The sequence below is a fragment of the Rutidosis leptorrhynchoides genome, chromosome 10 (genome assembly GCF_046630445.1).
Source record: "Rutidosis leptorrhynchoides isolate AG116_Rl617_1_P2 chromosome 10, CSIRO_AGI_Rlap_v1, whole genome shotgun sequence".
Classification (NCBI taxonomy): domain Eukaryota; kingdom Viridiplantae; phylum Streptophyta; class Magnoliopsida; order Asterales; family Asteraceae; genus Rutidosis; species Rutidosis leptorrhynchoides.
In genome coordinates this window covers 318,663,268-318,735,356 of record NC_092342.1, presented here as the reverse complement: position 1 = coordinate 318,735,356, position 72,089 = coordinate 318,663,268, and the positions used below count along the sequence as shown (strand labels likewise).

General features: G+C 35.8%; 3 protein-coding genes across 3 annotated transcripts; all 3 read left to right on the top strand.

Moving 5' to 3' along the window:
- Positions 1-26,678: 26,678 nt before the first annotated feature.
- LOC139871273 (early nodulin-like protein 7) lies at positions 26,679-27,666 on the top strand. The gene is made up of 2 exons (XM_071859004.1): positions 26,679-26,865; positions 27,266-27,666. The coding sequence occupies exons 1-2, from the start codon at positions 26,679-26,681 to the stop codon at positions 27,664-27,666; spliced, it is 588 nt and encodes a 195-aa protein (XP_071715105.1).
- A 2,055-nt stretch (positions 27,667-29,721) lies between these two features.
- On the top strand, positions 29,722-51,908 carry LOC139871272 (chaperonin 60 subunit beta 1, chloroplastic). Its single transcript, XM_071859003.1, has 13 exons — positions 29,722-29,775; positions 29,854-29,979; positions 30,166-30,303; positions 30,380-30,475; positions 30,561-30,803; positions 30,890-31,124; positions 31,225-31,394; positions 31,490-31,567; positions 31,666-31,737; positions 31,837-32,034; positions 50,632-50,724; positions 50,859-50,982; positions 51,607-51,908. The coding sequence occupies exons 1-13, from the start codon at positions 29,722-29,724 to the stop codon at positions 51,618-51,620; spliced, it is 1,641 nt and encodes a 546-aa protein (XP_071715104.1). The 3' UTR covers positions 51,621-51,908.
- A 2,318-nt stretch (positions 51,909-54,226) lies between these two features.
- LOC139871271 (uncharacterized) lies at positions 54,227-54,896 on the top strand. Its single transcript, XM_071859001.1, has 2 exons — positions 54,227-54,267; positions 54,317-54,896. The coding sequence occupies exons 1-2, from the start codon at positions 54,227-54,229 to the stop codon at positions 54,894-54,896; spliced, it is 621 nt and encodes a 206-aa protein (XP_071715102.1).
- The last annotated feature ends 17,193 nt before the right edge of the window (positions 54,897-72,089 follow it).

Below are 72,089 nucleotides of genomic sequence, written 5' to 3'. Positions count from 1 at the left end.
TCAGATCTAGTGAGCTCCTCCGATTCTCTCTCAGTCCAAATCACCCAGGTGGTGAATAATAGCTCTAGGTGTTGATCTAATCACACTTGATTTAGTTGTGGTTTGACTAAATTAATCAAAAAAAAAACTTAACCTATTCACTAGAGGGTTTGATTCACTTATTCCGCCATTGTGTGAGTTAAATCTATTGATTTCTAAGTTCCTAGTCATGTTTCATCACCTTCTATTCTTTCCCCCTCAACTCATATTTTAAAGTATTCATCAATATGCTCCATCCAGTTCTGATTCTCAATATACTTCTAACTTTCATATCGGTTATTCTTCTTTTTCCAATATACTTCTAACTTTCATATCGGTTATTCTTCTTTTTCATCTACCGTCGGAAGAATCTATTTACTTCTACTATACTCTTGGGTTTATAGTGTTTCTAGTTCTCCCGTGTCTTTATATTGCTATATGCATCGATATATATGGTTTATAATTTCTGGTTTGTCGTTGGGCTTTATATGTTCCCTTATATTTCAAAGTCTCTGCTTCTGTCTTCTATAATCATTATCATTCACAGTTAATGCTCTCTTTTATTTGCTGCAATTTATACCCCAATTTCTATTTCGGAGTTTTATCCTTTCGTTTCTTCTTCTTGCGATTAAGCACCGCTTGTAATGGTCCAGAATTCACAGATATGAATTTCGGAATGAACATTGTTAATGTTCTAGGAAGGAAATTGTGATGGCACGATCTTGACTTGTCAAATTACTAGAATACCTTGGAAAAGGCCGAATCATCAAGAAATATTTTCTTGATATTTTAGAGGTTAAATAGAATACAAGAGTCATATAACATGGCACATGATGATGTTATGATCTGTGAATCATCACGTTCCATTTAGAAACTCAGCATGACTTACTGTAATATAATCACATTGATCAAGTATCATTATATTATACTAATTCATGCTTCAGTTCCCAACACTACTTCAAAATATTCCTATTTTAAACTTGAATGTTTCAGAATTTAGAAACTAAAATAGTTTCTTTTATGATGTAATACAGATAGCGCGAAGAGGTAAATGATTTCAAATAAGAAAAATTAAGAAAATATCTTCAGAAATATGGAGGATATTTATAATGAAAGATATGATGATATTTTAGAATTTCTAATATCAGAGGATGATGAAGAATATTGTCCGCAGGGGTTTAGAGTCAGGAGCAAGGTATTCATTAATGACTTCAGTAGGTACTAAATCATTTGGATCCTTTGAAGTCAGGTTCAGTCTTTATAATTTGTCCACAGCCTCCTTCCTACTTTGCTCAATCCGTTTTCCAGTTCCAAAACTTCTCTTTTTCTGCGCTTTGCCAGTACACTTCATCATTATCATCCAGCTTTTACCATTTAAAGTCGTTTATAGTTTTTGCTGCTTCATCAGCATTTTTTTTTTCCATTTTCGGAGAACCAATTCGTAGTTCGGAGTGTTTTTCAGAAACTTCACATTCAAATTAAGTTCAGAAGATAGACGTTATATATACACATATAACTGTTGGCGTAGACATGCTGCGAGATTTCAAAATACTGATTGCTAATTCCCAATGATTCGTATGGCAATTCTCATTACAAGATGCGAATGAGTAAATGATGGGGTTTCAATGAATAATTATAATGACTTTTTGGAGAGGCTAAAGTCAAAGGGTAATGAAGTTGTTGGTACATCTGCTAATAATGTGGTGGAATGTAAAAGGTTCCCTGGTAACGATGGTGTATATCTCAAGGTTATAATAAGGTTAGTCTGACTGAAAAGTCGAAGTTGACTTGCTGGAGCTGTGACAAAACTGGCTACTTTGAATAGGAGTCGCAAAGTTATTTTTGCTAATAAATGCCAAAGAATCTGACGCGGATACGTTGTTTAAACTTTTACTTTGGTTTCAAGAGTTTTTCGGGTACATAACTGTGGGTAACATGTGGTTGGATCATCATCTCGATTGCTCATCATTCGAAGTGTCTTCAGAAATTTTTGAAGGGTTTGAACACAGATTGTAATCGTTAACATACATTTGATATTCTAACACAGTTTTGAAGTCAAAATATAGCTTGTGAAAGATGTAAGGATCTAAGAGTGATGATTTTGGTCATATCTCAAGTTAAATTTTGAGATTTCAAAATCAGAATATGTAATTAAATTTTGAATGAGTATGGTTGTTTTGATTTCTATAAAAGAATATATATTGTTGTGAAAGTAGGGAGTATAATGGATGATTTGCTGAATCAGATTCGAAGAATGTAACATATTAATTGTGAATTTATATATCTCTCGGGTATTACCTACCCGTTAAAAAAAAAAATTCACAATTAATATTTTGTACAAAAGAATTTTATTACAGTCTTTATAAAAATATATATATGTATATTTTCTTCAGATATAAGATAGATTTAATGAGTTAATGTTAAATTAAACTCATTTGATTTACGGTTGAAACTAGAATTGAATAATCCCTAAAGGCTTTAAAAAGTACATAACTTTTACGCAGTATTTCTTTAATGACATTGAAATTATGAATCAATACTTCTTTATTTGTTGATGTATGATGTTCGGTTCGTGGAATTCTTGTGAATTTCGCAAAGTACGAATGATGTTATCTGAAAAGTTTCGGGTACATCGATGATGAAAGTGTAAAATCAAATATATACTTGATTTATTATGAATTGGAATTTGTTGAATTACAACAGAGATTGTAAAATTTAAAAGCTATTTTATATACACCTCGCATAACATCAAGTATTTTTGGCGCCGCTGCCGGGGACTCTTAAACGCCGAAAGCGCAACGCTAAATATTTAAAAAAAAAGATTTTTATTTTTAGTTTACTTTTATAAATATTCGAAAACATAGAAAAGAAAAACAAAAATATAAATATTTTTAAGAGTTTATTAAATATTTAAGTTTTATAAAGTTTCTTTATTTTTATTTTATAAAAATATAAGTTTTATTTAAATATTTTGTGTTTATTTAGAACATATAAAAAAAATCGAAAAAAACGCGTCGAATTTTAATCAACCTGTCATTTGAATTTTGGAACCCCGCGACTCGCGGAGTTTGCTGCTTCGGGCACCGCAACTCGCGGAGCCACCCTGACACCGACAGAAACCCTAATCAGTATTTATTACGGATTATTATTATTATTATTAATAAAACCTAATTACTTAATTATTATTATAATTAGTTTAAGTTTTTAAATTAAATTGTATTTTAAATTTTAATTAGTTTTATTATATATAAAAAGTAATAGTTTTATAAAATAAATAATATAAAAATTGTACTTTTTACAACTTTTAGTATATTTTTATATTTTGTCCCTTTTTAATTGTTTTAGCGTAATATTTGTATTTTTCGCTCGTATTTAGTTTTAAACTTAGTTTTTGCGATAGTTATTTTTATTTATAGATTTTTAGGCTTTGCCGTAAAATCCCTTAAGTGCCTTTTCTTTAGACTAAGATTTAGGTGCTTTAGAATTTTGCGACGCCTTTTTAAGTTTTAGTTTCTTTTTAAGTTATTGCCATTTGGTATATAGTTTTTCTTGTAAGCTTTAATATTTTTAGACACCTTTTACCTATGTATCAATTATCATTCCAATTAGTAATCTCAATTTGCGATTATAATTTTAAGTTAGTGATAGTAATAAGGTTGGGTTAGTCTAGTGTTTTTAAGTTCTATAAGTCACTCTTTTTCTTTCTTATTTTTATTTTTCGATCTTTTTCCGATGCACTCTTTTTCTTTCTTATTTCTCGTCATTCTAGTTTTTAGGACTTAGAATTTTTTCTACTTCTTATCTAAATTTCTTAAAATTACGAAAATTTATTTTAAGTGGTTAAATTGATAGACATCAAAATTTTCTGGTTCGTAGTAATAGTTGGATTTGTACGTGGACCGGGTTATTGGAGCCAAACAGTCCTCAATTATATTGAGACCAAACGAATCCTGCCCCTCTGCTGCATCTTTTGGCTATTCAAAACGTGGGCAAAATCAGAAAAGTCTATTAATTGGATAACTTATATAATTTTTCTTTCCTTTTAAAAAACTAATAGGATATTCAGTGAATGCACCGAGCAAGACGTTCACCACCTGTAACTAGATCAAGACATTTAGCAAATATTACCGCCGTTGATTTTTCTTTAGAATCTTCATCTAGTCGACCAAGTACTCCAATTCAAATTTCCGATAATCCATTTTTTGAACCCGACCTCACAATTGAGAATCCGGAGAATATTCAGGGACGATTCATAGATCCTGAACTATTAAATTTTCCTCCGGAACCACCAATCATTCAAACAGAGATTGTTGAGGAACGAACCATTAAATCAGAATCCTCTAGTGATTCCGATTCAACAAATTCAATTATGGAGAATCTGGAACCTTTAAGTATGGAAGACCGAATGAGAGCTAAATGCACTGGCCAAGGTCACGCAATTACTCATCCAGACATTAAGGCACCAGATTATGAAATCAAAGGACAAATTCTACACATGGTGACTAATCAATGCCAATTTAGTGGTGCGCCGAAGGAAGATCCAAATGAACATCTTCGTACCTTTAATAGGATCTGCACACTATTTAAAATCCGAGAAGTGGAGGATGAACAGATATATCTCATGTTATTTCCCTGGACTTTAAAGGGAGAAGCCAAAGATTGGTTGGAATCGTTACCTGAAGGGGCGATTGATACATGGGACGTTTTAGTTGAAAAATTTCTTAAACAATTCTTTCCTGCATCTAAAGCCGTAAGACTTCAAGGAGAAATTGTTACGTTCACACAGAAGCCAAATGAAACTCTATATGAGGCGTGGACAAGATTTGGAAAGTTATTAAGAGGATGTCCGCAACATGGTTTAGATACCTGTCAAATAGTGTAAATATTCTACCAAGGATGCGACATCACTACAAGAAAAGACATCGATATAGCAGCTGGTGGTTCCATTATGAAGAAAACCGAAACTGATGCTTACAAAATTATTGATAACACTGCTTCCCACTCACATGAGTGGCACCAAGAAAAAGATATCGTCAGATCATCTAAAGCAGCTAGAGCCGATTCTAGCCATGACTTAGATTCCATTTCCGCAAAGATAGATGCTGTCGAGAGACGAATGGAAAAGATGACTAAAGATATTCACTCAATACGAATTAGTTGTGAGCAGTGTGGAGGACCACATTTGACAAAAGATTGTCTCAGTATTGAATTAACAATGGAACAAAGAGAGAATATTTCATACATAAACCAAAGGCCTGGAAATAATTATCAGTCCGGAAGTGCGAGATCTTTTTACAAAGTGCGAGATCTTTTTACGTGTAAAAATCAGTCCGGACAAAACCTGGATGGAGTTGTGCACGCCGCGCACTACAAGGGGAGCGCGCCGCGCACTCCCCTGTACAGCAGTTTTTAATTTTTTTTTTTGGGACAGTTTTCTGTCGGTTATTGGTTCGGTTGTTACAAGTGGTATCAGAGCATGGTCTAAGGGATTTAGGCGACTTGAGATAGGTGCCTAGAGTTAGACTTAATTGTGTATGCGCTTTATGCGAGACTTGTAGGAGACGGGTCGGACCGGGAGTTGATTAGTGCATAGGTTTATGTGAACTAACCTTGCGCTAATTTGTAGCGACCCCGACAAATCGTCAAGTGACGGCGTCGACTACGTAGGTCCCATTACATGGTCATAAGTCTTTAAGACAACGTTTGACCAAAATATGTCGCATTCATTTCAGTGTAAAAGGGTGTTTCAAGTTTACAAAAGAAGTTCGACGGCTAGTTACATTACAATGTTAAACGTACAATTGAAACCTATGCGACACAATTTAAAAGTAGTCAAAAAGATGCTCCAAATATGCATGTATACTCGACATCCAAGCAAGTATCAAAAGAGTGCGGAAGCATGTATCACTTAAGCATTCAAAAACCTGAGAAAAACATAGAAGAATCTGTCAACGAAAACGTTGGTGAAATCATAGGTTTAGTAAGTAAATTGTATTGAACCACAAGGTTCTTTATGAATTTCTTAACCAAAATCGTTCACATTCCAAAATAGTATTTGTATCACGAGCACCCAATTATCAAGGCTTAACCGAATCTTCCCTCTGAATTTTGAATTTAGTGTTAGAACTTACACTATACATTGTTGAAATTATATTTCATTCACTAACGGTAGCGAACCGTCTGAATGAGGGTTTGTTAAACCCGTATGGCCACACAACATAATTACACGCTTACACTTACACCCTGCAAGTGGAACTAATGATAATTGGATTGAGGACTTTTGTTCAAACTCGTATGCATCTTTGTATTCGTATTTGTTCACAATGTAACAGCATGAAAAGTAAATAAGTATGAAATGTATGTGTTTCTCAGCCCACGATGTAAAGAATAAAAGTGATTAAAAAGTGGGACTATGATCTCACCTTTGATTGCAAGAGTAAATAAGTACTTCAACAAGTAATGTGCGCAAAGGACAACGCTAGTCTCGACCTAAACAAATAGGTTGTATCAATAACGATAGTCACGAAGGGTCAAAGTTGCTCAATTAGTCCTATGGCTCGTTACGACTCGATTATGTAGCATGTGAATCAATTAGTCAAGTTTCATGCACGATACAAGTAACTAAGCATGTTAGAACGATCGTATAATTGTTTGGTTAAGTTTGACTAAAAGTCAAACTTGGTCAAAGTCAAGGTCAACGGGGTCGGGTCGGGTATCCGACAATTTTCCCATGATGAGAAATCATTTATGAGCAGAATGGCCAAGTTTCATGTTAATCGGAGTTACGGTTAAGCGGGAAACATTTTGTGAAAGGAAAAATAAAAACAAAAATGAGCTGGGCATATGCGCGGCGCGCTATGGGTTGCGCGACGCGCACCCAAGTGTAAATCCTGGTCAGAACTTAACCACGAAGGCAAACATCTGGGATTTCAAATTCTGCGCGGCGCGCGGGTATATGCGCGGCGCGCAATACCTGGGAAACATGCAGTTTGCAGAAAAATGGTCCAAGTCACGAACCAAAACTCAAATTAACATATTTTATGAACCGAAAACATCCAAAATGCATACTATATATCGTTGGAAAGGTAATTTGACAAGGAAAACAACTAAACACATTTCATCAAACAAAAACATCAATTTCAATAACCGATTTTCCGTCAAGTGATCATTAAGAATCCATTTTCAAAGTTTCAAGTTCATCAATTGCATTTTGAGTTTCGGGAAACCAATTCACACATATGATATGCCGTTTTGAAGGTAATGAAGCATACATTACTACTAAACACTAACAATTAACATTCCATGACATTCAAGCATCCAAAAATTCATGTCAAGAACTATCAAACCCTAGTCAAACATCTCAAAATCAATAATTATGTTTTTGAAGTTTTCTTAATCAACCTACACATCAATTTGAAGCTAATGATGCTAGTAACACATTCAATACATGAACTTTAACAATTAAACAACTTTTAATCATCCAAAATCAAGGATTAAGCAAGCAATTTTCATATTCAAGCTAGTTACACCAAAAACAACAAATCGAGCATACAAATTACATACACGACATCACAATGAGCCATAGACACTAACTAACACCAATTCAAGTCAAAAACACGAATTTAGAGAAATCTAAAGTTTTAGAAATGTTACCCAAACTTGATGATATTGGTATCAAAATGTAGAGGATGAAGAGAGGATCACGAAAATGTAATTTGTTTTGATGTTTGCTTCTCCAATCGGATTTAGATGATGATTTTATGTTTGAGGGTTTTGAGTTCAAAAATGGGAAGTAGAGAGAAAGAGGAGGATGAAGGTGGGAGGTGGAGATGAAATGAATGGATGTGGTAAGTGGGTTGACTAGTTGACCTAGTCAACTAGTTTGCCCATTTGGCAATCTCGGTCCCTCGAGTTTCAAAGCGGGTGCGGGAATTAACCCAACGAATATTTTAAAAAAAACGTTCGAGTAACGGATGACTTTATAATTTGATAACGAGAATATTATGAACGTTAGTTAATGAAAGATACAAATTTGAATAACGAAAGATATTATATAATAAAAAAAAAGACGGTGTTAAAATAAATTAAACGGAAAAATCACGGGATGTTACATTATCCACACCTCAAAAGAAATTTCGTCCCGAAATTTAGTTGGAAGTAATAGTCGATGTCTCTTACTCGAGACTTAGTGTAGTAACTCTACGAATGATTGAAGGTACTTTCTTGGACATTCCACGAATCCGGATAGTCGGGGTGTTACGTTGTATTAGGGCTTGGTTTTACGATCCACAAGTTCAGCCGGTTTTTCCTATGAGGAGGAGTTTGTCATCAATAGTTGGTGCATCTAGAAGGATTGCACGTTCCTGTTCCGCAGGACACGTTTCTAAGTTTGTTACACGAAATGTAGGGTAAACGGAAACTTAATTGAGTCGGAAGTTCTAAACGATAGGAAGCGGTTCCCAATACGCCCCAAGGTTTCAAAAGGTTCGATATTGCGGATATAGCCTTTCTCGATTTCCCAAAATGGATTACACCTTTCCAAGGTGCGGTTTCTCAATATTACGCGGTTACACACTGGGATTTGTGAGGTTTTCATCTAAGTTTGGTATGACTCTTTTGGGCGACTACGGGTCGTCTCGAGCCCTTCTCGGACTTGGATTATCTCAATTGTTGTTTCTTGGATGAGTTAAGATTCGGTGTTTTGTTTGCCACATGCTTTGGTCCAACGAATAGGGGTATGACATTAGCGGTCATATAGGGTTTCGGAAGTGCGGCGTTAGTACAAGAACGGTAACTATCATAGTATGAAGGATCAACTAAAAGCGATAATGCGAGTTTGAAACATGTCCTTCCAGGATGTAAATCGTTCGTTTGCTCGGTTCGTCGGTTTGTGAGAGATACGCGGTACTCATGTCTAAGCGGGTTCCCAAGGTTTCTTGCAAAACTAGAAGCGATACGAGTATTTTGATCCGAGGTAATTGGCATTGGCAATGGTACACCATATTAGAAAAAGAATTCCTTAAGATATGTTTGAACAAGTTAGTTAGGGCTCAAAAATGTTCGTTAGGACTATTCACCCTCGTGGCGAATACTAATGTAATATGAAGAGTTTCTCTATCCATTGAGAAATGTTACAAAAGTTTCCTTATACGGAAGTGCGAGCGATAAAGATAGGAGCGAAATGAGAACTTTGAATAGGATGAGCTTACATCTCGAGGTTGCCATAACGTGCCTCTAGTTGTCAAAAGTTGAAGTCTGAAAGAGAAACGAGATAGTACACGTAGTTGTATAGTTCGGGGTTGAATAATAGTTGGCCGATTATCAGAAACACAAGGGCGTTAAGTCAAAGAAGAGTGAAGTATCGTTGGATTGTGTGTTATCTTAAATTCCAGTAATATCAGACGGTAACGGTGAAATATCAGAGGTGTGTAGTGTGGTACGTGATGACGAGAAAATTGATCGGATCCACAATTTAGTATTCGACTTCTTCGTGCAAAATAACGAATTTAACTAGAAATGTTGGTGTGAAGAATCACGCTCAAGGCTCGAACACGGAGAGGTTTATAGTTTTTCCTTAGTGAGTTAACGAGTTTAAAAGTCGTGTAACACGAGAAAAGTCAGAAATGAATCTTCGGTAGTAACAGACGAGATCTAAGATTTTACGAATACAAGTCTGAGTGGGGAGAGTTTCCTGATTACATGTGGCTTGATTTCGAGATTGATTGTAATGCCTTGACCATTAACATTATGGTCTAGAAAATTGGACTTCGTTCAACAGAAATTCTCACTTGGAGAATTTGGTATAGAGTTGCTCTTTTCTCAAAAGTTCGAGCGTAAGATGGTGATGTTGTTCGTTTTCCTTCTTTACTTGAATAAGTTAAGATGTCATCTATAAATACGATAACAGATTTGTCTAGATAAGTTTGCATACGTGGTTTAGGAGGTTTATGGATACGAACGAGCCTTGGATAAATCGAATGGTACTAAGAGAGATTTACAACTAACGTTGCGAGTTCGGAAAAGACTCAGGAGACATTGTCTCCCTTAATCCCCAATTGATGATAACCGGAACGGAGGTCGTTTTGGAATACACACGGGATTCATGCAAGAAATCATGAGGTCATGGATGCGAGGGAGAAGGTATCGGTTTCCAACCGAAAATTACTCAGTTCACAATAATCTATACAAGATGATGGGGAAACATCTTGTATAGATTTTTTTTTTTTTTTTTTTACGAATAGGTTCCGAGCTCCCTAGTTCTATAGGTGTCAAGTCAAAAGTCTTAACGTATATCCTCCAATAAAATTTATAGGCACACAATATTTTCCGTTGGTCACTTAAATTGCCTAAGTAGTGTCTAGGGGAAAAAGGTGGAGTGCAAAGGGTACGAGTCAAAGTCTTGGTTATAAAACGTCTAGCTGTAACCGAATTGAATAAGTATGAAATATACGGTTGGTTGTGAAGAAACGTACCCGTGACTAGTCCATCGTCGTCTCGGGCATCCTAGGTGTCGATGTTGGAGGTTCAACGGCGGGTGTTGGGGTTGATTTTCTTATTTGGGCACGCACTCCTAAAATGACCCGGTTGGCCACATTCAAAACAAACACCCGTCTTGGGTGCATTGTGCTCCTTTTGAGCGACGGGAGCGGTATTCCTACAATCGTGGGCTACATGGCCAGTTCTTTGACACTTCAAGCAAAATGGTTTGCCACATTCACCTAAATGATGTTTGTAGCACTCGTTACAATACGGTAGGTGTCCGGTATAACCTTTCTTGCCGTTGGGGATGAAGGGCTTCTTGGCGGGGTTGTTGTAATTGCTTGATTGGGGGGCTTCCCATTTTCTTTTGTTGTCACCCGACTTATCCTCGGCTTTAGGTGCCGGCACTTCAATCTCGTCCACTGTTTCAATCAATTGGCGGGCCATATTCAAAGCCTCTTGGTGGTTAGCGGGTTTGGATGACATTACTCCTTGTTTGATGCTCTTGGGGAGACCATCCATGTAAAGTTCAACCCTTAAAGATTCGGGGTTCACAAGATTTGGGCACATCAAAGCAAGTTCGGAGAATCGTTGATTATAGGCCTTAAGGTCGTTCCCGACCGCTTTCAGAGCTCTTAGTTCTTGTTCGAGCCTTCGGGTTTCTTCGCGAGGAAAATATTCGGTGATCATCTTTCCTCTTAAGTCGGCCCAAGAGAGAGCGTGGGCTTCGTGGATACCCACCGATTGTACATACGAATTCCACCATGTGAGAGCGATACCGGCGAAGGTGTGAGTGGAATATCTAACCTTGTCTTGGTCTCGACAACCGCTTATGCTAAAGACGGCTTCCGTTTGCTCAAACCATCGGGTGAGCACAACCGGTCCCCCGGTTCCATCAAAAGTGTGAGGTTTGCACCCCATGAAATTCTTATAGGAGCATCCTTCGTTGGAATTTCCGGCTCCATTGCTGTTGTTGTGATGATTGTTGTTATTGTTGTTGTTGGAGGAGTGACCGGCCATGGCCGCATCCACGGCAGTGGATATCATACGTTGGAGGGCTTGTTCGGGAGTTTCGGGAGGAGTGCGTCGACGAGCCATTGTTCCTTCATGACACAAGAATATCGTTGGTTAGTATTTTCAACAATACTAACCGGAGTATGGAATAAGGATAGAGAGAAAATTTTCCTTGACTCGCCCTAAATTCTTTATGTCATAATGTCGGAACGTCCATGTGAATCACCGTAACATAATCCCGGAAATTATATTACCCTGATTCTAATGTGCATTTAACATTACTTCATAAAGTCAAGGTGGCGCATCAACAAAATTTATCAACGTAAGATCAAGATCGAATACGAGTTAGATATGATAGAAGAGTTCGAGTATAAATGCACAAATAGTCAAGTAATTCCTACTTCAGTCTATATGCCGGTTGTAGTCTAGATTCACCTATGTACCTTATGACTCGGGGTGGACACAAATGAACTCTAAATCCCTACAACCAAGGCTCTGATACCACTTGTAGCGACCCCGAAAAATCGTCAAGTGACGGCGTCGACTACGTAGGTCCCATTACATGGTCATAAGTCTTTAAGACAACGTTTGACCAAAATATGTCGCATTCATTTCAGTGTAAAAGGGTGTTTCAAGTTTACAAAAGAAGTTCGACGGCTAGTTACATTACAATGTTAAACGTACAATTGAAACCTATGCGACACAATTTAAAAGTAGTCAAAAAGATGCTCCAAATATGCATGTATACTCGACATCCAAGCAAGTATCAAAAGAGTGCGGAAGCATGTATCACTTAAGCATTCAAAAACCTGAGAAAAACATAGAAGAATCTGTCAACGAAAACGTTGGTGAAATCATAGGTTTAGTAAGTAAATTGTATTGAACCACAAGGTTCTTTATGAATTTCTTAACCAAAATCGTTCACATTCCAAAATAGTATTTGTATCACGAGCACCCAATTATCAAGGCTTAACCGAATCTTCCCTCTGAATTTTGAATTTAGTGTTAGAATTTACACTATACATTGTTGAAATTATATTTCATTCACTAACGGTAGCGAACCGTCTGAATGAGGGTTTGTTAAACCCGTATGGCCACACAACATAATTACACGCTTACACTTACACCCTGCAAGTGGAACTAATGATAATTGGATTGAGGACTTTTGTTCAAACTCGTATGCATCTTTGTATTCGTATTTGTTCACAATGTAACAGCATGAAAAGTAAATAAGTATGAAATGTATGTGTTTCTCAGCCCACGATGTAAAGAATAAAAGTGATTAAAAAGTGGGACTATGATCTCACCTTTGATTGCAAGAGTAAATAAGTACTTCAACAAGTAATGTGCGCAAAGGACAACGCTAGTCTCGACCTAAACAAATAGGTTGTATCAATAACGATAGTCACGAAGGGTCAAAGTTGCTCAATTAGTCCTATGGCTCGTTACGACTCGATTATGTAGCATGTGAATCAATTAGTCAAGTTTCATGCACGATACAAGTAACTAAGCATGTTAGAACGATCGTATAATTGTTTGGTTAAGTTTGACTAAAAGTCAAACTTGGTCAAAGTCAAGGTCAACGGGGTCGGGTCGGGTATCCGACAATTTTCCCATGATGAGAAATCATTTATGAGCAGAATGGCCAAGTTTCATGTTAATCGGAGTTACGGTTAAGCGGGAAACATTTTGTGAAAGGAAAAATAAAAACAAAAATGAGCTGGGCATATGCGCGGCGCGCTATGGGTTGCGCGGCGCGCACCCAAGTGTAAATCCTGGTCAGAACTTAACCACGAAGGCAAACATCTGGGATTTCAAATTCTGCGCAGCGCGCGGGTATATGCGCGGCGCGCAATACCTGGGAAACATGCAGTTTGCAGAAAAATGGTCCAAGTCACGAACCAAAACTCAAATTAACATATTTTATGAACCGAAAACATCCAAAATGCATACTATATATCGTTGGAAAGGTAATTTGACAAGGAAAACAACTAAACACATTTCATCAAACAAAAACATCAATTTCAATAACCAATTTTCCGTCAAGTGATCATTAAGAATCCATTTTCAAAGTTTCAAGTTCATCAATTGCATTTTGAGTTTCGGGAAACCAATTCACACATATGATATGCCGTTTTGAAGGTAATGAAGCATACATTACTACTAAACACTAACAATTAACATTCCATGACATTCAAGCATCCAAAAATTCATGTCAAGAACTATCAAACCCTAGTCAAACATCTCAAAATCAATAATTATGTTTTTGAAGTTTTCTTAATCAACCTACACATCAATTTGAAGCTAATGATGCTAGTAACACATTCAATACATGAACTTTAACAATTAAACAACTTTTAATCATCCAAAATCAAGGATTAAGCAAGCAATTTTCATATTCAAGCTAGTTACACCAAAAACAACAAATCGAGCATACAAATTACATACACGACATCACAATGAGCCATAGACACTAACTAACACCAATTCAAGTCAAAAACACGAATTTAGAGAAATCTAAAGTTTTAGAAATGTTACCCAAACTTGATGATATTGGTATCAAAATGTAGAGGATGAAGAGAGGATCACGAAAATGTAATTTGTTTTGATGTTTGCTTCTCCAATCGGATTTAGATGATGATTTTATGTTTGAGGGTTTTGAGTTCAAAAATGGGAAGTAGAGAGAAAGAGGAGGATGAAGGTGGGAGGTGGAGATGAAATGAATGGATGTGGTAAGTGGGTTGACTAGTTGACCTAGTCAACTAGTTTGCCCATTTGGCAATCTCGGTCCCTCGAGTTTCAAAGCGGGTGCGGGAATTAACCCAACGAATATTTTAAAAAAAAACGTTCGAGTAACGGATGACTTTATAATTTGATAACGAGAATATTATGAACGTTAGTTAACGAAAGATACAAATTTGAATAACGAAAGATATTATATAATAAAGAAAAAAGACGGTGTTAAAATAAATTAAACGGAAAAATCACGGGATGTTACATAATTGTTTTGTGTTGTGTTAGCAATCATCAAGCGAGATAGACGTTGTACTAGCAAGTTAATGCCACGTGCTAGCGTAACAATGATTAGCTACCATTGTTACGGGTTCAAATCGTGTCAAACAAGCGATGTACGATGATTGTTGAGCAAGATAGGGTAGTGTGGCGTATATGTATATACATATATGTTAAGTCCTTTCGTTTCGTTATTTAAATCTTTTCCGTTTTATAGAATGAAGATGAGAAATGGACACGACACCAATGATAGAAGTACGAGTGAGGACGTTGAGTTCACGGCCAAAGTTGAGGCCATCTTTAAACATCAAAAAGCGGAGTTTCTCGAGGATGTTAAAAAGATGTTCCTAGACACGATTGACGAGCAACTAGTCAATGTGGTAAAGGAGCAAGTTAAGGCCGTTCTTCAAGAGGATAATGTGGGGAGACGGGACTTCTTCTATAAGAATTTCAAGGACTCTCAACCTCCCACCTTCGATGGTGAACGGGACCCACTTAAGAGTGCCCGTTGGATCTCCGATATGGAGGGGGCTTTTCGTACGTGTGAATGCCCTCTTGATAAAAAGACGAGATATGGTTGTAGCATGTTAAGATGTGATGCTAAATTGTGGTGGGACGCGAAGATCCGACTTTATGGCGAAGAACAATGCATGGAGTTCACATGGGATGAATTCAAGGTGGAGTTTTTCGATGAATACCGAACTTCGGCTGATCTTACTAGGCTTAAGGACGAGCTACGTTCCTTGAGGCAAGGGTCTATGGATTTGAACACTCTCAAATCCGTGTTTTTGTCCAAGACCTAATTTTACCCGGAGTATGTCGGGAATGATAAAATGTTGAAAGAAGATTTTTATCGAATCTTGAATGATAACTATCAAGAGAAAATTAGTGTGAACGTGGTGAAGAGCTTTGATGAATTGTTCAATATGGCGAAGGGTTTTGAAGCGCTTGTGTTGAGAAAGAGTAGTTTTACTTTTGGTAAGAGAAAGTTCGAGAATTCGAGTCAATCGAGCTTTTCCAACAAAAAGAACAAGAAGGGCTCCGAAAGTGTTAATAGTGTGAAGAAAGGTGGCTCCGGTGGTCATGTGCCCACTTGCTATACTTGTGGGCAAAAACGTCACATCTCTCGTGATTGCCCCAACTCACCTTCCACACCCAAATTTACTTGTTTCAATTGTGGTAAAGAAGGGCACAAGAGGCCCGAGTGTCCTGAGTTGCGCAATGATAATGTTAAGCGGTTAGAAAAGGCGGCGGGTACGGCTAGGGGTCGAAATTATTTGATGACTAATGATGAAGCCAAACAATCGAACGAAGTTGTCTCAGGTACTTTCATGGTTAATTCTAATCCGGCAAGGATACTTTTTGATAGTGGCGCTAACTTGTCATTTGTGTCTCCTAAATTTGTACCTAAACTTAATAGACCACTAGCTAAGTTAAGTCGTCCGGTAGAAGTTGAAATAGCGGACGGCAAGGCGGTGCTAGTGGTTGACGCGTGTAAGAATTGTGATGTTGTATTTGGTGCCAAAGGTTTTAAAATCGATCTCATTCCGATGACTTTGGGTGATTTTGATATCGTCGTTGGTATGGATTGGCTCGATCGTCATAGAGCCGATATTGCATGCCATGATAAGTTTATTCGGGTAAAAACCCCAAGTGGGGGAGAGTTAATTATTCATGACGAGTAACGAAGAAGACTTGTGCCGATATGTTCCTTTGCAAGGGCACGTCATTTTCTTGTTAGTGGTGGCATGGCTTTTCTTGCCCATGTTTTTGATACTCGAGATGAGCCACCATCCATTCGTGAAATTCTGGTGGTAAATGAGTTTAAAGACGTTTTTTCGGATGAGTTACCGGGTGTTCCGGCGGAAAGACAAGTTGAATTTCGCATTGAGTTAGTTCCGGGGGCTACTCCCATTGCTAAAACTCCTTATCGTTTAGCACCAACGGAAATGCAAGAGTTGTTAAATCAAACCCAAGAGTTGCTTGAAAAGGGTTTCATTCGACCGAGTGCTTCGCCATGGGGCGCTCTGGTTTTATTCGTGAAGAAGAAGGATGGTAGTATGCGGATGTGCATCGATTATCGGGAGTTGAACAAAGTGACGATCAAGAATCGTTATCCATTGCCTAGGATTGACGATTTGTTCGACCAACTCCAAGGTGCAACATATTTCTCTAAAATCGACCTACGGTCCGGTTATCACCAAATGCGGGTCCGTGAGGAAGACATCGAGAAAACGGCTTTTCGAACGCGTTATGGGCATTTTGAATTCGTAGTTATGCCTTTTGATCTTACGAATGCACCGGCGGCATTCATGGATCTTATGAACCGAGTGTGCCAACCTTTGTTGAATAAGTCGGTAATTGTGTTCATTGACGACATACTTGTCTATTCAAAGAGTATGAAGGAACATGAACATCATTTGCGAAGTGTGTTAAAGACGTTAAGAAAGGAGAAGTTATATGCTAAGTTCTCCAAATGTGAATTTTGGCTAAGGGAGGTTCAATTCCTTGGCCACTTTGTGAACAAAGACGGTATACAAGTAGATCCAGGGAAGATAGAGACGGTGAAGAGTTGGAGACAACCGACTACGCCTATGGAGGTCCGAAGTTTTCTCGGATTGGCCGGTTATTATCGTCGGTTTATCCATGACTTTTCTAAGATCGCTTCTTCGTTGACGAAATTGACGAGGAAGAACGCGAGATTTAATTGGGAGAACGAGCAAGAGATTGCTTTTCAATTGTTAAAGGAGAAGTTGTGTCAAGCTCCGGTGTTGGTATTGCCGGAGGGGGTGGAGGACATGACGATTTATTATGATGCTTCGCTAAATGGGCTCGGGTGTGTTCTTATGCAAAGGGGTAAAGTCATTGCTTACGCCTCTCGTCAATTAAAGGAACATGAAACGAGATATCTGACTCATGATCTTGAGTTGGCGGCGGTTGTGCATGCGTTGAAAATTTGGCGCCATTACTTGTATGGTGTCAAGAGTACGATTTATTCAGATCATAAGAGTTTGAAACATCTCTTTAATCAACAAGACTTGAATTATCGTCAACGTAGGTGGATGGATGTGGTGAAAGATTATGATTGTGAAATACTTTATCATCCGGGCAAGGCAAATGTGGTCGCGGATGCGTTAAGTCGAAAGAGTCATCACCCGGCGTTACGATTGGTATTGTTACGTATGATTATTACTAACGATTTTCTTGAACAACTTGGTGTGATTCAAATAGAGGCTTACGTTCACAACAAGCATGCGGAGTGAATTGTAGGACAATCGGAGTTCATTACTATGGGCTCGCGTGGTTTGTTGTCTTTTCAAGAAAGACTGTGGGTGCCTAAGATGGGTGATTACCGACAAGTGCTACTTGATGAAGCACATAAGTCCAAGTATTCCATTCATCCGGGAGTGATGAAAATGTATCTTGATTTAAGGAAATATTATTGGTGGCCGGGCATGAAACGTGATGTTGTAAAGTATGTTGAGCAATGCGTCACGTATTTGCAAGTTAAAACCGAGCACCAAAAGCCGTATGGTAAGTTACAACCATTAGAAATCCCGAAATGGAAATGGAAGCACATTACCATGGATTTCATCACAAAGTTACCTAAAACGGCGAGAACACAATTTGATTCAATTTGGGTTATAGTAGATCGATTGACGAAAAGTACTTTGTTTCTCCCCATTCGGGAAGCGATATCGTCGGAGACCTTGGCTAAGTTATTTATCAAGGAAGTCATCTCTCGACACGGTGTTCCTATATCTATTATTTCGGATCGAGATACCCATTTTACATCTCGATTTTGGGAAAAGTTTCATGAAGATATGGGTACGCAATTGAAATTGAGCACGGCGTATCATCCTCAAACGGACGGTCAAACCGAACGTACGAATCAAACTCTAGAGGATATGTAACGGGCGTGTATTATTGATTTTGGTGGTAGTTGGGATGAGCACTTGCCTTTGGTGGAATTCTAGTACAATAATAGTTATCATACTAGTATCGGGATGCCACCTTATGAGTTTATGGACGAAGGTGTCGAACTCCAATTTGTTGGGGTGAAGTGGGTCAAAAGGAAATAGGGTTTCAAAGTATTAAATGATGTTTATGAACCCTAATTGGTTAGTTAATTGCTAACACACTTAGTTAATTGGTAAATGGGTATTAGTTGGGATAATGGATGACCCGAAATGGGTGTATCGACTTTAAATTAGTCGAAGGTTTGATTATTGACCCAGTTGGGAATTATGGTATGAAATACCCTAATTATGTCTTAGTAAGTGTTGTTGGACCTTAATCACTAGTTTCTAAGTGATTGATGATGGTCTTGGCCCTTAAGGGGTGGTTTTGGTGAAAATGGGGCATTTAATGCATTTAAGTCATTAAATGCACATGAGTGAATTGTTGGCATTTAATCCAACTAGTTTTTGTGTTAATTAAGTACTTATTGCATTAGGTACTTTGCTTTGAAGCTTACAGAAGTATTTAACCGTCACCAAATCGTTAAGGTGAGTGGAATAAGTATACATGTACGTATATGATGTGTTTACTTGTAGAAATGGATATGTGTTGTCCGAGTTAGTGATATATGCATTGTACACTAACGGTTTTATGAATGGATATATGTTGTCCAAATTAGTGGTATATGTGTTGTACACTAACGATTTATGCTTGGATATGCGTTGTCCAATTTAGTGTTATATGTGTTGTACACTAACGATTTTATAAACGGATATGTGTTGTCCAAGGGTTAGTGATATATGTGTTGTACACTAACGGTTGTTACGAACACCGATGGGAAATTTGAGTACCATTCCTTTTATGATTGGTTAACCATGGTTGTATGAATTGTGTATTAACATATTTAATTATGAACTATATGCTATTGGTATTGCTAGCTCATTGTGAATTGCGGTTAATGGTATATGCATAATTTTTGCATGGTTGTTGAATTGCCAGCTTGTGTATAGTATTGAGTAAGTGATGCAAGTAAGTAGATTATATATGTATATGTATAATTATTGCATTCACTAAGCGTTAGCTTACCCTCTCATTGTTTTCCTTTTTATAGGCACAGGTGTGGACAAGGGTAAGGGCATTGTTTTGGAGTAGAGATCCCGCTTGTTGTTAGGGGACGCTTTTTGGAAGTATTATCTTTTGGAGTTTGACCAAGACTTGGGTAGTTTAACCCCAAACACCATGCTCGTAGGGTCGTTTGGCATTTAAACTTTTTGTGGTCGAAACTCATGATTTGTATGAAACACGTATTTTGGGCATTGTGGGCCCCGCATTGTAAAACTCATTTTTATGTTTGATTCGTGTTAGTTTTACATATATAAACATGTTGTGAAAAGCGTTTGGTCTAATTATGTCGGGAAGTGCGAGATCTTTTTACGTGTAAAAATCAGTCCGGACAGAACCTGGATGGAGTTGTGCGCGCCGCGCACTACAAGGGGAGCGCGCCGCGCACTCCCCTGTACAGCAGTTTTTAATTATTTTTTTTTTGGGACTGTTTTCGGTCGGTTATTGGTTGGGTTGTTACAATTTCGTTGCCCAAAACACTGATTGCGTTCTTGTTTGATCCCTGTAAAGATTTTGTGCAACCGTGGCAATCGCAGGGTCGAAATACTTTATAGAGATAGTGATTACACGATTCAAGAACAAATCCGGCAGTCAATTCATACCCGATTTCTAACAAATCTATAAAGTATTTAGTCTATAATCATGTCTGGGGAAACAGTGAAAGAGATGACAAGGCAGTTTGCAAAACTAGAGAAATTTGAAGGGGTTAATTTTCGTAGATGGCAACAGAAGATGCGATTTCTGTAAACAACGTTGAAGGTTGTTCATGTTCTATCCACCCCCATGCCAGAACTTCCTGAGGATGCAACTCTGGATCAAATCAGGAGAAGAAACAAGTGGGATAATGATGATTTCATCGGTCGTGGCCACATTCTAAATGGTATGTCTGATGCTCTTTTTGATGTTTACCAATCTGTAGAAACTGCTAAGGAACTATGAGATTCTCTTGAATCCAATTACATGGCCGAAGATGCTTCGAGTAAGAAGTTTCTTGTGAGTAATTTCAATAATTACAAAATGGTGGATTCAAGGCCTGTTATGGAACAGTTCCACGAAATTCTTCGAATTTTGGGATAGTTTACACAACGCAATCTGAAAATGGATGAATCCATTTTAGTGTCTTCAATTATAGACAAATTGCCACCATCATGGCAGACTTTCAAACACATGTTGAAACATAAGAAAGAAGAATTGTCCTTGACTGAATTGGGAGGCACCCTACGTATTGAGGAATCAATACGGGATCAAGAGGGTGGTAAGACTAAAGAAAAGGACGTTGCATCATCCTCTGTTAACATGATTGAGGATGGTAAACGTGGGAACAAAAACAACAAAAAGTTCAATGGAAAGAAACGTAAGTTTCAAGGGAACAACGATGGTTCCAACAAGAAGGATAAGAAATCTCTATCTTGTTGGATTTGTGGCAAACCTGGTCACTTTAAGAAAGAATGTCGTGTTAGAAAGAACAAGGATGGAGCAAGTGGTTCGGGTTCAGGAAACGGGTCTAAGGACCAAGTTCCTAACCAAGGTCAGAATTTTGATTGTATTATAAATTCTGTTCAGAATTATGTATCACATATTTCTGAAGCATTTTATGTGCAGGATGATAACATAGCGTGGTGGATTGATTCCGGGGCCACATGTCATGCATGTAAAGATCGCTGTTGGTTTAAGACATTTCAACCTGATGATGATGTGCTTCACATAGGGAACGAATCAGTCACTCCTGTCCTTGGTCGTGGGGATGTTGCTTTACAATTTAGTTCTGATAAGACAATTACTTTAAATAATGTTGTGTATGTTCCTGGGTTGAGAAAGAATCTGATTTCCAATCCTATATTAAATAAGTGTGGTTATAAACAAGTATTTGAATCCGACAAGTATATCTTGTCGAAGGGTGGCATGTTTATTGGATTTGGATACTATAATAATGGTATGTTTATGTTGAATCTAAAGAATGTTCCTGTTGTTGATAATTCTGCTTGCATGATTAGTTCTAATTCAAATGATTATAGTTTATGGCATGCTCGACTAGGACATGTACATCAAAGAAGAATTAAAAATATGTCTAAAGTGAATTTAATACCGACTTTTGAAAAGTGTATTGACAAATGTAATACATGTGTGTTGAATAAAATTACGAGACATCCTTTTAATACCATAAACAGGAAATCTTTGAATTTAGAACTAATTCATAGTGATCTTTGTGATTTTCATGCTACACATTCTTTAGGTAATAATAAGTATGTAATCACGTTTATAGATGATGCGGCTAGGTTCTGTTATGTTTATCTTTTGCATACTAAAGATGAGGCCTTAGACAAGTTTAAAATCTATAAGACTGAAGTGGAATTACAACAAAATGGTTTAGTTAAAACTTTGCGCACTGATAGAGGTGGTGAGTATTATGATCCGATCTATTTCCAGTCTGTAGGGATAATCCATCAAACTACAGCTCCTTATACACCACAACAAAATGGTGTAGCAGAGAGGAAAAATAGATCTCTCAAGGAAATGGTTAATTCCATGATGTCATATTCTGGTTTGAGTGACGGTTTTTGGGGAGAAGCCATGTTAACGGCTTGCTACATTTTGAATAGAGTTCCCAATAACAATGGAATCACGACTCCTTACGAACTTTGGTACAAGAAGCAACTAAACTTGCATTATTTGCGAGTTTGGGGTTGTCGGGCAATTGTAAGATTAACCGAACCCAAAAGGAAAACTTTGGGTGAAAGAGGTATTGATTGCATCTTTATTGGATATGCTGAGCATTCCAAAGCCTATAGGTTTTATGTGATAGAACCTAATGATTCTATTTTGATTAACACCGTTATAGAATCAAGAGATGCAATATTTGATGAATCCCATTTTACATCAATACCTAGACCAAGGGACGTGATTTCTCATTCAAATGAGACTACACAAGAAGTTAACCTGGAAGAAATTCCAAGTCAGTCACTAGAACCTCGTAGGGGTACTAGAACTAGGACACCCAAATCGTATGGTTCTGATTTTCAACTTTACTTAGTTGAAGGATCGAGAGATTGTGTTAAATCACAATTGTCTTACTATTATAGTATAGATGATGATCCTAGAACCTTTGATGAGGCTATGAAATCTCGTGACGTTGCTTTTTGGAAAGAAGCAATTAACGACGAGATGAGTTCTATTTTGGAGAATAATACTTGGGTATTAACAGATTTACCACCTGGATGCAAACCTTTGGGAAACAAGTGGATCTTCAAGAAGAAGATGAAAGTCGATGGCACAATTGATAAGTTTAAAGCTAGATTGGTCATCCAAGGCTTTAAACAAATGGAGGGTATTGATTATTTTGATACATATGCTCCTGTTGCTCGTATCACTACTATTATATTGTTAATAGCACTTACTGCTACGTATGATCTAGTGATCCATCAAATGGATGTCAAAACAGTATTCTTGAATGGTGATTTGGAAGAGGAAGTGTATATGAGACAACCAGAAGGGTTTGTTATGCCAGGACAAGAGCATAAGGTGTGCAAGTTGGTTAAATCATTCTACGGGCTGAAACAAGCTCCCAAGCAGTGGCATCAGAAGTTTGATGATGTGGTGTTGTCTAATGGTTTTGTACTAAATCAATCTGACAAATGTGTATATAGCAAATTCGATCAATCCGGAAAAGGTGTGATCCTTTGCTTAAACGTGGATGACATGTTGATCTTTGGTACTGACCAAGATCAAGTTGATAGAACAAAGGAGTTTTTATCTTCGAAGTTCTCCATGAAGGACATGGGAGTGGCGGATGTAATCCTAGGCATAAGGATTAAAAGGGATAATAGAGGTATCACGATCACACAATCTCATTATATTGAGAAGATTCTGAAACGGTTCAAGTGTGATCAATGTTCTCCCTTGAATACTCCCATTGATACAACTTTGAACCTTATGCCCCATTCGGGTAAAGCTGTACCACAGCTTGAATACTCTCGAGCAATTGGATGTTTGATGTATGCTATGAGAAGCACACGCCCCGATATTGCTTTCATAGTGGGAAAACTGAGTAGGTTTACTAGTAATCCGAATGCTACTCATTGGCGTGCTGTGGTTAGAGTATTCAAGTATTTAAAGGGTACTATGGATTATGGTATCACTTATACTGGGTTCCCTTCAATCTTAGAAGGATATTCAGATGCAAGTTGGATAACCAACGTCGAAGATCATTCATCTACGACTGGTTAGATATTCCTACTTGGAGGAGGTGCTATATCATGGGCTTCTAAGAAGCAAACATGCATTACAAATTCAACCATGGAGTTTGAATTTGTAGCTTTAGCTGCAGCTGGTAAGGAAGCTGATTGGTTGAGGAATCTGATTCATGAAATTCCTTTGTGGCCAAAGCCAATATCTCCTATTTCCATCCGTTGTGATAGTGAAGCTACTTTGGCTAAGGCTTATAGCCAAATGTACAATGGAAAGTCTAGACACTTAGGTGTTAGACACAGTATGGTTCGCGAGCTTATTTCACATGGAGTGATATCCGTAAGTTTTGTTAGATCACAACAAAACTTAGCGGATCACTTGACAAAAGCGTTAGCCCGAGACTTAGTGCACAAGTCGGCTATTGGAGTGGGATTGAAGTCCACATAGATCTTCAAAAGTGAGACGCCCAATTCCCTTCTAGTACAACGCTAGAAGCTGAATTCAATGAGGTAAGCTTACTTTCTGAAGATTGAAATACATAAAATTCTGATCCCAAAATATGTGTTTAGACCTGCAAGTTGAGTTAGGTTGAAGTTATTCTTCTTAATAGTTCTTTTGAAAAATTGCATATGCAGGTGCAAGATGTAAAATGACTACATATGTAAGCATGAAGTTTTGCCTCTTCAATGGAGCATTGGACTTAGCTGCCAGTATGTTCACTGAAGGATTGGGACACATGGCTTATAATAGTGTCAAGATTGTCTTAGGGATATGTAAGAAACTGATGTGTATATTATTTTATAGTTTTCATATGAATTGAAGGGTTCAATTCCTCGTGAACACCCTGATTTTCGAATTCTCGTAAATATTATACTAAGTGGAAATTCAATTCTTCACGAACATTTCCATTTATGCATTAGTTTGTTCCGTTTGTTTAGTTATTTTAGTAAATCAAGGATTACACTAAAATGAGGGGATTTGTTGGTGATTTTAGTGTCATCCAACGTACATTTTAGTTAGTTGCGATTTACTTGAATGCAGGTGTTAGCTAGTTATACTTACTAACGGGTTCAGAGAGTGTGGAGTACACGCCCGTAAGAGTTGGCTGCTAACTGTCGCGCAAAATGCGGGGGTCAAGGGGGCTGCGCCCCCTTGCAGGGTCCAAGGGGCATTCGAATAAGTGTCAGCGAACATGTATGCCTTTTGGTATAACCGACTTTCCTGCCAAAATTGAAGGGTTACACCCTTTTGGTTTAACTGTTATCCTATAACAGTTTATGGACGTTTTTTGTTCATTCATCCTGCATTCATCAAACCAACAGAAACACACACATATTCTCTAACAATTTGATCAGTGATTTCGTTGCCCAAAACACTGATTGCGTTCTTGTTTGATCCCTGTAAAGATTTCGTGCAACCGTGGCAATCGTAGGGTCGAAATACTTTATAGAGATAGTGATTACACGATTCAAGAACGAATCCGACAGTCAATTCATACCCGATTTCTAACATGCGATCCATTCGTAACTTATCACTTGAATCTCACTCAATGCTACCGGTGGGTTCCAACACTTATTCTTGAATACTTTTTGATTGCGGTTCTTGTTAGGATATTAGGACCCAAACAACGCAAGTGATTCTTCAAGATCACTCACCCACTTAATGAACGAAAGAATATAAATGCGAAAAAGTAAATCGACACAAGATATAACGTGGTTATATGCAATCGTTGTGATTGCTTTAGTCCGCGGACCAACTAGAGATCGTTTATTTACTGAATATTTGAGAGTGGTGTATTACAATGAGATACAATGAGCTCCATTTATAGGAGAAACAAGAACACTTAAGAAACTAGCAAGGAATCTTCATCATGACAAGTAATTATCATGTTTGTCAACTAACTAGCTTTACACCCTTGAATTAGCATGATCACAGCCTCAATTCAAGGTGTAAAGTATCCACTTTGCACCTAAAGCAAAAGGAGAATCAAACAAAATCGGATCCCACATGAAAAAAGGTTGCCAGCTGCTGCCAGCAAACGTGCGTGCCGTGCACTCTTAAATGTGCGCGCCGTGCACACTCCCAAACTTCGAGCAAGCCTTCTGATCAAAGCTTCTCTAGTGCGCGCAGGGAGCGCGCCGCGCACCATCACCGCGCACAATCAACTTGCTCTGTTTTTGATCTGTTTTTCTCTGTTTCACGCTTACCGAAATCTGCAAAATCCGTGCAAGTGTTGAAACATTTTTTTTTCTCTCGTTTTGTATAAATGTCTCCATACTCTAACAGTTCTTCCAAATGAGTTACCCACAAATCCACACGACTGCTTGCCATATTTTCATTCCGAGTACTGAGTTGGAGATGCTCGAGTTCCTTGTGAAAATTTCGCCAAAACTTAGGGAATTAAAAATTAGCTCAAAGACAATAAATCTAGCCACTTTATATAAGAAATCGTAATATTCCACATTTCCACTAATCTTTTTAACATAGTTACAATAATTTGAAATGTCCTAGCGAAGACCGCGCAAGTGTAGCACTCAACTATGATATAAGAATAAGAAATAGTAATATTTCACATTTCCACTAATCTTTTTAACAAAGTTAAAATTGAAATATCCTAGCGAAGACCACGCAAAGTGTAGCACTCAACTTTGATCAAGTCAACATTAACTTCCTCAAAACGTTACAACTCCCGAACCCAACAACAGTACAAACAACTAATGCTGTAACTTCACAAAACCCCTTCAAATATTAACCGTCCCACTCACCCCACGTCCCCTTATTTCCCTCCTAAACTTTAAACCCCCAACACATTATAAATCCACACTCCCCATCATAACTTCAACACTAACATCTTATTTGGCAAAAAGAATACCAAAAAAGCCAAAAAAATGGCTTTCAATTTCTCTAAATCTTTGCCTATTTTCTGCTTCATATTGTTTGCCGTCATTAGCTCTGTCTCGGCTAAAGAATTCCTAGTTGGCGATGCTGTCGGTTGGCGAATCCCCGTAACCAACAAGACCCAACTCTACAATGTTTGGGCTTCTAGACGCCGTTTCCATATTGGCGACTCTCTCCGTTAGTATCCTTATTTTTTTTACCATGGATTTTTTTTTATCTATTATGTAATATTAAAATTAAATGTGAAGCTATCAACTAGTTATTATACATGTTCGGCAAACATAATAAGCAACATAATAGCGCTGTTTCAACTATTATATTGTTTATTACTACATTTTTTTAACGTTTAAACGATATCTTATGCAATTTCTGTGATTCAAATAAAGTTTGAAATAAAATTCAGGCTTCATAATAGCAAAGTGCACCTATTATTACATGTGAATGAAAATAATACTACGTTATTAGACTCATGTCCATTTCTTTGTTCATATATTATGTAACAAAAGGTCTGGTTTGTTGCTTGTAACAAATTTTATATGTTAATAATTTTGTGTTTTGATGTTATGTGAATGAATAGGTTTTCGTTACAAGAACGATTCTGTGGCAGTGGTTCAAAAATGGGCGTTTTACCATTGTGATCCGAAGGACCCGATTGATTTCTTTAATGACGGGGACACTGTGATTAATCTTAACAAAGTTGGTCCGATGTATTTCATTAGTGCTAATGCAGATCGGTGTAAAGAAGGTGTGAAAATGATGCTTAATGTGACTAATCATGGTCCTGTTGTTGCCTTGCCGCCAACGATTGCTAGTCCACCGGAGATACCTTATTCGGGCATGGCTCCTGTGATGCCCCAGTATGTGTCACCAGAATCGAGCCCAGGACCTTCTCCATCGGATGCGGTTACTTTGTATTCGGTTTCTTTTATGGTGATTGGTTCCATTGTCGGTTTAGGATTGTTTGTGTTGAAGGCGTAGGTTGTTTTAGTAATGTTTTCATGTTTGTTTTTGTTATGCATTTTGGATTGAATTTTTGGATTGATTTGGTTTAATTGTAGTGTTTTTAGCAAGTCCTAAGATTTTATGTAATGCTAAATGATTCTAGAATTTTAAGAAGTTTTACTTTTTTATTATGATTAAATGATTAATGATTAATGCATCATTTTAAATTCATCATCATTTTTTTTTTAAAGCAAAAAAATGTTATTGATAAGTGATAACTACAGTTTAAGAATTTACATCTACATTATATGGGCCAAGCACCTTGTTATGTGTAACCCACGAATAGAGAGAGAGAGAGATATATGTACATTTAAGGCCAAAATTGGCTAATAACAACATTGGTTCAAAAAGATTCAAATGTTTGTTCAAGCCCAAAGAAAATGCACTTCGTGTGTGATTAATTCAACCAATCCCAGTACGTTTATTTGTTGATGATACATAAAATTTGGTGTTTATCAATCATTGTTGAATATTGATGCTACTCCATACCTTTTTCAGTCTATAATATTCATTTAAAGCTTTGAGATTGAATGCCAATGGACCAAATTTGGGCACCAATCCTTTTTCAGTCTCTATAATATTCATATAAAGCTTTGAGATTGAATGCCAATGACCAAATTTGGGCACCAATACTTCTTCCGAAACACTTTTAAGTTCCTATATTTAAATTCATCATCTAAGTTTTTATAAATACATATACTAACATGTATCTTGTACAATACTGTATACCCGTATTACATTACTCCGTACATTACAGTAACATAACATATAGTGATAGTGAATACGCATTTGCAGCGAGTTTATTAAAAAAATCGCATCGAAACAAACATATTTTCTACAAACCAACCAAAACAAATACCGTGTAATTTTACAACTTTACTTAACATGCTACATTTTGCAAGTTCCAGAACGTTCTTTAGAGCAAGAACTTCCAAAAAGGATGACGTCACCCTTATCTTCATAAACCCTAAAACTAAAAATATTTCTTATCTCAAAGTCTCATTCACTTCACTCACACCTACTCTCTCTTCTACCTTCCTATCTTTTTCTCTCGTTGCGAATTTCAGGTATTCATTCTTAATCTAATCATTGTAATTATGTAATATGTATTTCAAATTTCAATTCAATTAACTACCTATGAAATGAAAATTGAATATCAACCTTTTCATTCGTTTATAACTCCAATTTGCAGCTTTCATTTGTTTCAATTCAGCAATTAATTGTAGTTTCTAGTTGTACGTGCTTATGTTTTTATCATCATCAATTTAATTGATGATACTGTGAGATTTGATAACTCTGTTTAACTTTTTGAAAAGGTTCAATTATAATTTGCTTTAAGTTTCTCATGAAAGCTGAAAATTTCTGATATGAATTGGCCAATTTTCAAAATTGATATATTTGTATATCTCAGATATACACAAAACAATAAAACATATAGATGCAGAAACTGAAGAGTGTGATTATTATTGACTTTGATGCTTCAAATTGATGTTAAGCATACACTAATTTAATTTTGTAGACTTGTACAGGTTAGAAGTTTAGCATTCTTCAATCTCTATCATAGAAAGCGTTCTTATTTTATCACAACTCTGTAGATATATACGCAATTACATATAGGTCTGTGTGTGATGTGATTAATATGTGTGTGTAAGTAATTGAATTACACTTGTTTCGTTAGTTGATATCTAACTTAGACTCCTTTTGAGGTATATAAGTTATACATCAAATAAAAATGCCATTGTTTGTTGTACTTCTTAGTTCTTCTTGTTTAAAATATGGTAACATAGTGTGATGAGCTGTTTTAATTTTGTCACTTCCATTGTTTTGTAGCAAACGGATTGTTAGAAGATGGCGTCTATCACTCCTTTATCTTCCATAGGCTCTTTCGCTTCTCCCAGCACTAAAACGAACAAGACAATCACAAGTTCATTAGAAACTTTGTCTTCGTTTTCTTCTATATCGTCCAGTCGTCTTGGACACAGAAGGCAGAATGTAGTTCTGCAGAAAAAGAGTTCACTCAAGGTTAACGCAATGGCCAAAGAGTTGTACCTTAACAAGGATGGGTCTGCTGTTAAAAAGCTGCAGGTAGTATCGAACTGAGGTGTCCAACCGTTGATATTGTGATGTCACTTTGTGGTAATATATACGTGTGTTTGTGTGTAGGCTGGTGTAAACAAGCTTGCGGATCTAGTAGGAGTGACTTTGGGTCCTAAAGGACGCAATGTAGTGCTGGAGAGCAAGTATGGTTCTCCTAAAATCGTAAATGATGGTGTGACCGTTGCTAAAGAGGTACACTATATTGCCTTAACTTTGGACTGTTTTTGTAAATTATAATTACCTTTTGTAAAGCATAAGAGTGACATATTGATAAGTATATATATTTTTTTTTGTTAAAGGTCATAAAAAAGAATGTATCTATATTTCTACATGCTTTTGTATTAATAAAAATTATTCTGTTCTTCTTCATCAAAATAGGTTGAATTAGAAGATCCCGTGGAGAACATCGGTGCCAAGCTGGTGAGACAAGCGGCTTCAAAGACAAATGATTTGGCTGGTGATGGGACCACAACTTCTGTTGTTCTTGCACAAGGTTTAATCAACGAGGGTGTTAAGGTACATTGTGTATCTTTCAGGTTGTTTGAACCTTTTTGATTCATATACTTATTTTAATGATACTCTTAATTTTCAGGTGGTAGCTGCAGGTGCTAACCCGATTCAAATTACAAGAGGTATTGAGAAAACTACTCGGGCCCTTGTTGAAGAGCTTAAACGCATGTCAAAAGAAGTGAGTATAACTTGTATTGATTATTTGATGATCAACATGGATGTTTATGTGTTAACTGTTAATTAAATTGTATGTAAAATTGCAGGTTGAAGACAGTGAGTTGGCTGATGTGGCAGCAGTAAGTGCAGGGAACAACATTGAAGTGGGAAATATGATTGCTGAAGCAATGAGTAAAGTTGGAAGGAAAGGTGTGGTGACTCTTGAAGAAGGAAGAAGTGCTGATAACTTCATGTATGTTGTTGAAGGCATGCAATTTGATCGTGGTTACCTTTCTCCCTATTTCGTTACCGACAGCGAGAAAATGACCGTCGAGTTTGAAAACTGCAAGGTAATTATAACATCATGTCTGCAAAAATTGTAATATTCTATCATTGTTCTAGTTTTGTGTTCTAATTTTATGTTGATGGGACCCAGCTGCTTTTGGTTGATAAGAAGATTACAAATGCAAGAGACTTAGTTGGTGTTTTGGAAGATGCTATAAAGGGAGGATACCCGATATTGATTATATCAGAAGACGTTGAACAGGAAGCCCTTGCTACTCTTGTAGTCAACAAGTTACGAGGTTCACTTAAAATTGCTGCACTTAAAGCACCTGGATTTGGTGATCGCAAAAGTCAATATCTTGATGATATTGCTATTCTTACTGGAGGCAAGTTTTCCCATTTGTTGATGAATGTTTTAGTATCCATTTGACCCATTACCCAATTCAAATATATTTTCATTTTTACTTGTTATTTGACCCATTACAGCAACGGTGATAAGAGAGGAGGTTGGGTTAAACCTAGAGACTGCTGGGAGTGAGGTTTTAGGACTTGCGGCTAAGGTGGTGTTGACCAAGGATACAACTACTATCGTTGGTGATGGTAGCACTCAGGAGTTGGTCAATAAACGTGTCGCTCAGATTAGAAACCTTGTTGAGGTGCATTTACATAAATTGCATCTCATATATATTTCTAACATGTTTTTTACTCTCCCAAAATTATTGACTTAATAAGATTTTAACTGATTTTACAGGCAGCAGAACAAGACTATGAAAAAGAGAAGTTAAATGAAAGAATCGCCAAATTGTCCGGTGGTGTCGCCGTTATCCAAGTGAGTAATAAGAAAAAAGAAATATACATAAATAATAATAATATTATTATAATAAACAATTTTATACCAGGTTGTCTTGAATTCAACATGTTTTATAGGTTGGTGCACAAACAGAAACGGAACTAAAAGAAAAGAAACTCAGAGTAGAGGATGCCCTAAATGCGACGAAGGTAACGTTGTGACCTATTTTTATATGTAAAGATGTATTTAAGCTTCATTTGACGGTCATGATCAATTCTTAAATTGGTTGAGTTTTGGATATTATACAGGCAGCTGTTGAGGAAGGTATTGTAGTAGGGGGCGGATGCACCCTACTTCGACTTGCTGCTAAGGTTGATGGTATTAAAGAGACCCTTGACAATGATGAACAAAAGGTAGGAGCAGATATTGTTAAGAGAGCACTTTGCTACCCAATGAAGTTGATTGCAAAGAATGCTGGTGTTAATGGTAGTGTGGTGATTGAAAAGGTACTTTTGTTTATATATTTTTTTATTGTGGAAAAAAAAACAAAAACTTTATTAATAACGAGAGAACATGCAAAGTAACTAATCGGAACCAAGACAAACACAACCCAAACTAGAACTCTACCGGGAACAACATGAACGACGGCCAAACAAAACTACCACACAAAGCAAAATAACCGCCAAAAATGAAACGCATACAACAACAAACATCAAGAAATGATCCTATAACAAAGGACTTTAATGCCCTCATCATTAAATTTTGCTAACTCGGCACCGTGAACCTTTTAACCTTTAGCTTCCCCTTTCTATTTTTGGACGTGGACGCCGGTTTAAGTAGCTTTCTACCAACTCGACTATGTTCGAGCCCTTACATTGCCTTATCGTAAATAGTCTCGAATCTACCCTTAGAATGGCTACTACCATCAATATTGGGTGGGTTTAAAGAACTAAATACAACGACATCATCTTCGGTAATATCTTCATGGAAAAGCCTTTGCACCGCCTCACCAAAGTCGACGCCGCTTTCCGAATCTTGTAAAGAAAGCGACACTTTTTCCAGCACGTTTAGAAATGTTCTTATTTTGTGAAACGCACACCTTTAAAGCCGCCACCGATTTGCTCTTAAGCAGGTTGTTTTCCACTCGACCCGACAAGAACTTTCACAAATCCTCCCGGTACCTAGGAATTTCTTATTACCAACTGAACCAATCTTCGTCACATTAGTTGCAAGCTTTTCTTTGACCTTTTCGTAATGATTGTGACCGAATTGTCTGCCCCTTTTTCAGGCTCATGAAAACCACTAAACAAACCTTGAATCGCGTACTTTTGTTTATGCTTAAGCATCATATATTGAAGGGACAATTTGACCCATTAACCTATGGTGCTCTATATTTTTGGACAACAACTACTTCCACACGTTTTTTTTATTTATTTTTGAACCTACAAACACTTGGTGGGCTACTTCTATACAATTTGGCGAAATGCTTGTTGGCAAATATGTTCTGTTTGTGTTATGTTCCATGTTTAACGGGTCAAATGGGCTGGCTGAAAATTTGACTGAAAAATAGGAACGGGTCAACCTCTATGTGAAGTGTATTCAAATGTGTTAAACATGTTGACTCACTCATTTAAAGAGGGACATATGTAGTTGTATAATTATTTATGAATTCGAAAAAATGGTTGAAAGGTGTTTGTGGGTATTTCTTACCTAATAATTACTCGTTCTGGTCTTGCTATTCTTGGTTCCTATTGAAACAGCCCACTCTATGAGGGTGCGGATCTACCCTTTTATCTCAATTCAGCGGAAGCGTCTACTCTCAAATTCTCTTCATCATATTGAGTCTCTAAACTTTTTTTTCACTTAAACTCGAGCTGCAAAATTTTAAAAACATTTTAGGTTAGCTATAAAGTCTTGTGAGAGTCACTGTTTACGAAAAAAAAAAAAAAAAAACATTCATAAAACATTTAACCAACAATTTAGCAAAGAACTTTTCAATCATTCAAACAACAATTTTCGTCATGTAGGCATTAAAGATTCAATCTGACAATTCAATTAAATTTTGATTTTCACTTTTTCCTTCTCCCACTTTTATTAGGATTGTCAACTCGTAGTTTTACACATCCCACATTTATCCCACTTTCGATCGCCAACTCATAATTTTGCACCACTATTTTCCACACTATTTGATGGTTAACTAGTAGTTTTGTACATCGTCCACTGTTCTATTTCGTTATTATTAAGATGTGAAAGTCAATAAGCTTAATAACGTTCTCTTTTCACAATTTCACATATAAAACAATCACGGTTTAGTAAACAGTTTTTTAGACATTTGAGTTAGAAGAAAATACATAACTATCACCATTATATCTACACCATTCTTATTTATTTTAGTTGGAAAATGGCACATGGTCAAATACTCACTTCAATTCAAATTCAATTTGACCATATTCTATATATATTCATTTAGAAAAACTCAATTGTTACTGTTCAAATCCCTTAATTGTAATAATATTCAGTTTGAGTGGTAATTATAACAATTGAAAAATCGCTATTTTTAGTAGTTAAATATATATTTAGTTCGGTATTATAAGAAAACAATATTGCTTGGTCGGTTAGCGACTATCTCTGTGGGCCACGCAACTCAGGTTCGAAACCTATGCGTGGATTTTTTAGTATTAATTTTTTTATTCCTTGCTAAAAACAATCGCAGCGGAGCGCGATTCGACCCCTAAATTTGTTAATGCTCAATTTGAACTTTAATTTGAACTACCATACTAACAAGAGTACGAAAATAGAAGCAATACGGAACCCTGAGAAGTAGACGTGGATACATACTTATACTCGGTCTCCCCTCCTATAGCAGCTAAACATCTGCAATGTCGTCCTCCTCCTTACCTAACTTTTATAAAGGAATCACAACGGAATGAGGAATCAGAATTCGCGATGCATTGCATTTTCCGAGATGGTTTTGGTTTTAATAGTGAGATTTAAACGTAACAACAACCTTGGGATTGTGAGTCTTAGGATACTTAAATAGCTTGCGATCATTAGCATCGATGAATTCAATGTTTTTGTTAGCTTTATGATTCAACATATTAATCTTATATTCAAACGTCTTTTCGTTTTTGCCCATTTTTTTGATTGGTTTTTTTATGAGCGTTTACAAAGGAAAAAACATGTTCATCAAAACCAACAAAAATCAATAAAAAATGGTCAAAAATGTAAAAACGTTTGAGCGTAAGAGTAAAATGCCGAATCACAAAGCTAGCGAAATCAATGAGTTCATCAGTGCTAATGCCGCATGCAATTTAAGTGTTCTAGGTCTCACAACCCCAAGGTTGTTGTTAAGTTTAAATCTCATTATTAAACCCAAAACTATCTCAGAAAATGCAATGCACCACGGGCTGTGATTCCTACTTCCTGTTGTGATTCCTGTGAAGAAGTTAGGTAAGCGGGACGATGCCATTGCATATGTTTAACTGCTTCGGGAGGGGAGACCGAGTATAAATATGTATCTACGTCTATTTTTCAGGATCTCGTATTGCTTTTATCTGCGTACTTTTGTTGGTATAGTAGTTCAAATTAAAGTTGTGATTCCTGCATAAGTCTATTGTCTAACCCACATCGTCCAGATAATGTTTGTCTACTTTATAAGTCTATTTATGGGTCAAAGCAGGCTCCACGAGCTTGGTTTCAACGACTATCCAAGTCACTTTATGATCTCGGCTTTACAGGCTCAAAGATACATCCATCTCATTTTTATTTACTCTCGGGATAGCACTGTCATGTACATTCTTGTTTATGTGGATGATATAATTGTTACATGAAATAACCCTCATAATAGAGCAAGTATAATTATATAAAATCAATATTAATATTTAAACATGTTAATATTATTCATATATTAAAACTCACTAAAATTTTAAGAATCACATATCGAATCTACAATATCTAGAAGGATATCATGGAAGATATCTTGGTAAGTTATTTTGGTATGTTATTTTACTATGTGGTATGTTATTTTAGCACTTCCTTGAATAAAGAAGAATCCTAGCTCATCTAAAGTCTATAAATATATGAAGAAATGTGAGGTTCAGAGAGGAGAAAAAACTACCCCATACATATATGTTATCTCCGACAATCAATTTGACAAAATATAATCCACAGGGGCGGAGCTAGTAGGGTAGCAGAGGGATGCTTTGCCACCCTCGACTGTAGTCGAGCTTTGCCAATATTATTATAGATCACGTTCATGAATTCTTCTTTACATTCTTTCGGTTCTTGCAAAGATAAGTGGCGTAGAACCAATTGCACTCGAAGTGTAATATGTGTTACCAGATAGGGAATCGCCACCCGATACGATAAATATTTCCAAACCCTTGTATTAACCCAATTAATATAATCCATCCTGTAGCGACCCGACAAAATCGTCATTGACGGCGCCGTCTACTTAGGTCCCGTTACGTGGTCATAAGTCTTTAAAACAATGTTTGACCAAAAGATATGTCGCATTCATTTCAAATGTAAAGATTGTTCAAAGTTTACGAGAATAGTTCCACCACAAGTTACGTTACAAAGTTATAAGTACAAATGAAACTTATGCGACACAATTTAAAAGTAGCCAAAAGACGCTCCATGTATGCATATATACTCGACATCCAATGCAAGTATCAAAATAATGAGCGGAAGCATGTATCATGTATCGTTCAAGGACCTGAGAAAAACATAGAAATCTGTCAACGAAAACGTTGGTGAAATCATAGGTTTAAGTAAATAAGTACAAGTGAACCACAAGATTTGCAACAATGAGATAATAGTAATACATTCCAAAAGTTTGTTTCACGAGCACCCAATTATCAATGCTTAACATTCCTTCCATAGAACCCCATCACAATAGTGTTAGAACGTACACTGTTTCTCGAAAATACATTTCATTCGTAAACGGTAGCGAACCGTTTGAATGAGGGTTTGTCAAACCCATATGGATCCATACAACATAAGTTCTCGCTTACACCCGGCAAGTGTAACTAATGATAATCGAATTGAGGATTTTGTTCTAAACTCGTATGTAGAATGTTGTTTTCCTGTACTTGTGTTCACTTAGTAAAAGAAATGTTTATGTTTTCTCATCCCAAATGTAAGTTCAAAAAGAGTAAAAGTGGGACTATGATTTCACCTTGAGTGCACGAGTAGTAAAGTACTTCAACAAGTAAACGTGTGCAAAGAACAATGCTAGTCTTGACCTAAACAAATAGGTTGTATCAATAACGATAGTCACGATTGGTCAAAGATGTTCAATTAGTCCTATGGCTCGTTAAGACTCGATCATAATAGCATGTGAATCAAATTGTCATGTTTCATGCAAGGTACAAGTATAAAAGCATGTTAGAACGATTGCACAAACATTTGGTTAAATTTGATTAAAAGTCAACTTGGTCGGGTCAAAGTCAACGAAAAAGTCAACACGTTCGGGTCGGGTCCCGAACTATTTTTCTGAGGTTTTTAATCATATATGAGCATGTTAGAACAAGTTACATGTGAATCGGAGGTCCATAGCATAGCAAACATTTTCCGTAAAACGACCAACGAAGACAGTAGCCTGCCAGTGTATCTGGACGGCGTCCAGATTTTCTGGACGGCGTCCAGCTTTGAAGGCTGGGACGGCGTCCAGACTTTCTGGACGGCGTCCAGCTTTGAATACTGGGACGGCGTCCAGGTTGGATTTCAAGTCTGATGCAGAACTCCTAAGTGCACGAACCAAAAACCAAATAAACACAATTTATGATCCGCAAACAATCAAGTCAAGTATTTTATACCGTTAGGAAGGTAATTTGACGAGGAAGACAACTAAACACATTTCAACAAGTAATTTAACACCTACAACAACCCAAAACCGCATCAAACGTTCATAATCAAAGGTTCATGTTCTAAAAACGCATTTCATGATTCGGGTAACCAATTTACATGTATGATATGCCGTTTCGAAGGTAATCAAACACACGTTACAACAAAACACTTATCAACAATATTTCATAGCATTTGATACATCAAAATTTCATATAAAGCTTATCAAACCCTAACCAAAATCTCAAAACCAATAATCATGTTAATGTAAGGTTTTCATGTCAATCAACACACCAAAACGAAGTTAATGAAGTAACTAACACTTTGAACACACAACCATTAACATCTAAACACATTTTATCATTCAAAATCAAAGGTTAAACTAACCCATTTCAAGTGTTCATGCTAGTTACACCAAATAACAAGATCGAGCCTACAAATTACATACACGACATCACAATGAGCCATAGACACTAACTAACACCATTTCAAGTCAAAAACACGAATTTAGAGAAATCTAGAGTTTTAGAAATGTTACCCAAACGAGATGAAGTTGGTACCAAAATGAAGAGGATGAAGAGAGGATCACGAATATGTAATTTATTTTGTTGCAAGCCTCCTAGATCGAATTTAGATGATGATTGAATGAATTTGGAAATTGTGTGTGTGTTCTTGCTAGAGAGAAAGAGAGAGAGATGGAGATGGTTGAATGGTGGTGATTGGGGTGGACTAGGTGACCTAGTCAACTAGTTTGCCCCGTGTCAATTTTAGTCCCTCAAGTTTGAATCGGGTGCGTGAATTACCTAATCGAGATAATTTAAAACGCGTATTAACGAAAGATGTTATAAATATATAACGGACTTTAAAATAGTTAAACGGAAAGTAACCGGAAAAAGGCGGGATGTTACATTACCTACTCCTTAAAAGAAATTTCGTCCCGAAATTTAAGTAGGCGTAGTAGTCGTTGTTTCTTCCTCGAGATCTTGCGTTTCCGAATTCACGAATAGATGAGGATACTTCCTTTGCATTTGATCTTGTCTTTCCCAAGTAAACTCGGGTCCCCTTTTGGCGTTCCAACGGACTTTAACAATCGGGATTCGGCTTTGTTTCAATGTCTTGACGGAGGTGTCCACAATTTCAACCGGTTCCTCCACAAAATGAAGTTTGTCATCAATAGTAAGTTCCTCGAGAGGGATGACGATATCGGGTTCGGCAAGACACTTTTTCAAGTTAGATACATGGAAGGTAGGATGAACGGAGTTCAATTGAGGCGGAAGATCTAAACGATAAGCAACGGTTCCAATACGCTCCAAGATTTCGAAAGGACCAATATACCTTGGATTCAGCTTCCCGCGTTTCCCAAAACGGATTACACCCTTCCAAGGTGCGACTTTTAACATTACTGGGTCACCGACTTGAAATTCAAGATCGTTGCGTCATTTGTCGGTATAGCTCTTTTGACGACTCCGGGCCGTCCGAAGCCTATCTCGGATTTGAACGATTTTCTCGGTGGTTTCGTGAATGAGTTCGGGTCCGGTGATTTGCACGTCGCCTACCTCGGCCCAACAAAGAGGTGAACGACATTTTCGGCCATATAGCGCTTCAAAAGGTGCGGCTTTAATACTCGCGTGATAACTATTGTTGTAAGAGAACTCGGCGAGAGGTAAGTGCTTGTCCCAAGCTTTTCCGAAATCAACCACGCAAGCTCGTAACATGTCCTCTAAGGTTTGAATTGTACGTTCGCTTTGTCCATCGATTTGAGGATGATATGCGGTGCTCATGTCTAAACGCGTTCCCAACGCTTCTTGCAATGTACGCCAAAATCTAGAAACGAAACGGCCATCTCGGTCGGAGATAATCGATAAGGGTACACCGTGTCGGGCTACGATCTCCTTAATGTAAAGTTGTGCAAGTTTCTCCATTTTGTCCGTTTCTTTCATGGCAAGGAAGTGTGCGGATTTGGTGAGACGGTCAACAATAACCCAAATGGTATCATAACCGCCCGTCGTTTTTGGTAGCTTGGTGATAAAATCCATCGTTATCCTTTCCCACTTCCATTGCGGGATCTCGGGTTGTTGAAGTAGTCCGTACGGTCTTTGGTGTTCGGCTTTGACTTTGGAACATGTCAAACACTTGAAAACATAAGTAGCTACGTCCCTTTTGATGTTCGGCCACCAATATAGTTGTTTAAGGTCGTGGTACATCTTATTGGCATCGGGGTGAATCGAGTATCGTGACTTATGGGCTTCGTCTAAAATAAGGCTTCGTAGGTCCCCATAACTAGGCACCCAAATCCTTCCGGCGTAATATCGGAGTCCGGTCTCCCTAATTTCGAATCGAGAGACGAGAATGTTCAAGAGCTCGTGTGAAAGGTTTTCAACCTTGAGAGCCTCATCTTGGGCTACCCGAATTTGGCTATTAAGGTTCGTGTGGATGGTGATGTTTAAGGCTCGGACACGAAGAGGCACCGCTCTTTCTTTTCGACTTAAGGCATCGGCTACTACGTTTGCCTTCCCGGGATGGTAACGAAGCTCGCAATCGTAATCGTTCAAAGTTTCAATCCACCGTCGTCGTCTCATGTTTAGTTGCTTTTGATCGAAGATGTGTTGAAGGCTTTTGTGATCGGTGAAGATAGTACTCTTGGTTCCATAAAGATAGTGTCTCCACATTTTAAGTGCAAAGACAACGGCTCCGAGTTCGAGATCATGTGTCGTGTAGTTTCGTTCATGAATTTTGAGTTGTCGAGAAGCATAAGCAATGACTTTCGTTCGTTGCATCAATACACACCCAAAACCATGTTTCGAGGCATCGCAATATACAACAAAGTCATCATTGCCTTCGGGAAGTGACAAGATAGGAGCGGTGGTTAGCTTTGTTTTCAAGATTTGAAAAGCGGATTCTTGTTCGGTCGCCCAATTGAATTTCTTTCCCTTGTGAGTTAAAGCGGTTAGAGGACGAGCAACCAAAGAAAAATCCTTAATGAATCTACGGTAGTATCCGGCGAGACCCAAGAATTGACGGATATGAGTAGGAGTAGTAGGAGTCTCCCATTTACTAATGGCTTCGATTTTCGTTGGATCGACTTTAATACCTTGGTCACTTACAACATGACCAAGAAATTGAACTTCCTTCAACTAAAATTCACACTTGGAGAATTTGGCATAAAGTCGTTCTTGTCTCAAGAGTTCAAGCACAAGTCGGAGATGTTGTTCGTGCTCTTCTTCATTTTTAGAATAGATCAATATGTCATCGATGAACACAATAACGAATTTATCGAGATATGGTTTGCACACGCGGTTCATAAGATCCATGAACACCGCCGGTGCGTTAGTGAGACCAAATGGCATGACAAGGAATTCATAACTACCATAACGAGTCCGGAAAGCGGTTTTGGAGACATCTTCCCCCTTAACCCTTAATTGATGATAACCCGAGCGGAGATCGATTTTCGAATATACACAAGACCCTTGTAATTGATCAAAGAGGTCATCGATGCGAGAAAGAGGATATCGGTTCTTAACCGTCAATTTATTTAGTTCACGATAATCAATGCACATTCGTAGGGATCCGTCTTTCTTTTTAACAAACAAAATCGGAGCGCCCCATGGTGAATGGCTAGGTTGGATAAAACCACGGTCAAGTAGTTCTTGGATTTGACTTTGCAATTCTTGCATTTCGGATGGAGCAAGTCTATATGGTGCACGTGCTACTGGTGCGGCTCCCGGAATAAGATCGATTTGGAATTCTACCGGTCGATGAGGCGGAAGACCCGGCAATTCGTCGGGAAATACATCGGAATAGTCACTAACAATTGGCACATCATCGATGTGCTTCTCATCGGACTCGACTTTCTTAACGTGAGCAAGGATCGCAAAACAACCCTTACGGAGTAGTTTTCTAACTTTAATACACGAAACGAGGTTTAGTCCGGTGCAACTCTTATCGCCATAGACGATCAAAGGTTCACCATTCTCGATAGGGATTCGGATTGCGTTAAGATCACAAAGGATGTGAGATTTCGTTTTGACTAACCAATTCATACCGATTATTACATCAAAGCTTCCTAGTTCCATGGGTATCAAGTCAATTTCAAATTCCTTACCCAAAATGTTTAACGTACACCCCCGGTAATATGTGTCGGCACTTAATAGTTTCCCATTAGCCACTTCAATGGTATAAGTGGTATCTAATGGAAGAGGTGGAGTGTTAAAAGAATGAGTCAAAGTCTTGGATACAAAACTCTTATCGGCACCCGAATCGAATAAACAAGTAACATAAGTGTTGTTGAGAAGAAACGTACCCGTGACCAATTCATTATCATCTCGGGCTTCCTCGGTGTTGATGTTGAAAGCTCGGCCGCGCGTATTGGGGTTATCTTTCCTCTTCGGGCATGCATTTCTATAATGGCCCGTTTGGCCACATTCGTAACAAGTGCCCGTCTTTGGTGCATTGGGCCACTTTCGAGCGACGGGAGTGGCACTTTTACAATCGTTGGCCTTATGACCAATTCCTTGGCACCGATGGCAAATTAGCTTACTACATTCGCCAAAGTGATGTTTGTTGCATTTGTTGCAAGGAGGTAGATTTCCGGCATAACCCTTCTTGCCGTCGGAGGTGAAAGATTTCTTGGCAAAGTTGTTGTTGCTTGATTGGGGAGCTTCCCATTTTCTTTTGTTGTTACCCGACTTGTCCTCGGCTTTAGGTGCCGGTACTACGATTTCGTCCACCGTCTCTATCAATTTGCGGGCCATGTTCAAAGCTTCTTGATGATTAGGGGGTTTGGATGACATTACTCCGTGTTTGATGCTCTTTGGAAGACCATCCATGTAAAGTTCAACCCTTAAAGCTTCGGGGTTCACAAGATTTGGGCACATCAAGGCTAGTTCGGAAAATCGTTGATTATAAGCCTTGAGGTCATTTCCGATCGCCTTTAAAGTTCTTAGCTCTTGTTCGAGCCTTCGGGTTTCTTCACGAGGGAAATATTCGACAATCATCTTTTCCCTCAAGTCGGCCCAAGAGAGGGCGTGAGCTTCATCGGTACCCACCGATTGTACATAAGTATTCCACCATGTAAGAGCGACACCGGCGAAGGTGTGAGTGGAGTATTTGACCTTGTCTTGGTCCCGACAACCGCTTATGCTAAAGACGGCTTCCGTTTGCTCAAACCATCGGGTGAGCACGACCGGTCCCCCGGTTCCATCGAAAGTGTGAGGTTTGCACCCCATGAAAGCTTTATAGGAGCATCCCTCGTTTGAGTTACCGGCTCCATTGTTGTTGTTGTTGTTGTGGTTGTTATTATTATTGTTGTTGGATGAGTGACCGGCCATGGCCGCATCTACGGCGGTGGCTATCATCCGTTCGAGAGCTTGTTCGGGAGTTTCATTGCGGCGTACACGACGAGGAGCCATTGTTCCTTCAAGACACAAGAATATCATTGATTAGTATTCTCAATAATACTAACCGTGATATAGAATAAAGATAAAGAGAAGTTTTTCCTCGACTCGCCTTAAATTCTTTATGTCATAATGTCGGAACGTTCATATGAGTCACCGTAATATAATCCCGGCAATTATATTACCCTGATTCATATGTGCATTCGACATTATTCTATAAAGTCAAGGTGGCGTGTCAATCAAATTAAACAACGTGAGATTAAGATGAACTAAGAGTAGATATGAGTAGAAGCGTCCGAGTATAAATGCACAAGTAGTCAAGTAATTCCTACTTCAAGTCTATATGCCGGTTGTAGTCTAGACTCACCAATGTACCCTATGACTCGAGGTTGACACCAATGAACTCTAAATCCCTACAACCAAGGCTCTGATACCATCTGTAGCGACCCGACAAAATCGTCATTGACGGCGCCGTCTACTTAGGTCCCGTTACGTGGTCATAAGTCTTTAAAACAATGTTTGACCAAAAGATATGTCGCATTCATTTCAAATGTAAAGATTGTTCAAAGTTTACGAGAATAGTTCCACCACAAGTTACGTTACAAAGTTATAAGTACAAATGAAACTTATGCGACACAATTTAAAAGTAGCCAAAAGACGCTCCATGTATGCATATATACTCGACATCCAATGCAAGTATCAAAATAATGAGCGGAAGCATGTATCATGTATCGTTCAAGGACCTGAGAAAAACATAGAAATCTGTCAACGAAAACGTTGGTGAAATCATAGGTTTAAGTAAATAAGTACAAGTGAACCACAAGATTTGCAACAATGAGATAATAGTAATACATTCCAAAAGTTTGTTTCACGAGCACCCAATTATCAATGCTTAACATTCCTTCCATAGAACCCCATCACAATAGTGTTAGAACGTACACTGTTTCTCGAAAATACATTTCATTCGTAAACGGTAGCGAACCGTTTGAATGAGGGTTTGTCAAACCCATATGGATCCATACAACATAAGTTCTCGCTTACACCCGGCAAGTGTAACTAATGATAATCGAATTGAGGATTTTGTTCTAAACTCGTATGTAGAATGTTGTTTTCCTGTACTTGTGTTCACTTAGTAAAAGAAATGTTTATGTTTTCTCATCCCAAATGTAAGTTCAAAAAGAGTAAAAGTGGGACTATGATTTCACCTTGAGTGCACGAGTAGTAAAGTACTTCAACAAGTAAACGTGTGCAAAGAACAATGCTAGTCTTGACCTAAACAAATAGGTTGTATCAATAACGATAGTCACGATTGGTCAAAGATGTTCAATTAGTCCTATGGCTCGTTAAGACTCGATCATAATAGCATGTGAATCAAATTGTCATGTTTCATGCAAGGTACAAGTATAAAAGCATGTTAGAACGATTGCACAAACATTTGGTTAAATTTGATTAAAAGTCAACTTGGTCGGGTCAAAGTCAACGAAAAAGTCAACACGTTCGGGTCGGGTCCCGAACTATTTTTCTGAGGTTTTTAATCATATATGAGCATGTTAGAACAAGTTACATGTGAATCGGAGGTCCATAGCATAGCAAACATTTTCCGTAAAACGACCAACGAAGACAGTAGCCTGCCAGTGTATCTGGACGGCGTCCAGATTTTCTGGACGGCGTCCAGCTTTGAAGGCTGGGATGGCGTCCAGACTTTCTGGACGGCGTCCAGCTTTGAATACTGGGACGGCGTCCAAGTATCTGGACGGCGTCCAGGTTGGATTTCAAGTCTGATGCAGAACTCCTAAGTGCACGAACCAAAAACCAAATAAACACAATTTATGATCCGCAAACAATCAAGTCAAGTATTTTATACCGTTGGGAAGGTAATTTGACGAGGAAGACAACTAAACACATTTCAACAAGTAATTTAACACCTACAACAACCCAAAACCGCATCAAACGTTCATAATCAAAGGTTCAAGTTCTAAAAACGCATTTCATGATTCGGGTAACCAATTTACATGTATGATATGCCGTTTCGAAGGTAATCAAACACACGTTGCAACAAAACACTTATCAACAATATTTCATAGCATTTGATACATCAAAATTTCATATAAAGCTTATCAAACCCTAACCAAAATCTCAAAACCAATAATCATGTTAATGTAAGGTTTTCATGTCAATCAACACACCAAAACGAAGTTAATGAAGTAACTAACACTTTGAACACACAACCATTAACATCTAAACACATTTTATCATTCAAAATCAAAGGTTAAACTAACCCATTTCAAGTGTTCATGCTAGTTACACCAAATAACAAGATCGAGCCTACAAATTACATACACGACATCACAATGAGCCATAGACACTAACTAACACCATTTCAAGTCAAAAACACGAATTTAGGGAAATCTAGAGTTTTAGAAATGTTACCCAAACGAGATGAAGTTGGTACCAAAATGAAGAGGATGAAGAGAGGATCACGAATATGTAATTTATTTTGTTGCAAGCCTCCTAGATCGAATTTAGATGATGATTGAATGAATTTGAAAATTGTGTGTGTGTTCTTGCTAGAGAGAAAGAGAGAGAGATGGAGATGGTTGAATGGTGGTGATTGTGGTGGACTAGGTGACCTAGTCAACTAGTTTGCCCCGTGTCAATTTTAGTCCCTCAAGTTTGAATCGGGTGCGTGAATTACCTAATCGAGATAATTTAAAACGCGTATTAACGAAAGATGTTATAAATATATAACGGACTTTAAAATAGTTAAACGGAAAGTAACCGGAAAAAGGCGGGATGTTACACATCCCGTGAGTGATACCGATAAACAAGTCAACGAATACGGTCAAAACAAACCATATTATTGTCTTGTAATTTGAAGTATCATCATTTGGCGCCATCCGTGGGACCGAAATTAAACCCTTTTTCTACCAAAGTATCAATCATTATCGGAGAAGCGTCGTACACTACACCAACCCATGATCAGGGAAAAGGTTCAAGTAGTTCCGGATTGCCTTCAAAACAACCACTAGAGGCAAACGTCCCTACTATCGAAATGCCAGGAAGCATACCTGTCCTTGGAGTCCAAGATAACACGAATAAGGACGTATGGACGGAAAACCCTGATGATCCAATCATGCAATTTTTTTTTTTCCAAAACTTACATCAAATAAATGCTATGTATTTAGCATTTGCTTCAAAAAAGAAGGAAGCAACCACAAAGAAGACACCAACACTTGATGATCGTCCCATCATCGAACCATTGAATTCAGATTACGATGAGGCACTTGATGAACCAATGCTGAAAAATGGTGAAGGAAATAGCAAATCACTTAAAAAAAGTAGAGTTGAAACTATACTTGAAAATCAAGAAAGGTTCACCAAGCGAAAACCCTAAAGTGCTACCGACTTTTATAACGAGCCATTCGTATCTAAAGAATCTGAAAGAAACATACTCAATTTGGTGGCCTCCCCATTTACAAAACGGATAAGAGATTACAACATGCCTGACGGACTCAAAGTGCCAACCAATTTAAAAACATACGACGGGTTATCGGATCCAGATGATCACCTAACAATATTTATGGGGACCATGTATGTACACAAGTTACCAGAACCAGCTTGGTGTCGATTCTTTCACATTCCTCTAAGTGGAGCAGCAAGATTCTGGTACGATAACCTGCCGCCAGGAAGTATTGACGACTTCCATGAGTTAAGAAACAAGTTCCGCGCTAACTTTGTACAACAAAGAAGGTTTCAAAAAACTCAAGCTGAGATATTAGGAATTCGACAACAGTCGGATGAAGGCTTGAAAGATTACTTAGAAAGGTTCGGCAAAGAAACGTTACACCTGACGGATCGATCAGATGGGATGATGACAGGAGCGTTCATTAGCGGGCTTCGACCAGGAAGAATTTTTAAGGACTTCATCGCCCGACCACCTATGTCAATGGAAGATCTATTCACACAAGTCAATAACTTTATAAGAGCTGAAGAAGCAAACTCAAAAAATCGGCTACGTGAATCTAAAAGGGAGTCTTTGTCCTACACAAAAATGGAGCAACTAGACAAGAAAGTCAAAATAAGCTAGACTCAAAATCATTGATGTCAAGCGCCTAAGAAACATAAGTGTTAAAAGGGGAAAAAAAAAAAAAAAAAAAAAGCAAGGAAAATCATCTCAGCCACTTGATTTATTAGTAAGTACGCAAGTTCGTCTTCTAAATTCTCAAAACTATGTTGACAAGTAATATTGTTCAACAAAAGTACCATATCACCTAAAATAAAGAAAATGGTTAGATGTAAAATCTCTAATCCCAAGAGATGTATTTTTAATAAATCCCTTAAATGATGTGTACAGTTTTACAAAAAAAAAAAAAAAAATGGACGAGGGAAAATTTCTAGTCCCAAAAACTGTGTTTTCAGTAAACCTCCTCCAATAGAATAAGATGCTTGCTATAAGAAACGGCTAGCATTGATTCAAGATAATCATCTTGTAAACCATAATTGTTTAATTTATATCTCAAAGAAACTTGAGATTTATAAAAAAGCGACTACATATCAACTTAAAATGAGATTAAATGCACGAAAGTTGCAAAGATATCCCGCCAGTAAATGGGATGATACTCAAAATAAAAGAGATTACAATGAAATCCCGCCAGTAATTGGGATGAAACTCGACATTGCAATGAGATTACAAAGAAATCCCGCCAGTAAATGGGATGAAACTCGACATTGAAATGAGATTACAAAAAAAATCCCGCCAGTAAATGGGATGCGACTCGTCATTGAAATGATATTACATAGAAATCCCGCAAGTAATTGCGATGAAACTCGACACTGAAATGAGATTACGAAGAAAATTCGCATGTATGTGGGATAAAACGAAAGTTCACGAATATCATGTATCAAAGAAGAGGACGTATAAATGTCTAATATAGTCATATTACATCCCCAAGATTTCCAACTAAAAAAATAATTAAGATTTAAAAGTATACTCGATAAACGTCGAATATCACTTTATATATGCATATATAAAATCATATGCATATTTAAAGACTAAATATCATTTGACACAATCACAAAAAAAATACCACAAAATATTCATTAAAATTAAAATCATAAAACAAAAGATAAATGTGGTTGAATATGAAAATATGGTCTGGAGTGCGATTAACACGTGCCTAATACAATACAACAATCTAATGTATATATTATACATCTAGATACACAAACAGAATTTTTAAGAACAATTCAAAAATCTAAGTAGAAATAAGGATAAATGAAGTAGAAACAGTAAAATAATTAAATAAAAACAAAAATATGTGAGTCAAAATACTACTACTTTAATAAAGAGACCCGATTGACTATATTTATATCTTTAATAGACTATATATGTATATACTTAATAAAAAATATACATATAAAGTCTATGGGACTTAATAGAGCAAGTATAATTATATAAAATCAATATTAATATTTAAACATGTTAATATTATTCATATATTAAAACTCACTAAAATTTTAAGAATCACATATCGAATCTACAATATCTAGAAGGATATCATGGAAGATATCTTGGTAAGTTATTTTGGTATGTTATTTTACTATGTGGTATGTTATTTTAGCACTTCCTTGAATAAAGAAGAATCCTAGCTCATCTAAAGTCTATAAATATATGAAGAAATGTGAGGTTCAGAGAGGAGAAAAAACTACCCCATACATATATGTTATCTCCGACAATCAATTTGACAAAATATAATCCACAGGGACGGAGCTAGTAAGGTAGCAGAGGGATGCTTTGTCACCCTCAACTGTAGTCGAGCTTTGCCAATATTATTATAGATCACGTTCATGAATTCTTCTTTACATTCTTTCGGTTCTTGCAAAGATAAGTGGCGTAAAACCAATTGCACTCGAAGTGTAATATGTGTTACCAGATAGGGAAACGCCACCCGATACGATAAATATTTCCAAACCCTTGTATTAACCCAATTAATATAATCCATCCCGTGAGTGATACCGATAAACAAGTCAACGAATACGGTCAAAACGAACCATATTATTGTCTTGGCTCTACTTTTGTAATAAAAGATCTTGGCTTCCTTAACTATTATCTAGGTGTTGAAATTGTTCCAATCTGACATTATTCTTTCTTTTTTAACGAAAGTACAAAATGGAAATTCTACATATAGCTAGCTTCTCTTACTATTAACTCCATGCATAGCTCTCTTCATTTAGCTACTGTGTCGTGTTTTCGGGTCCAGTCAAATGTCATCCGGTTGTTAGTGCAATTCAATATGTTACTCTTTCTCGGACAAACATTGTGTATGCAGTCAACAAGGTTTTCCAATTTATGCACGCCCCAACTGAGAACCATTGGTCTGCGGTTAAGAGAATATTACCTTATCTTCATGGTACAGTTAATAATGGTATGCTTATCCGTCGAGCTTCTGACACACTGGCAAGGTACTTCATTCACTAAACAATCATCTTTGAAGCGTTTTCTTGATGCTGATTGGGCTGGATGTCCAAATGATAGGAGACCTACGACGGGATTTGCCATCTATTTAGGATCTTATCTCATCTCATGGACTCCTAGTAAACAACACTCGTATCTCATCTCATGGACTCCTCGTAAACAACGCATTGTTTCCAATTCTTCCACTGAATCACAATACGAAGCCGCCGGTTGCTCGGTTGCTGGACTTGCATGGCTTCAAGCTCTTCTTCGTGAACTTGGCATTCACACATCTTTGGCACCTATACTATGGTGTGATAATCTAGGTGCAACCTATTTATCAGCCAATCATGTCTTTCATGCACGAACGAAACACATAGAAGTTGACTTTCACTTTGTTCGGGAGAAGGTTGCTCAAGGAAATTTACGAGTACAGTTCATATCCACATATCCACATGACCAGATTGCAATTATTTTCACAAAGCCATTACCACTCATCGATTTCTATTTATAAGATCCAAGCTCTATTTATAAGATCTAAGCTACAGGTCGTTCCCCGCCCTTAAAGGCGTATTAGACATATATGGAGTTAACCAATAGGCTTCAGGGTCTAAACTAACTTGGGCCTCAAGTTATAGCGGTATATATATTCTCGATGTGTTACATTGATTCAATACAGCAATAATACAATACAATTCCTTGAAATTATACAATTTGCAAGCAAATCACAATATAAAGCATTTGAAATCACTTTGAATAAACAGTTTATAGAAAAGCATGCAACCCAGTTTAAAAGTCATGTGAAACTCATATAATAAATAACTCAAACTTTAAGCTCTTATCGATCAGTAACTAGTCTCCTACATAACCATTAAACTTTATAAATCACACAATGCACAATCAAGTTTAGACCCAAAACTCAACCACTCGACTGACGGAAATCCATATAATCTACTCATATAAAGAGAATAGTTTTCAACAGGATGTTACCTTATCCTTATCGGAAACAAATCACGAAATCGAAAGACGTAACCGAATTAGTATAACTCACGCACCACCTTGACTCCTCTTGTCACCCCTACCCCCATACTCGCTGATTTGATATTTCTAAATGGTGATGTGAATAAGATCGTGTGTCGTTTATGGATTTAATTCGCGCCAGTTTTCACGATACTTACGGGATTTAAATACCACATGATCTTATCTCTAGTAAAACTTCAAAAATAGTTTTAACCAACTCTACAAGTTTAATGTTGTAACAACTTGAGCCGTCACATTTTATTATTAATAAAAAAAAATTCTTCAAATTAACTTTTGAAACGGGTGTTACACCTATCATCATATACTAAAAATTTCATATTATTCAGAATATAGTTATGTGTGGTTAAGTGTCTACGTCTTAATTGTAGGTCCTATCCAGTGACAACGTCAAATTTGGTTACAATGCCGCAACCGGGAAATACGAGGATCTAATGGCCGCTGGTATCATTGATCCCACAAAGGCAAGTCTCTTTTTAATATATTATCTCTTCTTGTAGTCATAAAATCTGTTTCTATCAAATTTTGAGTCTTTAATTCTCGATCTTAGATGAACAAAAGTTTTAATTAACGGAAACATTGAATTGAATCGATGCAGGTGGTGAGATGTTGCTTGGAACATGCGTCATCAGTTGCAAAGACGTTCCTTACATCGGATGCTGTGGTTGTTGAGATCAAGGAGCCAGAACCCATTGTTGCTGGAAACCCTATGGACAACTCAGGTATGTTTTTATGGTTAATTACCCTAATCAGAATTTTGTTCAAATTTGGTTATATTTGTTTGCATTGTGAATAACAACAACAACAACAACAATACCCAATCCCACGAATGTAGGGTATGGGGGAGGTGGAGTGTAGACAATCATTCCTCGTACCCTAGATTAGAAGGAAGTCACTACTCCACCAACGGGTATAGAACCCGCGACTAGATAAGATCGTCCCTCCCTCTAGTCGAGAGCCAAGAGATTGCTTCCTATAGAACCTATACCTAAACATAAATAAGCATAAATAAATACCTATACCTAAACAGGTATACATATAAATACATACAAAGGTATATATACCTAGGAACCGATACATACATACGTATAAACACTTAGATACATGCCCCTAGATACATACATACATATACGGATACAAACATATACACGGGTACCTATATATAACCTAAAAACATACAAATATATACAGAGGCATATACACGTATACATATAAACATAGATACAAAAATCTATACTTAGATACATATACAGACCATCGAATAACATGTAAATACGACGGGGAAAACTGTAAACAAAAATGCATTTTGAATAAGTTTTTTAATATTTTATATCTGCGTGAACCAGGTTATGGTTACTGAGGTGCTACAGCTAGCGTATAGAACGTCTACCCATGTTAGTTGTTTACATACTTGGGAGTTAAACAAAGCTATGCAACCAGGATGAGAAAATATTGCTTCCACCACCTCATTTTTCATTAGCTCATTTTTAAAGTTGTAAGATGCTGAATTTGCTTTTGTTGAAACTTCTTTCCTTTGTATTTATTAGTGGTTGGGTGGGTCAAATTTTGGCGGAAATGGTTTCTAGGATCAACAGATGTAATGTAATTGATACATGCAATAACAAGCTAGTAGCGTTGCGTACGCTCATTTTTTTGTCAAGTTTTCCAATGCTCATCATGCTGTATAGTCTTTAGGGTCCAATTGGGTGAACTTGATGTCAATCAACCTACCGGTTGATGCATTCTGGATAACGAAAGGTATTGTGAGTTTGGTTTTTGTGGGTTTCGGCTTGACGAAGACGTCAGTATTGTAAGTGGGGATATTGTAACATCCCGTCTTTAGGGTCCAATTGGGTGAACATATTGTCAATCAACCGACGTTTGATGCACTCCAGATGATGATAGGGTATTGTGAGTTTGGTTTTTTTCTTTTTAATATCTTTTGGGTTAGTGCTTTATAAGTTTTCTTTTAATTCCATGGCGTTATGAGGTAACCAACATTGCACAAATTTCTTCACATAAACAAGTTGGTTACATCAACTTCTTTTTATCTCCTAGAAACTCATTGAATCAAAATTTGATATGGTTCCTCGAAACAATATTTTGAATAAGTCGTTACTTTTTATATTATATGGATATGGATTTGGCTCTATTAATTGAGTCATTAGCAAGCATCTATTTATTGACGATTTGGATGTCACTTAGAGCCTATATTGAATTCTACCAGTAATCTCTCGTTGCCAATTCCATGTCGCCTGCCATGAGCCTTCTGACCAACGTACTCTTTCGAAGACGCTTGCATGCTGTTCTTGGTCGAGCTTGAATAATCTCCCGAACCTGGATTTGAGTGGGATTTCGCCTAACCAGCAGTCTGACCAGAAACTTGTTGAAACTCCATCCCCGATTTGCCTGCTGAACGAATTCGCGAACTATAATCCTGTCTTCTTGATATCTGAACCTGCGCGCAAGATATTAAACCATACACCACTCTTTCCTTTTGACCCGGAGAGGCCCGAACGTAAGAGTAGTCCGTTAGCATCATGAATACTTTTTAAAGTCGTGACCCAAAGAGAGTTAGGCTCCAATTTAGCCCGCCACAACCATTTACCCAATAATGCAAGATTTTTCGCCCGCAAAGTACCGATGTTAAGACCTCCTTCACCGTAAGGCAAAAGAGCATCATCCCATTTGACCCAAGGAATTTTTGAATTATCACCCGACCCGCCCCAAAAGAAATTTCTACGAATACACTCAAGGGTTTTTAAGACACTCAAAGGCGCACGAAAGAGAGAAAAGTAATATAACGGTAGACTATTAAGGACCGATTTGATTAGCGTTAACCTTCCCCCAAAAGAGACTGTTTTTGCTTTCCAATTCGCAAGACGAGAGTTAAATTTCTCAATAACGGGTTTCCAATTTTCCACTCGGCTCATCTTTCGACCCATAGGTAAGCCAAGATAAGCGAACGGGAATTCTCCAACTTTACAACCAACTCGACTAGCCACTATATCAATTTCGGTTTGTGGGACACCGAGACCGAACACTTGGCTTTTATTGAAGTTAATTTTCAAACCCGAGACTTTTTCAAAACATTTTAATAACTTCATGAGATTGTTGAAATTTTGTCTACTCCATTCTCCAAGGAAGATGGTGTCGTCCGCATATTGAAGATGCGAAATTAACACGTTATCTGAACCGATTTCCACCCCTTTATATAGTCCAACACTTATCGCCTTCTTCGTAAGCAAATTCAACCCTTCCTCCGCAATAATGAAAAGGAAAGGTGACAACGGGTCACCTTGTCGTACCCCACGCTCGATATTAAATTCTTGTGTCGGCGATCCGTTGACAAGAACGGATATTGAGGCCGACCTTAAACAAGCCAAGATCCACTTCCTCCATCGTTCACCAAACCCCATATGACTCATGATTTCGAGAAGAAAATCCCAACTTAAGCAATCAAATGCTTTTTCAAAATCCACTTTAAAGAGGAGACTTTTTTTCTTGCTTCTTTTAATATAGTCAATTGATTCGTTTGCAATGAGAGCGCCTTCAAGGATATACCTCCCCTTTATGAAAGCGTTTTGCTCGCTTCCGATAAGGTTCGGAATCACCTTTCGAAGTCTAATGGAAAGAACCTTAGCAAGAATTTTGTAGTAGCATCCAATCAAACTAATGGGTCGGAATTCGTTCAACCCCACCGGATCCGTGACTTTTGGGACAAGTGTTATAAAAGATGAGTTGCACCCGTTCGAGATTTCACACCTATCCCAAAACCAATTAAGAGCCGATAAAAGTTCATCTTTAATTAAATCCCAATGGAGCTTGAAGAATTTGAAATTGAAGCTGTCGGGACCCGGGGCTTTCAAACACCCGCATTCATTTATCGCATCGAAAACCTCCTGTTCAGAAAATTTGAGCTCAAGGTGATCGGCCTGAGCAGCAGAAAGCTGCTGTGGTCTCGCCATGGCTGCTGAATTTTGCAGCTTGAAGACTTCACCTCTACGGTTGGCAAACAGAGATTTAAAGTGCTTGACCTCTACGGTTCACTCAAAGATTTAATTTCACTACTAAACGAGTATCACAAAAAGATCAAAGTTTGGACTCTTGGGTATGGCGTCTAGTATCGAATGGGGTGTTCTCAACAAAAAAGTTATCATCACTTATCGATGAGAAGCTTCATTCAGACTCGAGAACGCAAGATGCTACATTAAAAAACAATTTGGTTCCTTCTAAAGTAGAAATTTTCATATGGAGGGTATTGAAACGACGTATCCCGGTCCGTACCGAACTCGATAAAAGAGGTATCGACTTGGACACCGTTAGATGCCCTCTATGTGACGATGATGTGGAAACAACCGAGCATTCTATGATTTTTTGTCGGCACTCGATGGAAATTTGGGATAAAGTATACAAATGGTGGAAGTTGGGTTCGTTCGCAAACTTTAGTCTAAACGAGGCATTTCATGGTAAAAATAATCGACCTCTCTCCTTTTTGGGGTCAAAAATTTGGCAAGCAATGGAATGGACGTGTGGGGATTTGATTTGGAAGAATCGGAATCGGAAAGTTTTCTCAAATTTGTGTTGGAATGGACCGAGCGGCTTAATGGAAATTCAACTAGTCTCGTTCGATTAGATATCTTCGCGTTTCAAGCATAAAAAGATCGAATGGCTACAATGATTATCCGATCCACTTCAATATTGTATAGATTAGTTTAGTTAGTTGTTCTATGTATTCGCTTTTGTTGCTCTCTTTGCAACATGTTTTCGAGTTTTCCATAGTGCCCAATTAATTGTAATGGGTGCTAATTCGTGTTGTACCTCTTTCTCGTGTTAATAATATGTTGCCTTTCGAAAAAAAAGACCCTATATTGAATGTGCATAATTTAAAATCCATGGAAATTTGATCATACCATTTTCATAGCGGCTCATGTTTTATTTTTTATGTTTTATATATTTTTTTTTAAATCTTTCTTACTTATTGGTCGGATGTTCATTCTGAAGCAATTTCTTTATCCGTCGAAGAGGGAGATGGAGGACTTTCTCTTCTTTTTGGAGTGTCACTCTGGGTGGATAAATGATTTTTTTTTATTCAAAGATAGGGGAAGGATTGTTTTAATCTCACCTCTCCTATACACCACGCATGTGTTATTGAGTTTTGTTGTTTTTTTATATTATATGGACTATGGACATTTTTTTTATATATTATATAGACTATGTATCACTCATATAGAAACAAGGTCGTTTTTCAAAGAAAAACTCCCTCAACAAGAAAAACAAAAAAGACGGGATAAACGGGGAATGTCGTACCTAGAAAGCAACTATCTAAACGAAATTATCTATAAACGAGCCTCCCAAACAACTCGAAAAACCAAAAAAAATAACTAACCAAATATAACCGAATACAACACAAAAAAAGGAATGACACCAAACTAACAAACAAGACGAACATGCTGTGATGACCCGGGAATTTCCGACCAAATTTAAACTTAATCTTAATATGATTTCGACACGATAAGCAAAGTCTGTAATGTTGAGTCTCGAAAATTTTAGAACTATATTCGTATAACCAATTACCCTCTGACTGTGCCCGATGATTCACGAACAATTTTTTTTTTAAATAAATATGTATACATTATATAAATATAAACATTAGAATATATAATATTTTGATTTAATAAATTATACTTTAAACAATTAGAATTTTAAATGAAAAATAACAATTAGAATAATGAAGTATTGTTAATAGATATAAATATATATATATTATTATAATTTTATAATTAAATAGATATAACAATATATTTGTTATAATTGCTTTAATTATCACTAATATCAATGTCTGTACTAATAATATTATGGAAACATGAAACTTGTTATATCTTCTTTATGATTAGATTTTATTAATGATAAAATAAATAATACTCATTACTATATAATATATTATATAGTTACAGTATATAATCTATAAATTGTAATACTAATATATTAATTATAATTGTTATAACAATATTATCATTACTTTTAATAATAATATCGATACTAGTGTTATAAATATAACTATGTTACAAATATTATATATAGAACTAATACATCAAATTTGTTATATCATTATAATTAATAATAAAATTAAAATTTTATGTTATTATTATAATTGATATTATTATTATTAAAAACTATCATCTTTATTTAAAAATTATTATTTTCATTGTATTCTATTATTTTTACCATTATTCTTATTGTTATTACATTATTGGATTTGATATTATTATTAATTATTAATAGTATTATTATTATTACTATAATTATTAATTATTAAAATAAATTATAATATATAGATATAGATATGTACACCACGTAGTGAAGGAATCTTTTCCCTATTTTATATATTTTTTTTTGTTTCTTCTCCACCCGTGAAAAAAACCTCTGTCGACACCCTCTTCATACAAACAAATTTGATAAACTCCTTTTTGACTATTTCGTTCATTCAATCACTCGTACAGAAATTAGGCTCGTTCTACTATTCGAAAAGGAGAAGAGCAAACAGAATTCAAAAGAAATAGGTAGAACTTTATTTTTTTTGTTAAACTAAAAACCCATTTAACCTCTAGTTTGATTAAAAACAAATTGAAGTAAAGTGTAAATGCAGAAGTGTTCTAAATCACATTGTGATTGTTTCTTCAAATTCTCAGGTTTTAATTCGCTAAATCGAACTCGAATTCAAAGAGTCAAGTTTTAAATTTAAAAAGTCAACAAATTTTTTGTGATCGAATTCGAGTTTGTATTTAAGTTTTAGGATCAACTGATTGTTCCAAAAGTTTATATGAAGGATTTAATACAAATTTCGTGTTGTAACAATTATCTATAACGATCTCAAAATGTTAATCATTTTTTTTTCTTCATCTCGTCGAACAGCAGGTAGACCTGCTTTTATTTATTTATTTTTTTCGATTACCTTTTTAATTAATTACAACACTTATTAGTTTTTTCTAATTATTGCAAGTCCTAAATCTTGATTGGAAATTCGATGTATGGACTGAGATGTTTGGTCGATTACAGATATGAGAAAGAGATGAAAGGGAAATAGTTGAAATAAGGGTTAAATATTATTGGATACGGTATAAATCAGAAAAACCGGCAATAGCCGGATGGTCATGGGTGTTGGTTGGGGAGCAGGAGATCTCGGGTTCGATCCTTGCTTGGTGCATTCTTTTTGTTTCTAAGGTAGCTTTCTTTTTCTATTATTATTATTATATTTATTATTATTATTATTATTATTATTATTATTATTATTATTATTATTATTATTATTAATAAAAGTACTAGTTATCTTTATTATTAGTAATACGAATTACGATTATAGTCACCAATATGAAAATATTATTATTATTAGAATTACTGACTAATCATTTTTGTAATTATTAGTATTGTTGTTATTATTAACCTAAGTATCATTTTAAATCATAACATTACTATTATTAGTATTATTATTATCAATAAGATTATTAATATTATTATGAGTAAATCATTGCTATCAAAACCATCATTTTAACATATAAATATTTTGTACGTAAAATATACTATTTATATATACTAAAAGTACATTAATATGTTATATACAATATATCAAACAAATTATTAGTAATTATATAAATACTTACATATAATCAACTAATGATTTTAAATATAATACTAACCATATATATATATATATATATATATATATATATATATATATATATATATATATATATATATATATATATATATATAAAACTAAATATATAAATATTAAGCATTTTAAAGATATACACGAACTAAATAAGTATAAGGTATAATTTAAGATATAATATATAAACTTGTTTGATTACGATTATACATTTTAATTTATATACAAATGATATAGGTTCGTGAATCCAAGGCCAACCCTGCATTGTTCAATATTGTCATATGTATTTTTACTACAAAATACATTAGGTGAGTTTCATTATTCCCTTTTTATAAACATTTTTGGGCTGAGAATACATGCAATGTTTTAATAATTGTTTTACAATATTTATATGCGTGAGTTCATTTGCTCCCTTTTACTCTTTACATTTTTGAGCTGAGAATACATGCAAATGCTTTATTAACTGTTTTACAATATTTATATATGTGAGTTTCATTTGCTCCCTATTACTCTTTACATTTTTGGGCTGAGAATACATGCAAATGCTTTATTAACTGTTTTACAATATTTATATATGTGAGTTTCATTTGCTCCCTTTTACTCTTTACATTTTTGGGACTGAGAATACATGCGCTATTTTTACAACTGCTTTATTAAATGCTTTTGAAATACATTTTGAACTGCGAATACATGCAAATGTTTTATTAACTGTTTTACAATAATTATATGCGTGAGTTTCATTACTCCCTTTTTAATGCTTTTGCAATATATATTTTTGGGACTGAGAATGCATGCGTTTTTATAAATGTTTTACGAAATAGACACAAGTAATCGAAACTACATTATATGGTTGAATTATCGAAATCGAATATGCCCCTTTTTATTAAGTCTGGTAATCTAAGAATTAGGGAACAGACACCCTAATTGACGCGAATCCTAAAGATAGATCTATTGGGCCCAACAAGCCCCATCCAAAGTACCGGATGCTTTAGTACTTCGAAATTTATATCATGTCCGATGGAGGATCTCGGAATGATGGGGATATTCTTATACGTATATTGTGAATGTCGATTACCAGGTGTTCAAACCATATGAATGATATTTTTGTCTCTATGCATGGGACGTATGTTTATAAGAAATGAAAATATGAAATCTTGTGGTCTATTAAAAATTATGAAATGATTATTTATGTTAAACTAATGAACTCACCAACCTTTTAGTTGACACTTGAAAGCATGTTTATTCTCAGGTATGAAAGAAGTCTTCCGCTGTGCATTTGCTCAACTTAAAGATATTACTTGGAGTCTTTCATAACATATTTCAAAAGACGTTGCATTCGAGTCGCTGAGTTCATCGGGATTATTATTAAATCAATTATAGTTAGATATATATTATACATTGGTATGCACGCCGTCAACTTTCGATGTAATAAAAGATTGTCTTTTCAAAAACGAATGCAATGTTTGTAAAATGTATCATATAGAGGTCAAGTACCTCGCGATGTAATCAACTGTTGTGAATCGTTTATAATCGATATGGACTTTGTCCGGATGGATTAGTACGGGTCTTTACAGTTGGTATCAGAGCGGTGGTCTTAGCGAACCAGGTCTGCATTAGTGTGTCTAACTGATAAGTCGTTAGGATGCATTAGTGAGTCTGGACTTCGACCGTGTCTGCATGTCAAAAGTTTTGCTTATCATTTTTGTCAGAAATTATTTGTTTATCATCCTTAGTAAATTACCTGCTTACTATTCTTAGTCTAGACACATCTTATTGCATTGACTGCATGAATAGTGTATAGACAAAATTCATATCTTAGCGTATCCGCTAATTCATATCTTAGCGTATCTGTTATTGTTATCTTTACCTGACAGCTTCCGTAGATTCCTCCGTAACTTATGAGATTTTAGTATTACATATGCATATGTAGATTATGTATTGCAGGATACTAATCTACATCCTATAATCTATTTCTTATCGAAAATCCTTCATCTGAGCGTACGAGATGAATCCTTCAACTAGTTCGAGTCCCTCGGATTCCGACAGCTATTCCGATAGTTATTCCGACAGTTATTCCGAATGGATAGTCATCTAAGCTTCGGAAGCAACGTCAGCAGAATGAATCAACAAATCATCCATCCCCAATTCATCTGATGGATTCGTAGTCGACTTAATCAATGGAGACGCGCAGAAGGCGATCCCTTCCACTAACCGAATTCACCTTTTGGCAAAGAACCTGAAGCACTTACCGGCGAACCTGTTCGTAACACCATTTTCACCCTCACTTCTCGAATATCTCGCCACGAATATATCATAACTCAGATTCTAAACCTTATTCATCCGCTCGTTCCGACCGACAATCATCCCAGAGTAATACAGGAAGTCAATGAACTTCGCGCTCTAGTAATCAATTTGGAGAATATGGTGCAAAACGTACCAGCTTCAGCAACATCACCAGCACCAACAACATTAGTACCACCAACAACAACATCCGCATCACCAGCTTCGACATCTCATTCTGTACCTCGAGTATAATCGTCGTTCTATATGATGTTCTACATCATTTATCTTCGTTCGACATGATGATTATGTAAACTCTAATGTTTTAGAGATTATATATTCTTGTTCAAACGGTAAATCAAATGAATTTAATAACATATTGACTCATTAAATCCATGATTACATCTGAAGAAAATATATATATATATATATATATATATATATATATATATATATATATATATATATATTCATAAAGATTGTAATTAAAAATTTTTGCGTACAAACTGTTAATGGTGAAAATATTTTAACGGGTAGGTAATACCCGAGAAATATTTAGATCTCACATTAATAGGTTACACTGTACATTCTTCGAATCTGATTCAACAATCATTTACTATCCTACTTACATTCACCGATATACAAATCCGTTCACCACAGAATAACCATATTCATTCAATTACATATTTGGATTTTGACTTTTCAGAATTCAACAAGTGGCATAATGAAGAAAACATATGACAAAATAAAATTTGTTAGAAACAGACTAATTAACTATGAGAAATTGTGTTAAGAATCCACGCTAACTGTTCCTAGCTAATTGTTCCTAGCTAACTGATTACATTTTATTTATCGCAATTTACATTCTCGCAATTTTAATTATCGTCATTTAATTTCTGTTATTTACTTTACGCACTTTATTTATCGTTATTTAATTTCTGTTATTTATTTTTACGCACTATAAGTATCGGAACACGTATACAAAGTTTTGACATATCATATCGACCCATCTATATATATTATTTGGAATAACCATGGACACTCTATATGCAGTAATGGCGGAGTTAGCTATACAGGGTTGAGGTTATTCTACAATAATATATATAGCTTGAGTTGTGATCGAGTCTGAGACATGTACACGGGTCACGATACATATTAATTAATTCGAATATTATATATTAAACTATATATGAATTGTTGTACTACAAATTGTGGACTATGAACTGTGGACTAATGACATTGGACAATTAAAATGAATTAAAATATTGATTATAACATATGAAACTAAACATCTCTTCAAGTTTGCCACTTGATTACATCTTAAACCTCATTTGTATCTTGACGATTACAATCTGCGTTCAAACCTTTCATGATTCTTGAAAACACCTCAATCGATAGGATGAATCAACCGCACTTCATTAACAGAAGGAAAGATTTATGCATATAGTTATGCACCTGAGAAACTCTCGGCAACTGAGTAAAAGTTTAACATGTAGCCGCGTCAGATCCTTTGGCATTTATTAGTAAAAATAACTTTGCGATCTTTTTTTTTAGTAGCCAATTTTGTCACAGCTCTAGCAAGTCAACTTCGACTTTTCATTCGAAGTAGCCTTACTATAATCCTGATATATACAATTACCCTTTTGATACCGGAGAATTCTTTTATATTCCCCATATTACCAGCAGACGTACCAGCAACCTCGTTGCTTCTCGGCTTAAATCTCTCTGACAAATCATTATATTTATTCAGTGAAACCCTATCATATACTCATCCGTATTTTGTAACGGGAACTGCCATACCAATTACCGGGAATCAGCAATCAGTACTTTGAAAACTCACATCATATCTACATCAACAGTTATATGTATGACATTTATCTCTTAGAATTATGATCTCTCATTCTGAAATTCTGAAAAGCACTCAGTCACAAATCAATACTATGAATGTTGAAAAAGTTGAATTAAGCAACAGAAACCATAGACAACCGTAAACGACCTTAGTCATCGGAAAATTTATGATAAAGAATAGTATGTTGGAAAAGCTCAGAAAAGTTGGAACTGGAAAACGGATTGAGCTAACCACGAAAGGGACCAAGGAAAAAAATACAAGTACCAAACCCTATATTCAAAGAATTCAGGTAATTCTGGATCCGTTGAAATCTTTAGAGAATATCTTGCTCCGAAGTCATGTTAAAATCTTGCGGAAAATCTTTCTCCATCAACCATCGAACTTAGAAATTCCAAAATATCATCATCAATATCTTCGATATTTCTGAGGATATTTTCATAAATATTCTCGTCCGAAATTATATACCTCCTTGTGCTTCCTGTGTATCATTATATTGGAAACATTCAATAGAAAATTTAGTACCGAAAAGCAGATTATGCGAAACTAGGAAGAAAGCCGGGGACAAATCACAAAGAATAAGTTTGACTTCAAAGAATCCAAATGATTCAATGTCTGCTAAAGTCTTTAGTGAATATCTTGCTCCTTACTCTAAACCCTTGCAGATAATAGTTTCTATCATCCTCTGATCTTAGATATTCCAAGATATTATCGTATCTTTCATTATAAATATCCTCCATATTTCTGGAGATATTTTTATAACTATTCTTATCTGAAATCATTAATCTCTTCCTGATATCAGTGTTACATCATATAGAAACCGTTAGTTTCTATATTCTGTAAACTTTTAAGCTTATAATATGAATGTTATTGAAGTAATGTTGGGAACTGATGCATGAGTTAGTATAATATAATGACACTTGATCGACGTGATTATATTACAGTAAGTCATACTGAGTTTCTAAATGGAACATGATGATTCACAGATTATAACGTCATCGTGTGCCATGTTACATAACTCTTTCATTCTGCTTAACTTCTGAACATATCAAGAAAATATATTCTTGATAGTTCAATTCTCAGTGATTCAGGTAATTTGACAAAACAAATCGTGCTACTATCTTTCCTTTCTACCTTATATATTATGATAATTCGAAACTCCATACCTATGAATTCTGGACCGTTACTTGCGAAAAGTAAACAAAAGCATGAAGCTCCGAAATAGAAAGGGGGTATAAATTGCAGCAAATAAGAGAACACATTAACTGTGGATGACAATAATTATAGGAGACAAAAGCAGTGACATGGAAATATAAGTGAAGATATAAAACCCAATAACAACACAGAAGTTACAAACCGTGGATATTAATACGAATAGCAATATAAAGACACGGGAGGATTATAAATACAATAATCCCTAGAGCACAATAGAAATAAACAGATTCTTCAAGTGGGAGTTAGAAAAGAAGAACGATCATTGCGATAGTTAGAATAAGAACAAGGATCAGAACCGGGTTAAACATTTTCATAAATCTTTTGAATTTGGAAATTTAGTATAGAAGTGGTGAAAACAAATGGAACGGAAAAGGTAAATTTATAAAGGAAGTATCAGACGTAGTAATCGGGGCAGATCACCGTATTTAATTAAATAGATCTTAATTTCCATAAATCCCGAAAAATCAGATCTTATAGATCTTCAAGATTTTCTTTTAAATCCCTTGAATTCCGGAATTCAACCAAAACAACGTCAAAAGTTAAGACGCAACTTATTTTCTAAATTCAATCGTGACTACGTCACCGGTTAGGTCGAATCTTCATTCCCTCATTTTACTCTTTTCCGATAGCTTCATTCGTACTCTTTGATTAATCGAATTATTTTTCCATATTACTCAATGATGATAATACTCAATTTATCAACTCATATTCGTCATAAAAATATTTTTATTGTTAGCCATGATCACTTCACTCAAATTTCGGGACGAAATTTCTTTAACGGGTAGGTACTGTGATGACCCGGGAATTTCCGACCAAATTTAAACTTAATCTTAATCTTAATATGATTTCGACACGATAAGCAAAGTCTGTAATGTTGAGTCTCGAAAATTTTGGAACTATATTCGTATAACCAATTACCCTCTGACTGTGCCCGATGATTCACGAACAATTTTTTTTTAAATAAATATGTATACATTATATAAATATAAACATTAGAATATATAATATTTTGATTTAATAAATTATACTTTAAACAATTAAAATTTTAAATGAAAAATAACAATTAGAATAATGAAGTATTGTTAATAGATATAAATATATATATATATTATTATAATTTTATAATTAAATAGATATAACAATATATTTGTTATAATTGCTTTAATTATCACTAATATCAATGTCTGTACTAATAATATTATGGAAACATGAAACTTGTTATATCTTCTTTATGATTAGATTTTATTAATGATAAAATAAATAATACTCATTACTATATAATATATTATATAGTTACAGTATATAATCTATAAATTGTAATACTAATATATTAATTATAATTGTTATAACAATATTATCATTACTTTTAATAATAATATCGATACTAGTGTTATAAATATAACTATGTTACAAATATTATATATAGAACTAATACATCAAATTTGTTATATCATTATAATTAATAATAAAATTAAAATTTTATGTTATTATTATAATTGATATTATTATTATTAAAAACTATCATCTTTATTTAAAAATTATTATTTTCATTGTATTCTATTATTTTTACCATTATTCTTATTGTTATTACATTATTGGATTTGATATTATTATTAATTATTAATAGTATTATTATTATTACTATAATTATTAATTATTAAAATAAATTATAATATATAGATATAGATATGTACACCACGTAGTGAAGGAATCTTTTCCCTATTTTATATTTTTTTTTTGTTTCTTCTCCACCCGTGAAAAAAACCTCTGTCGACACCCTCTTCATACAAACAAATTTGATAAACTCCTTTTTGACTATTTCGTTCATTCAATCACTCGTACAGAAATTAGGCTCGTTCTACTATTCGAAAAGGAGAAGAGCAAACAGAATTCAAAAGAAATAGGTAGAACTTTATTTTTTTTGTTAAACTAAAAACCCATTTAACCTCTAGTTTGATTAAAAACAAATTGAAGAAAAGTGTAAATGCAGAAGTGTTCTAAATCACATTGTGATTGTTTCTTCAAATTCTCAGGTTTTAATTCGCTAAATCGAACTCGAATTCAAAGAGTCAAGTTTTAAATTTAAAAAGTCAACAAATTTTTTGTGATCGAATTCGAGTTTGTATTTAAGTTTTAGGATCAACTGATTATTCCAAAAGTTTATATGAAGGATTTAATACAAATTTCGTGTTGTAACAATTATCTATAACGATCTCAAAATGTTAATCAATTTTTTTTTTCTTCATCTCGTCGAACAGCAGGCAGACCTGCTTTTATTTATATTTTTTTTTTCGATTACCTTTTTAATTAATTACAACACTTATTAGTTTTTTCTATATATTGCAAGTCCTAAATCTTGATTGGAAATTCGATGTATGGACTGAGATGTTTGGTCGATTACAGATATGAGAAAGAGATGAAAGGGAAATAGTTGAAATAAGGGTTATATATTATTGGATACGGTATAAATCAGAAAAACCGGCAATAGCCGGATGGTCATGGGTGTTGGTTGGGGAGCAGGAGGTCTCGGGTTCGATCCTTGCTTGGTGCATTCTTTTTGTTTCTAAGGTAGTTTTCTTTTTCTATTATTATTATTATATTTATTATTATTATTATTATTATTATTATTATTATTATTATTATTATTATTATTAATAAAAGTACTAGTTATCTTTATTATTAGTAATACGAATTACGATTATAGTCACCAATATGAAAATATTATTATTATTAGAATTACTGACTAATCATTTTTGTAATTATTAGTATTGTTGTTATTATTAACCTAAGTATCATTTTAAATCATAACATTACTATTATTAGTATTATTATTATCAATAAGATTATTAATATTATTATGAGTAAATCATTGCTATCAAAACCATCATTTTAACATATAAATATTTTGTACGTAAAATATACTATTTATATATACTAAAAGTACATTAATATTTTATATACAATATATCAAACAAATTATTAGTAATTATATAAATACTTACATATAATCAACTAATGATTTTAAATATAATACTAACCATATATATATATATATATATATATATATATATATATATATATATATATATATATTAGTATAACTAAATATATAAATATTAAGCATTTTAAAGATATACACGAACTAAATAAGTATAAGGTATAATTTAAGATATAATATATAAACTTGTTTGATTACGATTATACATTTTAATTTATATACAAATGATATAGGTTCGTGAATCCGAGGCCAACCCTGCATTGTTCAATATTGTCATATGTATTTTTACTACAAAATACATTAGGTGAGTTTCATTATTCCCTTTTTATATACATTTTTGGGCTGAGAATACATGCAATGTTTTAATAATTGTTTTACAATATTTATATGCGTGAGTTCATTTGCTCCCTTTTACTCTTTACATTTTTGGGCTGAGAATACATGCAAATGCTTTATTAACTGTTTTACAATATTTATATATGTGAGTTTCATTTGCTCCCTTTTACTCTTTACATTTTTGGGCTGAGAATACATGCAAATGCTTTATTAACTGTTTTACAATATTTATATATGTGAGTTTCATTTGCTCCCTTTTACTCTTTACATTTTTGGGACTGAGAATACATGCGCTATTTTTACAACTGCTTTATTAAATGCTTTTGAAATACATTTTGAACTGCGAATACATGCAAATGTTTTATTAACTGTTTTACAATAATTATATGCGTGAGTTTCATTACTCCCTTTTTAAATGCTTTTGCAATATATATTTTTGGGACTGAGAATGGATGCGTTTTTATAAATGTTTTATGAAATAGACACAAGTAATCGAAACTACATTATATGGTTGAATTATCGAAATCGAATATGCCCCTTTTTATTAAGTCTGGTAATCTAAGAATTAGGGAACAGACACCCTAATTGACGCGAATCCTAAAGATAGATCTATTGGCCCAACAAGCCCCATCCAAAGTACCGGATGCTTTAGTACTTCGAAATTTATATCATGTCCGATGGAGGATCCCGGAATGATGGGGATATTCTTATACGTATATTGTGAATGTCGATTACCAGGTGTTCAAACCATATGAATGATATTTTTGTCTCTATGCATGGGACGTATGTTTATAAGAAATGGAAATATGAAATCTTGTGGTCTATTAAAAATTATGAAATGATTATTTATGTTAAACTAATGAACTCACCAACCTTTTGGTTGACACTTGAAAGCATGTTTATTCTCAGGTATGAAAGAAGTCTTCCGCTGTGCATTTGCTCAACTTAAAGATATTACTTGGAGTCTTTCATAACATATTTCAAAAGACGTTGCATTCGAGTCGTTGAGTTCATCGGGATTATTATTAAATCAATTATAGTTAGATATATATTATACATTGGTATGCACGCCGTCAACTTTCGATGTAATGAAAGATTGTCTTTTCAAAAACGAATGCAATGTTTGTAAAATGTATCATATAGAGGTCAAGTACCTCGCGATGTAATCAACTGTTGTGAATCGTTTATAATCGATATGGACTTTGTCCGGATGGATTAGTACGGGTCTTTACGCATGCCCACTCAACCTCGAGGTCCCGCCCTCTTCAATTTACCGTTAATCGCCTCTTTCAAGGAATTCTTCCCGGACCGATTCTTTATGTTGTACGATAAAATATTAGCGGATACGTCATCCTCACCCGGTGCGCTCTCGTCAGCCAAACGTGTCATCATTTCTTGAACAGAATTTCGATTGTATTTACTTGGACTACTTTATGGTTGCAAGTTTGATTGTATTTACTTGGACAGGAAGTTGGTTACCTTAAACAGAAATTTGATCGAATATGGTTGCATTTGTTTGCATTGTGAATAAAATTTTAAATATATTATATCTGCGTGAACCAAGTTATGGTTACTGAGGTGCTGCTGCTAGCGAATAAAACGTCAACACATGGTTAAGTTTGTTTGTGACTTCTACTCTTTGATTTTATAACCCGATTTGGTACTTCAAAAGGAAGATCATTGATGTGACTCACAACCGATGTTGAATTATCATATCGTTAGCTACTTTGATGCTACTGAAAAGATTCAGATAAACCACTTGATACTAACATATGGTAGAAATAGAAAAACTACAATGGACCAAAGTGGTAATTTTTGCTCTTTTTACATGTCTATTTGGTCCTACGGTCTCAATCTTGTAGGTTAAAATAAGACTTCTATTTAATAGGTTGAAATAAGGCTTCGATCAAAAAGTGTATTTTCAACACAATTAGTGACATTTTGAAAAGTTTACTTGGTCAACGGAGAAATGAGGTGGATAAAAATGTGACGCTAAATAGTTGTGTGGTTGAAATAAGACTTCTATCAAATAGGTAGATTTTCGTCCCATCTCTTTGGTTGGATGTTTTTATAAAGTGGTCACGAAAATTCTAACGAAACGATTACAAGGGGTTATTAGTAAAATTATTAGCCCAGTTCAATCGGCGTTTATTGAAGGGCGACAGATTCTCGATAGTCCTCTTATGTTAAGTGAAATTATCTCTAGGTACAAACATAAATATAAAAAGATGATGGTTTTTAAAGTGGATTTCAAAAAAGTTTTTGATTCGGTCAGCTGGGATTACCTTTTTTCATACTTTCGTCTCTCGGTTTTAGCCGAAAATGGTGTTTGTGGATAAAAGGTTGTCTTTTTTCAGCTAGGTCATCGGTCCTTGTTAACGGTAGCCAGTCCCGTGAATTCTCGCTTAAACGGGGATTAAGACAAGGTGACCCACTTAGTCCTTTTCTATTCATTATTGTCATGGAAGGTCTTCATCTTGCTTTCCATCGTGCTATGGAAATTAGTTATATTCGTGGAATTAAAGTTGGGTCAGATTCTATTCATTTATCTCATTTTATTTATGCTGATGACGTTATTATTTTTTCGGAATGGAACGCTACAGAATTGAGACGTATTCTTGTTATTTTGGATATTTTTTATCGTGTCTCTGGTTTACGTTTAAATGTAGCTAAATCACACTTATTTGGCATTGGTGTTTCGGATGCTGAGATTGTTACTTTAGCTAATATTACAGGTGCCAGGGTCGGATCGTTTCCTTCCACTTACCTTGGTTTGCCTATTGGTTCGAGTATGAAAAGAATTTCTAATTGGGAGACGTTGTACGATAAATTTAATTCTAAATTGTCTACATGGAAGGCGAGTCTTATTTCATCAGAAGGTAGACTTACTTTGATTAAATCGATCATGGGTAGTCTTGGAATATACTTGATGTCTATCTTTAAATGTCCTGAATCCATGCTAAAACGTCTTGAATCAATTCGAGCCCGTTTCTTTTGGGGTGGTAGTAATACTTCGAGGAAGATGTCATGGATCAAATGGGATAAAGTGTTAGCTTCATTTGATAAAGGAGGTCTAAATGTTGGTAGCCTTAAAGCATTCAATTTAGCCTTACTTTTAAAATGGAAATGGCGATACTTGACAAATCCAAACGATATGTGGGTCTCGATTATTAAATCTATTCATGGCAACGTTTTTGAAAAAGTGTCTTTTGCCTTTTCTAGTGTGTGGACGTATATTGTGTCATCTTGCAATAAGATTTTAGACACAAATTCTCGTCCTCTAGATACTTTTAAAATGGTTGTTGGTAATGGATCCTCGATTCGTTTTTGGCACGATTTATGGTGTGGGAATTCGACTCTTTATTCTCGGTTCAATAGACTTTATCATCTTGATTCTATTCCGGATAGTTGCATTGCGGATAAGTTTGTTAATGGTCATTGGAATTTTTCATGGGTTAGAGACATTTCCCATGGTAGAAATGCTCATTACTTGTCTTCGCATATGGAAGCCATCGGACTGCCCACATTTTCATACCATACGGACAGTTGGGTATGTACCATTTGCGCAGACACTTCGTTCACTGTTAAGGAGGCGAGGTTGAGATTGGATCGAAATCTGCTGCCTTCCGATCAGCTAGAAACGCTATGGTACGCTTTTATCCCTCGTAAAGTTAATGTGTTTCTTTGGAGATTTCGCTCAAATTGCTTCCCTACTCGTTGGAATCTTTCTGCGAAAGGTATTGATGTGGCTTCCGTTGTGTGTCCGGTTTGTAATAATGGGGTTGAAACGATGGAGCATTTATTTTATGAGTGTGATGTGGCCCGTGTTTTGTGGAATAAGATTGCTTTATGGCTTGACTGGGTATTCCTCATTTTTCTTCTTGGGATTCTTTTGTGGTTTGGTTGGAAGGAGTACGTTTAACAAGTTCCTCAAAAAACCGAATCATTGCGGTGTTGGCGACATATTTTTGGTCGATTTGGCGATATAGAAACGGTCTTGTTTTTAATGATTCTTTTTGTAATATTGGTAGTCTATTTGATGTAATTAGAATGTATTCGTTTCGTTAGATTAAAAATAGAGGCCACTTAGTTTCAAATTGAAACTTGTGGTTGTCTATACCTTTGTAATCATCCCTTAGCGTCTTGCTATGGATCGTTTTTTAATACTATTGATTCTTTGGCCGTAAAAAAAAAAAAAAAAAAAGGCTTCTATCAAAAAGTATTTTCAACACAATTAGTGACATTTTGAAAAGTTTACTTGGGCAACGGAGAAACGACATGGATAAAAATGTGACATGTAATCTTTTTCTAGAAGTTTTTTTTTTGTTGAGCAAAGTGAGAAAATATATAGGTTTGATAAGTAAAGTGTCGAAATTACAGCAAGTCCCCATAATAAAAGAAAAAAAAAGTGAGATCTCCCATAATAGAAGGAAAAATAAAATAAAAAAGAGTTGAAATTCCATCAACGATAAAATGAACAGTACTCAACTCTCAAATTACCATATTAACTATTAGACAAAAATTCTGAATAGTGTCAGGGGCATTTTCATCTTTTCCCTTTTTTCCCTTCTTCATTTCTTTTAAATAACACCACAAACGCCTCTCACACTTTGTTCAAAATTTAAAATCGGCCCCCAAAATAAGGGGTTAAAGTGTCAAATCAAAATTTTCATAAAATATCTTAAATAAACTCCACTCAAATATTCAACGTGTCATATCTTCTCGCTCGCAACGAGTTAAATTTTTCTGACACCATCGTTAAACGCGAAATAATTTTACGAACACAATGTCACTAACTATACGCAAAACGGACACTTTTTAAAAAAAGCTAAATATTTAGGGTAGTTTTCATATACTTTGATTTTTGACTCGCAGGCTCCGTAACTAAACACAATAAAATATATTAAAAACCGAACCCCCGACGCAAAGCGAGGGTTTCGACAACTAATTTAGAATATAAATAGACATCATAAAAACGGACCAAAACAACCTCATTGTACATTCAAATGGATGCCCGAACCAACAGAAAAAAGATGTCCTGATAAGAAAATGACATCCTGAACAACGCCTTATATTATATTATATTATATTCTACCATACTATGCGGAGTTGGACATCAGTTTGGGATCATCTGGGGGGCACAAAACCACGCACGCGTTCGTCTCTCGTAGTTGCATAACCCGCCCCAACCACTGCCCTGGAGAAAACCCGGACAAATCTGAGGGCATGGCCGGTAACCCCCCCCCCCCACCCACATGTTGCCCTCGCACTAAGCTAAAGGCAATCACCCATGGGAAACTAAACCACTCACGCGTTCATATCTCGTAGTTGCATAATCCGCCCTCAACTGCTGCCTGGAAGTAATCTGGATCAGTCCGAGGGCATGGCCGTTAATACTTCGTATATCATGACATATCACATGATACGATACATTTATGAATAGATAAAGAAAAATTTTTGTGACAAATTCTGTGAAATATCATAT

Coding starts and splice junctions, on each gene's coding strand:
- LOC139871273 (XM_071859004.1), top strand. CDS start 26,679: ATGGCTTTCAATTTCTCTAAATCTTTGCCTATTTTCTGCTTCATATTG. Junction 26,866..27,265: donor CCATATTGGCGACTCTCTCC/GTTAGTATCCTT, acceptor GTGAATGAATAG/GTTTTCGTTACAAGAACGAT.
- LOC139871272 (XM_071859003.1), top strand. CDS start 29,722: ATGGCCAAAGAGTTGTACCTTAACAAGGATGGGTCTGCTGTTAAAAAG. Junction 31,568..31,665: donor GTGGTGTCGCCGTTATCCAA/GTGAGTAATAAG, acceptor CATGTTTTATAG/GTTGGTGCACAAACAGAAAC. Junction 32,035..50,631: donor GTAGTGTGGTGATTGAAAAG/GTACTTTTGTTT, acceptor TCTTAATTGTAG/GTCCTATCCAGTGACAACGT.
- LOC139871271 (XM_071859001.1), top strand. CDS start 54,227: ATGGCTGCTGAATTTTGCAGCTTGAAGACTTCACCTCTACG. Junction 54,268..54,316: donor TTGAAGACTTCACCTCTACG/GTTGGCAAACAG, acceptor GTTCACTCAAAG/ATTTAATTTCACTACTAAAC.